The sequence below is a fragment of the Micromys minutus genome, assembly GCF_963924665.1.
Source record: "Micromys minutus genome assembly, chromosome: 13".
NCBI lineage: Eukaryota > Metazoa > Chordata > Mammalia > Rodentia > Muridae > Micromys > Micromys minutus.
The window spans coordinates 12487383-12559471 of record NC_137982.1 but is presented as its reverse complement, the minus strand read 5'-3'; the positions used below and the strand labels follow the sequence as shown (position 1 = coordinate 12559471).

The following is a 72089-nucleotide window of genomic DNA, read 5'->3' as shown; positions in this document are numbered from 1 at the left end:
TGGATGACTTCTTCTATTTCTTTAGGTGTTATGGGATTATTTAGACGGTTTACCTGGTCCTGGTTTAACTTTAGGGACTTGTATGTGTCTAGGAATTCATCCATTTTTTTTCCAGATTTTCCAGCTATGTTGAATATAGGCTTTTTAGTAGGATCTGATGATCTCTTGAATTTCTTCAGATTCAGTCATTATTTCTCCACTTTCCTCTTTGATTTTGTTAATTTGCATACTTTCTCTTCGCCCTCTAGTTAGTCTGGCTAAGAGTTTATCAATCTTGTTATTTTTATCAAAGAACCAGCTCTTGATTTTGTTGATTATTTCGATGGTTCTTTTTGTTTCTATTTGGTCTATTTCTACCCTAATTTTGATTATTTCTTGCCATCTTCTCCTTTTGGGTGTATCTGCTTCCTTTTGTTCTAGAGCTTTTCGCTGTGCTGTCAAGTTGCTGATGTATGCTCTCTCCAGTTTCTTTTTGGAAGCACTCAGAGCTATGAGTTTTGTGCTCAGTACTGCTTTCATTGCATCCCATAGGTTTGGGTATGTTGTGTTTTCGTTTTCATTGAATTGTAGAAAATCCTTAATTTCTTTCTTTATTTCTTCTTTGACCCTGCTATCATTTAACAGAGCGTTGTTTAGTTTCCATGTGTATATGGGCTTTTTGTTGTCTTTGTTGTTGTTAAAGACCAGCCGTAGACCATGGTGATCTGAGATGATGCATGGGAGTATTTCAATCTTCTTATATCGATTGAGGCTCGCTCTGTGTCTAATTGTGTGATCAATTTTCGAGAAGGTGCCATGGGGTGCTGAGAAGAAGGTGTATTCTTTTACTTTAGTATGATAAGTTCTGTACATATCTATTAATTCCAGTTGGTTCATAGTCTCTGCCAGTTTTACAGTGTTTTTGTTCAGTTTCTGTTTCCATGATCTGTCCATTGGTGAGAGTGGGGTATTAAAGTCTCCCACTATTATTGTGTGGGGTAAAATGTATTTTTTGAGCTTTAGTAGGTTGTTTTTTATGAATGTGGGTGCTTTTGTATTTGGAGAATATGTGTTAAGGATTGAGAGTTCCTCCTGACAGATTTTCCCTGTAATGGGTAAAAAGTTTCCTTCTTTTCTTTTTTGATAACTTTTGGTTGGATTTACTTTATTCGATATTAGAATAGCCACTCCAGCTTGCTTCTTGGGGCTGTTTGCTTGGAAGTTTCTTTCCTAACATTTTACTCTGAGATAGTGTCTGTCTTTGTCTCTGAGATGAGTTTCCTGTATGCAGCAAAATGCTGGGTTTTGTTTATGTATCCTGTCTGATAGCCTATGTCTCTTTACCCAATGCTGGGTTCCTGGTCCGTGGATCAGGCAGGGCAGGGGCATGCTTTCCGTGCGCACTTGGCAGAGACCTCTCTTCCCCCTGGCTTCTCGGATTTCCTTCTTACCAGGCCTTAACCTTTGGGAATTGCTGGTCCATGTGGCAGATGGGCCAAGCCCTTTTCTGTGCCCCAAAGCTGCCGGGTGGGTACAGAGGTCCCAAGCTGGGTTCCTGGTCCCTGAATCAGGTAGGACAGGGTTATGGTTTTTGTGTGCTTTCAGCAGAGATCTCTATGCTCTCTGGCTGATCAGATCTCCATCTCTGATACCTTAATTTCTTAGTGTCAAATGTATTTCCTTCTTTTTTCTTGTTTTCTTATTGATCTATCTAGAATTTATAGTATTTTAATGGATATATATGGAGGGAGTGTGTATCCTTGCTTTATTCACAATTTTTTGTTGCATTGCTGCAAGTATCTCTCCATTTAATATGGAATTGGCTTTTGGTTAGCTGTAAACAGCTTTTATTATATTTAGGTATGGGTCTTGAATTCAGGATCTCTCTAATACTTTTTTTTTAAACGACTTTACTTTACAAAATAAAGATAAATGTACAGATTTTAAACATTTTTTGCTTAAAATTATACATTTTAGTCAGTACTGTTTTTTTCAGATGTTAAAATAATTTTTACATAAAACTATGTGAATATATTTTTTAGTCAGTACTTAATTTTTTCAAGGGCTTGACAGTATGCATTGAAAACCTAATAGTTGCAATGAGCGTAAAGTACATGCAAAACAAAACGCAACATGGAAATAGTCAAAGTCTTCTTGTTTTGTAAATATATATATTTTTTGTTTTCTTTATTTCTTGGACTTCATACAGTCTGTGAGTTGTTTCTGGGGGAGTGCAAGCCTCTGGGGTTAGCATCCCATTATCAGTGACTGCATATTATGTCTGTTCTTTTGTGACTGGGTTATCTCACTCAGGATGATATTCTCTAGATGCAGCCATTTTCTTAAGAATTTGGTTAAGTCATTGTTTCTGGTGGCTGAGTAGTATTCCATTGTGTATATGTACCACAATTTTTGTATCCATTCATCCTCTGAAGGACATCTGGGTTTCTTTCAGCTTCGGGCTATTATAAATAGAGCCTCTATGAACATTGTGGTGCATATATCTTTGTTGTGTATTAAAGTGTCTCTGGGGTATATGCCCAGAAGTGGAATAGCTGGGTCTTCAGGTAGTACTATATCCAATTTTCTGAGGTATCGCCAAAGAAATTTCAAGAGTGGTTGTATTAGCTTGCAACCCCACCAACAGTGGAGAAGTGTTCCTCTTTCTCTGCAGCCTCGCCAGCATTTGCTGTCATCTGAGTTTTAGATCTTGGCCAATCTGGCTGGTGTGAGGTGGAATCTCAGGGTTGTTTTGATTTGCATTTCCCTGATGACTAAAGATGTCAAGCACTTCCTCAGGTGTTTCTTGGCCAATCAATATTCCTCAACTGAGAACGTTTTTTTTTAGCTCTGTACCCCATTTTTTATTAGAGTTATTTGATTCTCTGGTGTCTAGCTTTTTGAGTTCCTTGTACACCTTGGATATTAGGCTTCTATCTGATGTGGTGTTGGTAAAGATCTTTTCCCATTCTGTTGGTTGCCGTTTTGTTTTCTTGACAATGTCCTTAGCCTTACAGATACTTTGCAATCTCACTAAGTCCCATTTGTTAATCTTTGACCTTAGAGCTTGAGCCATTGGTGTGTAGTTTAGGAAATTTTCTCCTGAGCCTATGTGTTCTAAGGTTTTCCCTACTTTCTCATCTAATAGTTTCAGTGTATCTGGTTTAATGTGGAAATCCTTGATCCACTTACACTTGAGCTTTGTACAAGGAGATATAAGAAAGGGTCTATTTTCATTCTTCTGCATGCTGAGTGCCAGTTGGACCAGCACCATTTGTTGAATAGGCTCTCCTTTTTCAATTGAATATTTACTGCTCCTTGGTCCAAAATCAGGTGACCATACACATGAGGGTTCATTTCTGGATCTTCTATTCTATTCCATTGATCCACATGCCTATTTCTGTACCAGTACCATGAAGTTTTCTGCACAATTGCCTTGTAATATAGCTTGAGGTCAGGGATAGTGATTCCTGCAGATGTTTTTTTGTTGTTGAGGATAGATTTAGCTATTCTAGGTGTTTTGTTATTCCATATGAAATTGCACATTGATCTTTCCAGTTCCATGAATAACTGGGTTGGAATTTTGATGGGTATTGCATTGAATATGTAGATTGCTTTTGGTAGGATGGCCATTTTTAAGATGTTGAACTTTCCAATCCATGAGCATGGGAGATCTTTCCATTTTCTGAGATCCTCCTCAATTTCTTTCTTTAGAGGTTTGAAGTTCTTGGCGTACACATCCTTCACTTGATTAGTTAGAGTCACACCAAGGTATTTCATAGTTTTTGTGACGATTGTGAATGGTACCTTTTCCCTAATTTCTTTCTCCACATGTTTGTCCTTTGAGTATAGGAAGGCTACTGATTTGTTCGAGTTAATTTTGTATCCAGCCACTTTGCTGAACTTGTTTATCAGCTGTAGGAGTTCTCTGGTGGAATTTTTGGGGTCACTCAAGTACACTATCGTGTCATCGGCAAAGAGTGTTGTTTTTATCTCTTCCTTTCCGATTTGTATCCCCTTGATCTCCATTAGCTGTCTAATTGCTCCAGCCAGGACTTCCAGTACTATGTTGAATAGGTAGGGGAGAGTGGGCTGCCTCTTCGAGTCCCTGATTTTAGTGAGATTGCTTCAAGTTTCTCACCATTAAGTTTGATGTTGGCTCTTGGTTTGCTGTATATTGCTTTTATTATGTTTAGGTATGGACATTGGATTCCTGTTCTTTCCATGACTTTTAACATGAAGGGGTGTTGGATTTTGTCAAATGCTTTCTCAGCATCTAGTGAAATGACCATGTGATTTTCATCTTTGAGTTTGTCTATATGGTGGATTACATTGATGGATTTCCTTATGTTAAACCATCCCTGCATTCCAGGGATGAAGCCTACTTGGTCATGATCAATGATCGTTTTAATGTGTTCATGGATTCGGTTTGCAAGGATTTTGTTGAGTATTTTTGCATCAATGTTCATAAGTGAGATTGCTCTGAAGTTCTCTTTCCTTGTAGGGTCTTTGTGTGTTTTAGGTACGAGGGTTATTGTAGCCTCAAAAATGAGTTAGGTAGTATTCCATCTGATTCTACCTTTTGGAATAGTTTGGAGAGTATTGGTATTATATCCCAATAAATATCTGATAAAATCCTGCTCCGAACCCGTCTGGACCTGGGCTTTTTTTGGTTGGTAGTTTTTTGATGACTTCTTCTATTTCTTTAGGTGTTATAGGATTATTTAGATGGTTTACTTGGTCCTGGTTTAACTTTGGGATCTTGCATCTGTCTAGGAATTCATCCATTTCCTCCAGATTTTCCAATTTTGTGGAATATACATTTTTGTAGTAGAATCTGATGATTTCTTGAATTTCCTCAGTTTCAGTTCTTATGTCCCCAGTTTCCTTTCTGATGTTGTTAATTTGTATACTCTCTCTTTGCCCTCTAGTTAGTCTTGCTTGGGGTTTATCAATCTTGTTGATTTTCTCAAAGAACCAACTCTTGGTTTTGTTGATTTTTTTCAATGGTTCTTTTTGATTCTATTTGGTCTATTTCTGCCCTAATTTTGATTATTTCTTGCCGTCTACTCTTTTTGGGTATATCTGCTTCCTTCTGTTCTAGGACTTTTAGCTGTGCTGTCAGGTTGCTGATGTGAGCTCTCTCCAGTTTCTTTTTGGAAGCTCTTAGGGCTATGAATTTTCCTCTCACTACTGCTTTCATTGCATCCCAGATGTTTGGGTATGTTGTGTTTTCATTTTCGTTGAATTTTTGAAAATCCTTAATTTCTTTTTTTCATTTATTCTTAGACCCTGCTATCGTTTAACAGAGTGTTGTTTAGTTTCCATGTGTATGTGGGCTTTTTGGTGTCTTTGTTGTTGTTAAAGACCCGCTGTAGACCATGGTGATCTGAGAGGATGCATGGGAGTATTTCAATCTTCTTATATTGTTTGAGGCTCGCTCTGTGTCCAATTATGTGGTCAATTTTCAAGAAGGTGTCATGGGGTTGTGAGAAGAAGGTGTATTCTTTTACTTTAGGACAATATGTTCTGTACATATCTATTAATTCTAGTTGGTTCAAAGTCTCTGCTAGTTTTGCAGTATCCTTGTTCAGTTTCTGTTTCCATGATCTGTCCATTGGTGAGAGTGGGGTATTAAAGTCTCCCACTATTATTGTGTGGGGTGAAATGTATTTTTTGAGCTTTATTAGGGTTTCTTTTATGAATGTGGGTGCTTTTTTATTTGGAGCATATATGTTAAGGATTGAGTGTTTCTCCTGACAGATTTCCCCAGTAATGAGTAGAAAGTGTCCTTCCTTATCTTTTTTGATAACTTTTGGTTGGAAATTTACTTTATTCGATATTAGAATAGCCACTCCAGCTTGCTTCTTGGAGCTGTTTTCTTGGAAGTTTTTTTCCCACCCTTTAACTCTGAGAGAGTGTCTGTCTTTGTCTCTGAGATGAGTTTACTGTATGCTGCAAAAGGCTGGACTTTGTTTATGTATCCAGTCTGATAGCCAATGTCTTTTTATTGGGGAGTTGAGTCCATTTACGTTAATAGATATCAAGGAATAGTTGTTTCTGTTTCCTGCCATTATTGCTTTTGTGGGTTGAGTTGTGTCTGTGTCTTTTTCTTCTTTTAGTTTTCTTGTTTTTACTAGGTTGTATTTTCCCTCATTGTATTGGGTTTTCCACCTATAATTCGTTGCAGTGCTGGGTTTGTGGTCAGATATTATGTAAATTTTGATTTGTCTTGAAATATCTTCATCTCTCCATCGATGGTGATTGATAGTTTTTCTCGATATAGGAGCTTGGGCTGGCACTTGTGTTCTCTTAGGGTGTGCATGATGTCTGTCCAGGCTCTTCTAGCTTTCATAGTCTCTGTTGAGAAATCGGGTGTGAGTCTGATTGGCCTGCCTTTATATATTACCAGACCTTTTTCTCTTACTGCATTTAGTATTCTTTCTTTGCTTTGGGCACTTGATGTTTTTACTATTATGTGTTGGGAGGTATTTCTTTTCTGTTCCAACCTATTTGGAGTTCTGAAGGCTTCTTTTATGCTTGTGGTCATCTCATTCTTGAGGGTAGGGAAGTTTTCTTCTCCGATTTTGTTGAATATATTTACTCTTATTTGATACTCTTCTCCCTCTTTTATTTTTATTATCCTAAGGTTCGGTCTTCTCATTGTGCCCTGGATTTCCTGGACATTTTGGGTTAGGAGGTTTTTGTTTTTTACATATTCTCTGGCTGTTTTGTCTATGTTTACAATGTTGTCTTTGGCCCCAAGATTCTCTCTTCCATCTCTTGTAATCTATTGGAAATGCTTGCTTCTGTGATTCCTTTTTTACGTGTTCTACCTGTAGGGTTATCTCTTTTTGTGTTTTCTTTATTGTGTCAATTTCCATTTTAAATTCCCTCTTCCATTCCTTCATCTCTTCGATTCTATTTTTCTCTAGTTCTTTGAGTTCTTTGAGTGTTTTTCTTGTTTCCTCTTTAAAAGCTTCTGAATCTTTTTGCTTTTCCTCCCTTTCTTGTTTAAGTATCTCTATCAGTATCTTGAGGTTTGATTTCAGGTCTGTGTCTTCCTTTTCTGGAGTGTTTGGAATTCTGATGTTTGCTGTTATGTGAGAGCTGGGTTCTGGTGTTGACAGGTTGTCTTGGTTTCCTTGGGATATACTCTTTCACTTTCCTCTTGCCATTTTGTTGTCAGTTCTTGCCTTTTCCTTGTATCTGGTTTGTGTCCCTGGATATCCACTGGTCCAGGTGGCAGATGGGTCGAGCCCTGTTCTATGCCTCAGAGTTGTCGGGTGGGAACAGAAGTTCCAAAGTTCTATTCCTGGTTGCTGGATCAGATAGGGTGGGGCAGGGCAAGGCAGGGGGTGCACTTTTCGTGTGCACTCCGCAGAGATCTCTCTGCTCCCCGGCAGCCCAGGTCTCCCACCCACCAGTTGCTCAGCCTCTACGAGCCACCGTTCCGTGTGGCAGATGGGCCAGGCTCTGCTCTGCGTCCTGAAGTCGCCTCCGGGTAGAAACAGAAGTTTCTAAGTTCTGTTCCCGGTCACAGTTGTTCAGCCTTTACGAGCTGCCGTTCCGGGTGGCAGATGGGCCAGGCTCTGCTCTGTGTCCTGAAGTCACCACCGGGTGGAAACCGAAGTTCGAAATTTCTGTTCTTGGTCACTGTATCGGGCAGGGCAGGGCAGGGCAAGGCAGGTGGTGCACTTTCTGTGTGCACTCCACAGAGATCTCTCTTCTCCCTGGCAGCCCAGGTCTCCCACCCACCATTTGCTCGATCTCTCTAATACTTTTAACACAGAAGGGTGTTCTATTTTGTCAATTGCATTTTCTGAACCAAAGGAGATGGTCATGTGACTTTTTCTTTGAGCATATTTATATAATGGATTACTTTAAGGGATTATTTGTATTTTGTACCAAGCTAGAAACCCTGGGATGGAACTTTAGGCCATGGTGATCTGATAGGATGTATAGGATTATTTTAATCTTCTTGCATTGATTGACGGTTTCTTTGTGACCAATTATATGGTCAATTTTGGGGAAGGTATGATAAGGTGCTGAGAAGAATTTATATTCTCCTTTTAGGGTGAAATGTTTTGTAGATATATGGCAAATCTATTTGGTTCATTATCTCTATTAGTTTCACTGTGTCTCTGCTTAGTTTCTGTATCAATGACTTGTCCACTAGTGATCGTAAAGTGTTGAAGTCTCCCTTTGCTATTGTGTGTGGTTCAATTTGTATTTTGAGCTTTAGTTAGTTTCTTTTATGAATGTGGCTACCCTTGCTTTTGGGGCATAGATGTTCAGAATTGAGATTTTTCTCTTGGTTGAGTTTCCATTTGATGACTATGATATGTTCTTTCTTATCTAGTTTGTTAACTCGTGATTGAAATTCTATTTTATTGGATATTAGGAAAGCAACTCCTCCTTGTTTCTTGGGACTATTTGCTTGGAAGATCTTTATCCAGCTTTTTACTATGAGGTAGTGATTGTCTTTTTATTGAGGTGTGTTTTTTGTATGCAGCAAAATGCTGGATCCTGTTTACATATCTAGTCTGTTAGCTTATGTCTTTTCATATGTGAGTTAATGCTATTAATATTGAGAAATATTAAAGACAGATGCTTGTTCCTGTCATGTTTGTTTTTGTATGTGGCATTTAGTGTATGTGGCTCCCTCCTGTTAGATTTTTTTGTGAGATGTTTAATGTCTTGAATTTTCTTTGGTGTAGGTACCCTCCTTGTGTCAGAGTTTTCCTTCTAGAATACCCTGTAGGGCAAGATTGGTAGATAGATACTGTTTGAATTTGGTTTTGTCCTGGAACACCTTGGTTTCTCCCTCTATGTTGATTGAGGGTTTTGATGGGTATAGTAGCCTAGGCTGGCATTTGTGTTCTCTTAGAGTCTGCATGAACACTGATCGGGCTTTTCTGGCTTTTCTTGTCTCTGTTGAGAAGTCTGGTGCAATTCTAATAGGTCCACCTTTATACGTTGTTTGGCTCTTTTCCCTTGCAGCTTTTAATTCTCATTGTTCTGTGCATTTAGTGTCTTGATTATTATGTGATGATAAGGTTTTATATTCTGGTCCCATTTGTTGGGTATTCTATAGGCTTCTTGTACCTTTATGGCCATCTCTTTCTTTAGGTTGGAAAAGTTTTCTTCTATGATTTTGTTAAAGATGTTTTCAGGTCTTTTGAGCTGGGAATTCTTTTCCTTCTCTATTCTTATTAGTCTTATATTTGGTCTCTTTAGTGTGTCCTGAATTTTCAGGATGTTTGGGTTAGGATCTTTTTATGTTTTGTAATTTCTTTGATATTTGTGTCCATCTCTTCTCTTGTATCCTCTACACCTGAGATTCTTTCTTCTATCTCTTGTATTCTGTTGGTGATGCCTACATCTAATAGGTCTACCTTCCTTTTTCCTTGCAGCTTTTAATACTCATTGTTCTGTGACCTCTTTCCCAGGTTCTCCATTTTCAGGTTTGCCTCCATTTGTGTTTTCCTTATTGTTTCCACTCCCACTTTTAGGACTTGTACTGCTTTATTTAATACCTTTACCTGTTTGATTGAATTTTTCTATATTTCTTTAAAGAATTTATTTATTTTCTCTTTAAGGGCCCTTTACATGTGTTGTCCTGTATTTCTTTCAATGAGTTATTTATATATTCCTTAAAGGAATCTATTATCTTTATAAGATAGGATTTTAGTTCAGCTTCCAGATTTTCAGGTGTGTTGGTGTATTCATGAAAACTGGGTTATTATGATTCCCACGTATATTGTCTTCTGTTGCTTTAGGTTTTGTGCTTGCCTCTTGCCATCTGGTTATCCCTGGTGTTTTCTATCTGAGTGACTCTGTCTGGAGCCTTCCTCTTTTGTCCCTGGGTTGTTTCAGGTCTCCTGGTAGGCCTGTGACCCTTGCTTTATTAGGTCTCCTGTGGGGCCTTCCAATTGTGTGGTATTCAGAGGGGCAGATTAGCTTCTGATCTACTGCTTGGGCTGCAGCAGATCTACTGGTAGTCTTCAGACTGTTGGTTCTTCACTGAAATAATTAATCTGGTGGCCTGTATGAAGCTATTCTCCAGGAGATTCTACAGACTGTGGTTTCTGTTTCTCTGTGTGTAGCAGAACTGTAGAAAAGTTTTTAGTGTGTTGCTTTGCATGTTGCAGAGCCCCCAGGAGATCTTCAGAACTTTTTGGGTTGCCAAGTTTCCTTGTGAGCAGAGAAACTTCTGGGATGCCTTCAAGCTGTGGTGTCTTCAGGGGAACAAACAAGAGGGCCAGTTGCCCCTTGTGCAGTGGATCTCCTGGGATGCCAGTTGCCCTGTGCTCAGCAGATCTTCTGAGATGCCTCAAGCTATGGTGTCAGTTGCCCCGTGTGCAGCTTATTTCCTGGGATGCCTCAGGGTTTGGTGTCTTCAGAGGAGCAGTGACATTGTTTTTATTGTCATGTTTTGTTTTGCTTTCTTTTGCTGTAGTTTCCCTTTTTTTCTGAGGGAGGAAAAAAAGAAAATATGATGTGGTTGATAAGGAAGTGAGAAGGATTGTATCTGGGAGGAGATGGGGAAGATAAAAATAAATAGCAAATAAAAGAAGAAATAAAATTTATATACCAGTTACTTTCATATGATATAGAACTCAATATATTAGCATATTCACATTTTCATATAATCATCAAAATCTGTTAAACATTACCAGAAGTTTAAAAACAACTATGTGCAGTTTAATTATTACCTCTCATCTTTTTATCTTCTTGATCTAGGGAATCAATGGCCTATTTGTTCTTAAATTTTCATACCGAGAGAATAATAATATATGTTATGTTTATTTTTGATGACTGGCTTCTTTTGCTTAAAATTGTGGTTTCCATTTGGGGGATAAAACCTTTAGATTATTAAAAATATAGGGCAAACATTCAATAGATATTATTATAACACATTATTTGAAAAATACTTTTAGCAACAAAATGGTTGAAATAATTCATACTGTGTAGATAAATCCTACAGTTCAACCTTGGTTATTACTTAGTTAGATTTAGAATAAACCAAGAGATAAACCAGTGTATAATTATTTATAAAAATTTTCTTTTAAAATTATTTTTATAATTAACTTCTAATTTTTATTGGAAATTCTCTGCATTTACATTTCAGATGTTATCCATTTCCTACAATCCTATCACCTCCCTCCTCCCATTGCCTCCATAAAGTTGCTCCCTCTCTCAACCACCTTCTTCCACCTCAGCTCCTTGGCTTTTCCCTACACTGGAAAAACAAGCCTTGGCTGGACCAGAGGCCTCTCCTTGCATTGATGTCCAAAAATGCTATCCTATGCTGCATATGTACCTTGGGCCATAGGTCTTAACATGCGAATTCATTAGTTGGTGTTTTAGTTCATGGGAGCTGTGGTAGGTTTGGATAGTTGATAATTTTTTTTCCCATAAGGTTGCAGTTCCTTTCAGCTCCTTCAGTTCTTTTTCTAGCTCCTATATTAGGGTCCCCATGTTCAGTCGGATGGTTAGCTGCAAGCATCCTCTGTATCAGTATGGCTCTGGCAGAGTCTCTGAGGAGACATCCATATCAGGTTCTTGCTAGTAAGCACTACTTGGCATCAGGAATAGTGCTTGGGTTTATTGGGCACATATGGAGTGTACTCCAGGTGAGGCATCTCTGGAAGATCTTTTCTCTTATCCTTACTCCTCTATTTGTACCTTTATTTCCTCCCATGAATGTTTTGTTCTTTCTTTTAAGAAAGTCTGAGGCATCCACTTTCTGGCCTTACTTCTTGTTGAGCTTCATAAGTTTGGTTGATGGTTTCTTGGGTATTCCCAGCTATAAGTGAGTACATGCTATGAGTGTTGTTTTGTGACTGGGTTATCTTAGTCAGGATGATATTTTCTGGCTCCATGCATGTGCATAAGATTCACAAAGTTGTTGTTTTGAATAGTTGAATAGTACTCCATTGTGTATATTACTGCAATTTCTTTGTTGAAAAACATCTAGGTATTTTCTAGTTTCTGGCTATTATAAAAGATGCTGCTATAAACATGGCTGTGCATGTGTCCTTGTCAGATATTAGACCTTCTTTTGGATATATGCCCAAGAGTCCTCAGGTAGTACTATTTCCAATTTTCTGAGGAATAGCCAGACTGTTATCCAGAGTAGTTGGAGCAGTTTACAGTCTCACCATCATTGGAGAAGTGTTCTTCATTCTCTACATCTTTGCCAGTATCTGCTGTCACTTGAGTTTTTTATTTTTTAACTTTGGAATTGAATTGTCATTTCATTTTATGTTTTTATTTAAAAAAACAAAAATAAATGTACAAATTTTCAGCATTTTTGCATATAAGAATACATTTTTTAAGGTTGTAATTAAGTATTTGTGGGTACATATACACACACATATGCATATATGTAACAATAATATAGGAAAAGAGGCTATTAATATGAGGGGATAGGAGAACAACTGGGAGGGGATGTAGGGAGGAAAGGGAGATGTGATGTAGCTCTATTTTAATTAAAATATTTTTTTTGTTGAACTTCACACAGTCTGTGAGTTGTTTCTGGGGTTTTCAGAGCTTTCTGGGGTTAGTATCCCATTATTAGTGACTGTATATTATGTCTGTTCTTTTGTGACTGGGTTATCTCACTCAGGATGATATTCTCTAGATGCATCAATTTTCTTAAAAATTTCGTTAAGTTATTGTTTCTGATAGCTGAGTAGTACTCCATTGTGTAAATGTACCACAATTTTTGTACTCATTCATCTACTGAAGGACATCTGGATTTTTTCCAACTTCTGGCTAATATAAAGAAAACAAAACAAAACAAAACAAAAAATCTCTATACAACAAGAAAACTTTGACTATTTCCATGTTACATTTTGTTTTACATGTACTTTATACTCATTGTAACTATTAAGTTTTCAATGTATACTATCAAATATTTGAAAAAAATAAAGTACTGACTAAAAATATATTCATACAGTTTTATGTAAAAATTATTTTAAAATCTGAAAAAAAGTACCGACAAAAATGTATTGTATAATTTTATGCAAAAATGCTTAAAATCTGTACATTTATCTTTGTTTTGTAAAATAAATTTGTTAAAAAAAGTAGAGCTGCAATAAATATTGTGGTGCATGTTTCTTTGTTGTATGTTGGAGTGTCTCTGGGGTAAATGCCCAGAAGTGGAATAACTGGGTCTACAGGTAGTACTATGTCCATTTTTCTGAGGAACTGCCAGATTGATTTACAAAGTGGTTGTATCAGTTTACAACCCCACCAGCAGTGAAGAAGTATTCCTCTTTCTCCCAATCATTTCCAGCATCTGTTGTCATCTGAGTTTTGGATCTTGGCCAATCTGACTGGTGTGTAAAATGTATTTTTTTGAGCTTTAGTAGGGTTTCTATTATGAATATGGGTGCTTTTGTATTTGGAGCATATATGTTAAGAATTGAGAGTTCCTTCTGACAGATTTCCCCTGTAATGAGTAAAAAGTGTCCTTCCTTATCTTTTTTGATAACTTTTAGTTGAAAATCTACTTTATTCGATATTAGATTGGCCACTCTAGCTTGCTTTTTGGGCCCATTTGCTTGGAAGGATTTTCCCCAACCTTTTACTCTGAGATAGTGTCTGTCTTTGTCTCTGAGATGAGTTTCCTGTATGCAGCAAAATGATGGGTTTTGTTTATGTATCCAGTCTGATAGCCTATATCTTTTTATTGGGCTGTTGAGTCCATTTATGTTAAGAGATATCAAGGAACAGTAGTTGCTGTTTCCTGCTATTATTGCTTTTGTAGGTTGAATTGTGCCTGCGTGTCTTTCTTCTTTTGGTTTTGTTGCTTAGAAGTTTTCTTGTTTTTACTATGAGGTGATTCCTCTTATTGTCTTGGGTTTTCCACCTATAATTCATTGTAGTGCTGGGTTTGTGATCAGATATTGTGTGAATTTAGTTTTGTCTTGGAATATCTTCATCTCACCATCTATGGTGATTGATAGTTTTGCTGTGTATAGCAGCTTGGGCTGGCACTTGTTCTCTCTTAGGGTCCAGGCTCTTCTAGCTTTCATAGTCTCTGTTGAGAAATCGAGTGTGATTTTGATTGGTCAGCCTTAATATGTTACATGACCCTTTTCCCTTACTGCTTTATGTATTCTTTCTTTGCTTTGGGCACTTGGTGTTTTGATTATGTGTCGAAGGAATTTCTTTTCTGGTCCAGTCTATTTGGAGTTCTGTAGGCTTCTTTTATGCTCTTGGTCATCTCATTCTTAAAGGTTAGGAAGCTTTCTTCTACAATTATGTTGATGATATTTAATGTAACTCTTAGTTGATATTCTTTGCCCTCTTCTATTCTTATTATCCTTAGGTTTGCTCTTCTCATTGTGTCCTCGATCTCCTGGACATTTTGGGTTAGGAGCTTTTTTGTTTTTGCATCTTCTCTGACTGTTTTGTCTATGTTTTCAATGTTGTTTTGGTCCCCGAGATTCTCTCTTCCATCTCTTGTAGTCTGTTGGAGATGCTTGCATCTGTGACTCCTGATTTCCTTTTTAGAATTTCTACCTCTAGGGTTGTCTCTTTTATTGTTTTCTGTATTGTGTCTATTTCCATTTTAAATTCCTTCTTCCATTCCTTCATCTCTTTGGTTCTATTTTTTTCTAGTTCCTTGAGTTCTTTCAGTGTTTTTCTTGTTTCTTCTTTAAAAGCTTCTAATTCTTTATTTTTTTCCTCTCGTTCTTGTTTAAGGATCTGTATCATCATCTTGAGGTAGGATTTCGGGTCTGAGTCTTCTTTTTCTGGAGAGTGTGGCATTCTGCTGTTTGTTGTAATGGGAGAGCTAGGTTCTAGTGTTTCCAGGTTGTCTTGGCTTCCCTGGGGTATGTTCTTTCACTTTCCTCTTGTCATCTTGTTGTCAATGATTGGTGTTAGCTTTTCCCTTGTTCCTGGACTGTGCCCCTGGATCTCTGCTTTCCTGGTGGCAGATGGCCTGAGTCCCTGTTTTCACCCCAAAAGCTGCCGGCTGGGAACAGAGGGCCCAAATCTGGGTTCTTTGGTCCCTGAATTGAGCTGGGAAAGCGCACACTTTCCTCATGCTCTGCTGATATCTCTCTGCCCCCTTGCTAGTCAGAACTCGTTATCATTCATATCATTCTTATATTCTTCTATCAAGCACATGAGATATGATTTAAATCTGAATCTTGATTTTCAGGTGTGATGTACTTGTTGTAATGTGAGAACTGTTTTCTGATCTTTCCACCTTGGCTTCTGTTGTTTATGTTCTTGTGCTTGCCTCTCTTCATCTGGTTATCTCTGGTGTTACCTTCCTTAGCTGTCTCTGATTGGAGCCTGTTTTTCCCATGATCCTGGTTAGTCAGAACTTCTCATAGTCCACGTGTCTCTATGATCCTATGATTCTGGGATCCCAGGTGTGTCAGTGCTCTTGCAAGTCAAGCTGCCTCTGAGATACTGAAGTTCTGCTGTATTGAAACTCTTTAGTTCCTGTTGTATCTGAGCTCCTAGTAGTCAAGCTTTTACTGGGTGTTGCAGAAGTGGGTGGGGGGAGCAGCTGGAAGGAACTTGTGCCTCTGGCTGTGTGAGCATTTATTTTTCCCTGGTTATTGTGTGGGTATCAGCCATCCTCCATCTTGAGGAAGATGTTGTGGTCTCAACTGTGATCTTGAGTATGTCAGAGCTCCAGTGCTTTTTCGAGTGTTTGATCTTCTGGGAGTCAATCTTTCTCTGTGATCCTATTATCCTAGGCCTGTTATCACACATGTGATCCTGTGATTTTGTGTTCCTTGGCATATTAGAGTACCTGTGATCCTGGAGGTGTTATATCACCTGGGAGATGGGCTTCCTTTTTGTGTTGTGGGAATGAGTGTGGAACAACTGTGCAGAGTCTGCTCAGGATAGAAATTCAGAGCAGAAGGGCAATTATTTGATTTCAATATACAAATTCAAGAGGGGAATTATATGTTCTGTTCCTATTAGCATAACAGTAGCCATTTTGTATTTAGTCTCTATTTTGCTCATAAGGTGAAATCAAGTTTACCCAATTACCAGAAGTAATCATTCTAGCTGACACTGAAAAATTCTACTAATAAGTCAAAATGCTATACGTGTATTACTCATACTCTGTTTCAATACTCTGGAAATTCCTTAACCATCTCCCCACTTATCTCACTTAGAACAAATCAGCTTAAATGCTAGCCAATGACACTTTGTTTATTTAGCCAAAATATAATGCTGTTTTCTTCCTCCCTTCTAAACTTTTGAACCCGGTTTACATATAAAAATCCTGCCCCAATAACATACAAGTCTGACAGTTTTCTCCAAAGTCTTCACTTCATTGACCAGCCTGAATTATGTGTTCAACCAACTCATCATATATGTGCTATTGGTGTCCTTGGGTTCAGTGCACAGCTATTCCCAGGCCCCCAATCATAAAAAAAACCGTACTTCACAAAATCTGAAAATTTAAACAAAATGACCAATTTTCATGATAGATACCATTTACCAAAGTTAAATTAAGAGCAGATAAACAATTTAAATAAACCTACAACCCCCTAAGAAAACATAAGCTGTAGAGAAATTTTAATCTAGCAACATTGTTATTCTGGAACATGGTCAGTTGCAAAGACTCTAGGTCTGTGTGATCTAGGTGGAATGCAGATATGCCTTTAATCCCATGAAACAGAAGTAAGAAGATCTTAGAGTCTAAGGAAATAATGGTATAGAACAAGTTCAAGTCAATAAAAAACGTAGTTCCAGGTGTGGTGGTACATGCCTATATTCCAGCACCGAGAAAACAGAGCGATGTAAATCTCTGAGTTCTAGCCAATCAGTTCTGCTGAATCAGTGAGTTGAGGCAGTGCAGAAGAGTGAACTTCATGGCAGTTTATTTCATAGAGTTTAGAGGCAGTTTTTATATGGACAGTTTTATCATGACAGGTTGCAGAGAGAAAAAGCTAAATACAGATAAAGACAGAATGAGCCAGAGAATGAGGAACCAGAATATTAGAATAGATTGCCAGAGTTATTTTGAGGCCAAGAAGAGCAATTCAGTGAGAAGATGAGAGAAGTCAGTCAGAGTCAGTCAACTTGGAGAGGAGTTTGGGTCAGGGATTGAACCAGCCAGCCAGAGGTTAGAAAGAATTAGAAAGAGTGATCTTATTCTGAAAGAATCCTCTAAGACAACAATTATATCAGATAAATGAAAGTTACTTTTACAAATAAAGTCATTGTTAGGGTTCAAGAGTTACCTCATAAATCACAGGAACACCAATCTCAGACAGTTATGGATAGTTTTTTGAGTGTACATCTCAAGACTGATAAATCTGGAACGTAGCTCAGACTTGGTAGCTGAAAGCTACAACCATAAGTGGTTTTCAGGGATAGTTTATATAGGGAAAAAACTAGAGTAATCTCATAATTGTGTGCAGAATATGGACTTTATCCAAGGTTTTTTATTTCTTTTTTCTTTGTATAGTTAAGACACTTGAAGCTGACCTATATTTTGATTGGTCCTAAGTGAAGGCTACAGTTGGGGGAATTTCAAAGAACAAACCACAATGACAAACCTGAGAGCATAACATGGACAACTTAACCTCTCTCTGAGACAAACTACTGTTTTCTGTGTGAACAGACAAACTGTTTTTATGTTAGCAATATAAAATGGCTGGAAGGCATGAAAAGAGTTACAGCCAAGCTAGGAGTGATTTAAAGCCAGAGAGTATGATTCAATATGGAGACCAGGTTTCAAGAGTCATTAAAGTCTTCAAACTTAACCAAACCTAAACAAACCAATACAAATCTCCTTCCCACAAAAAAATTTTTTCTTTTCCTTTTTTCCTTTTATTTGAACAACTTTATTTTAAAAAACAAAGATAAATGTACAAATTTTAAGCATTTTTGCATAAAAGTATACGAATACATTTTTGTCAGTGCTGTTTTTTTTTCTTTTTTTTTCCCCCCAAGGTTTGATAGTGTGCATTAAGGTCTTACTAGTTACAATGAGCATAAAGTCCATGTAAAACATGATGTAACCCGAAATTAGAATAACTTTTCTTGGTGTGTAAGGATTGAGTATAATGGTTTTTTTCTTTTTCATTTTTTTCTTGAACTTCACACAGTCTGTGAGTTGTTTCTGGGGTGTTCAAAGCTTTTTTGGGTTAGAATCCCATTATCAGTGACTGCATATTATGACTGTTCTTTGTGACTGGGTCATCTCACTCAGGATGATATTCTCTAGGTGGACCCATTTTCTTAAGAATTTCATTAAGTCATTGTTTCTGACTATGTAGAAACTCACAGCTGAGTAGTACTCCATTGTGTAAATGTACCACAAGTTTTGTATCCATTCATCCACTGAAGGATATCTGGGTTCGTTCCAGCTTCTGGCTATTATATATAGAGCTTCTATGAACATTGTGGTACATGTGTCTTTGTTGTATATTGGCATGTCTCTGGTGTATATGCCCAGAAGTGGAATAACTAGATCTTCAGGTAGCACTATGTCCAATTTTCTAAGGAATCCCAGACTGATTTCCAGAGTACCAGTTTACAACACAACTAGCAGTTGAAAAATGTTCCTCTTTGTACACATGCTAGCCAGCATATGCTGTCATCTGAGTTTTGGATCTTGGCCTATCTGACTGGTGTGAGGTGAAATCTCAGGATTGTTTTGATTTGCATTTTCCTGATGGCCAAAGATGTCGAGCACTTCCTTAGATGCTTCTCAGCCATTCGATATTCCTAAATTGAGAACTTTTTTTAGCTCTGTACCCCATATTTTAATAGGGTTATTTGATTCTCTGGTGTCTAGTTTTTTGACTTCTTTGTATACGTTTGATATTAGTCCTCTATTTGAAGTGGGGTTGGTAAAGGTCTTTTCCCACTCTGTTAGCTGTTGTTTTGTTTTCTTGATGGTATCCTTAGCCTTACAGAAACTTTGCAATCTTATTAAGTCCCATTTGTCAATCTTTGACCTTAAAGCACAAGCCATTGGAGTTCTGTTTAGGAAAATTTCTCCTGTGCCTATGAGTTCTAAGGTTTTCCCTATTTTCTCTTCTAATAGTTTCAGTGTACCTGGTTTAATGTGGAGATCTTTGATCCACTTGCACTTGAGCTTTGTACAAGGAGGTAAGAAAGGGTCGATTTTCATTCTTCTGCATGCTGAGTGCCAGTTGGAACACTATTTGTTGAATAGGCTGTCCTTTTTTCACTGAATGTTTACAGCAAATTTGTCAAAAATCAAGTGACCATATATATGAGGGCTTATTTTTGGATCTTGTATTCTATTCCACTGATTCACATGCCTATGTTTATACCAGTACCATTCAGTTTTTACCTCAATTGCCTTGTAATATAGCTTGAGGTCAGGGATGTTTTCTTGTTGTTGAGAATGGGTTTCGCTATTCTAGATCTTTTGTTATTCCACATGAAATTGCACATTTCTCTATCCTACTCTATTAAAAATTGGGTTGGAATTTTAATGGGGATTGCATTGAATCTGTAGATTGATTTTGGTATCATGGCCATTTTTACAATGTTGATACTTCCAATCCCTGAGCAAGGGAGATATTCCAGTTTTTTGAGATCTTCCGCAATTTTTTTCTCTAGAGATTTAAAATCCTTGTTATACAGGTCCTTCACTTGCTTAGTTAGAGTCACACCAAGGTATTTCTTACTGTTTGTGACTAATGGGAAGGGTATCTTTTCGCTAATTTCTTTTTCTGTATGGTGTCCTTTGAGTAGAGGAATGCTACTGATTTGTTTTAGTTAATTTTGTATCCAGCCACTTTGCTGAACTTATCAGCTGTAGAAGTTCTCTGGTGGAATTTTTGGGGTCATTAAAGTACACTATCATGCCATCTGCAAACAATGATATTTTTATATCTTCCTTTCCAATTTGTATCATTTTGATTTCCTTTTGCTGTCTAATTACTTTGTCCAGGACTTCAAGTACTGTGTTGAATAGGTAGGGGGAGAGTGGGCAGCCTTGTCAAGTCCCTGATTTTAGTGAAATTGCTTCAAGTTTCTCATGGTTAAGTTTAATGTTGATTATTGGTTTGCTGTATATTGCTTTTATTATGTTTACTTATGGGCCCTGGATTCCTGTTCTTTCCAAGACTTTTAACATGAAGGGGCGTTGAATTTTGTCAAATGTTTTCTCAGCCTCTAGTGAGATGACCATGTAGTTTTTTTCTTTGAGTTTGTTTATATGGTAGATTATGTTGATGGATTTCAGTATGGTGATCCTTCCCTGCATCCCAGGGATGAAGCCTACTTGATCATTGTGAATGATCGTTTGATCGTTCTGATGTGTTTGTGGATTTGGTTTGCAAGGATTTTGTTGAGTATTTTTGTATCAATGTTCATAAGTGAGATTGGTCTGAAGTTTTCTCTCCTTGTAGGGTCTTTGTGTGTTTTAGGAACAAGGGTTATTGTAGCCTCTAAAAATGAGTTAGGTAGTATTCCATCTGATTCTATGTTTTGGAATAGTTTGGATAGTATTCATATTGGGTTGTCAATAAATATTTGATATTATTCTGCAATGAACCCTTCTGCATCTGGGCTTTCTTTGGTTGGGAGGCTTTTGATGACTGTTTCTATTTCTTTAGGTTTTATGGGATTATTTAGATGGTTTATTTGGTCCTGGTTTAACTTTTGTATCTTTTATCTGCCTAGGAATTTATCCATTTCTTCCAGATTTTCCAGCTTTGTTGAGTATAGGCATTTGTAGTAGGATCTGATGATCTTTTGAATTTTCTCAGTTTCAGTTGTTATGTCTCCTCTTTCCTTTATGATTTTGTTAATTTGGATACTTTCTCTTTACCCTCTAGTCATTCTGGCTAAGGCTTTATCAATCTTGTTAATTTTCTTAAAAAATTAGCTCTTGGTTTTGTTGATTCTTTGAATGGTTCTTTTTGTTTCAATTTGGTCAATTTCTGTTCTGAGTTTGAATATTTCTTGCTGTCTACTCCTCTTGGGTGTATCTGCTTCCTTTTGTTCTAGAGCTTTCAGCTGTGCTGTCAAGTTGCTAGTGTATGCTCTCTCCAGTTTCATTTTGGATGTACTTAGAGCTATTAGTTTTCCTGTCAGTACTGCTTTCAATGTATCCATAGGTTTGTGTATGTTGTGTTTTCATTTTTATTACATTCTAGAAAATCTTTATATTCTTTCTTTATTTCTTTGACCATGCTATCATTTAATAGAGCATTGTTTAGTTTCTATATGTATATGGGCTTTTTGCTGTCTATGTTGATATTAAAGACTAGACTTAGACCATGGTGATCTGATAGGATGCATTGGAGTATTTCAATCTTCTTATATCTACTGAGGCTTTTTTTGTGACCCATTATATGGTTGAAGGTGCTGTGAGGTGTTTAGAAGATGTTGTATTTTTTTGATCAAATGTTCTGTAGATGTCTATTAATTCCAATTGGTTCATAACCTCTGCTAGTTTCACTGTGTCCTTGTTCAGTTTCAGTTTCCATGATTTGTCCATTGATGAGAGTGTGGTGTTGAGGTCACCCCCTATTATTATGTGTGGTTCAATGAATTTTTTGAGCTTTAGTAGGATTTCTTTTATGAATATGGATGCTTTTGTATTTGGAGCATATATGTTAAGGATTGAGAGTTCCTCCTGGTAAACTTTCCCTGTAATGAGTAAGAAGTGTTCTTCCTTATCTTTTTTGATATCTTTAGGTTGAATATCTACTTTATTAGATTCTATAATGGCCACTCCAGCTTGCTTCTTTGGGCCTTTTGCTTGGCTACCATTTTGTTTTCTTGACAGTGTCCTTATCCCTACAGAGCTTTGCAATATCATTAAATTTGTAGCTCAAATAATTTGTGTTTTATTCAGAAAATTTCCCCCTTTGCCTCTGTGTTCTATTGTTTTTCCCACTTTCTCTTCTAATAGATTCAGTGTACCAGGTTTTATGTTGAGATTTTGATCAACTTGAACTTGAGCTTTGTACAAAAAGGTAAGAAAGGATCTATTTTCATTCTTATGCAAGCTGCCTGCCAATTCATCCAACACTATTTGTTTTAGAAGTTGTCTTTTTTCCATTGAATGTTTTTATCTCTTTTGTAAAATATCAAGTGGCTATATGTGTGAGAGTTCATTTCTTTTTTTAAAAAATTGAACAACTTTATTTTAAAAAACAAGTATCAATATGCAGATTTTAAGCATTTTTGCATAAATGTATATAAATACATATTTGTGAGTACTTGATTTTTTAAAAAGATTTTACAGTATGCATTAAAATCTTACTTGTTACAATGAACATAAAATACATGTAAACGATTTGTTCATTTATTGATCTTTCATTCTGTTCCACTAATCTGCCTGCCTATCTCTGTACCAGTAGCATGCTCTTTTAAACACAATTGCTTTGTAATGCAGCTTGATGTTGCAGATGGTGATTCCTGCATACGTTTTTTTGTTGTTCAGAATAGATTTTGATATTCTAGGTTTTGTGTTATTCCAGATGAATTTGCAAATTGCTCTTTCCAATTCTATGGAGAATTGAGTTGAAATTTTGATAGAGATTGCATTGAATCTGTAGATTGCTTTTGGTAAGATGGCCATTTTTACAATGTTCATCATTCCAATCCATGAACATTGGAGATCTTTCCATTTTCTGAGATCTTTTTCAATTTCCTTCTTCAGAGTTTTGAAGTTTTTGCCATACAGGTATTTCACTTGCTTAGTTAGAGTCACACCAAGGTATTTCATGTTGTTTGTGACTTTTTTTAAGGATATCTTTTCCCTAATTTCTTTCTCCTCATGTTTGTCCTTTGAGTAGAAGAAGGCTACTGATTTGTTTGAGTTAATTTCATATATAGCCACTTTGCTGAAGTTTTTTATCAGCTGTAAAAGTTTTGGCATGGAATAGTTGGGGTTACTTAAGTATACTATCCTATCATCTAAAAATAGTGATAATTTGAATTTTTTCTTTCTATTTTGTACCCTATAACCTTTTCTTTTGGTGTCTTATTGCTCTGTCTAGTATATCCTAGTACTATATTGAGTATGTAAGGAGAGAGTTGACAGACTTGTTTAGTCCCTGATTTTAGTGGAATTGATTCAAGTTTCTCACCATTTAGCTTGATGTTCCTACTGGTTTGCTGTATATTGATTTTACTATTTTTAAGTGTGAGCCTTGAATTCCTGACCTTTTCAAGACTTTTAACATGATTTGGTGTTGAATTTTATCAAATGCTTTCTCTGCATCTAAAGAGATGATCATGTGGGTTTTTTTTGAGTTTGTTTATATAGTGGATGATACTGATGAATTTTTATATATTAAACCATCCTTGTATCCCTGAGATAAAATCTACTTGATCATGGTGAATAATTGTTTTGATATGTTATTGGATTATGTTTGGAAGATTTTTATTGGGTACTTTTGCATCAATGTTCATGAGGAAAATTGGTCAACTGAGGAATATTGAATCACTGAGAAGCTCCTAAAGAAATGCTTAACATCCCTTGTCATCAGGGAAATGCAAATCAAAACAACCCTGAGAATTTGCCTCACACCAGTCAGAATGGCTATGATCAAAAACTCAGGTGACAGCAGATGTTGGCTAGGATGTTGAGAAAGAGAAACATTCCTCCACTGTTGGTTGGATTGTAACCTCGTATTATCACTGTGGAAATCAGTCCGGCTGTTACTATGAAAATTGGATGGAGGACTACCTGTGTACCTAGCTATATCTCTCTTGGGCATATCCCCAAAAGATGCTGTAACATCTAACAGGGACACATGCTCAACCATGTTCCTAACAGCCTTATTTATATTAGCCAGGAGCTGGAAACAACCCAAATGTCTTTTAACAGAAAAATGCGTACAGAAAATACATTACATTTTTCACAATGAAGTATCCCTCAGCTATTTTAAAAATGGCTTCATTAAATTTTTAGGCAAATTGATATAATTAGAGAATATTATTCTAAGTGGGGTAACTCAATCACAAAAGACACATATTATATCCTCACTGATACATTAATATTAGCTCAAACTCTTACAATACCCAAGATTCAATTCATATAACACAATAAGCTCAAGAAAAAGAAAGACCAATGCATTGATGCTTCAGTTCTATTTAGAAGGGGGAACAAAATACTCACAGGAGGAAATACAGCAACAATGTATGGAATAGAAAATGAAAAGAGTTCCCTTATTTAAAAATCCATCCCATATACAGGCACCAAACTCAGACACTATTTTGGATGCCAAGAAGTACTTTCTGACCGTGGCCTGATATGGATGTCTCTTCAGGTACTCTGACATAGTCTTACCAATACAGATGAGGATGCTTGCAGTTAACCATCTGACTGAGCACAGGACCTCATTGGAACAGTTAGAAAAAGGACTGACGGAGATGAGGGGGTTTGCAACCCCATTGGGAGAACAACCATATCAACCAACTAGACTCCCCAGAGTCCCAGAGACTAAATCACCAACTAAAGAGTACACATGGTGTGACCCATGACTCCATTGGCATATATAGCAGAGGATGGCCTTGTTGGACATCAGTGGGAGAAGATGCCTTTGTTTCTGGGAAGGCTCCAGATCCCAATGTAAAAAAATACTTGGGCAGTGAGGCAGGAGTGGAGGCAGCACCCTCATATAAGCAGGAGAGGAAGGATGGGATAGGGGGATTCCAGACTGGAATCTGGTTAAAAAGATAACATTTGAAATGCAAACAAATAAAATATCCAATAAAAAATCTGGAAATGTAACTTAGTGGTTAGAGCACTCATCTAGAATATACAAAGCAATACATACACATATGCACACACACATACATACACATATAAATATACATATGCAAAAAATACACATATGCATACAAATACACATGTACACACATAAAAATCAACAAATTTGTTTTATGTAATTTGAGGAGTTGAGCACATATTAGCATAAAACCATCACCAGCAAATCTAATAGCTCAACTAGTTTCCTTATATTTTTCCTAACCTTTTGTTGGTGAAGTCATTTAACATGTTCTCTACCTTCTTAACAAATTCCCATTATTACTAATAATGTATTGAACAACTAAATCTTATCAAGGTGATAGGTCCCATGTTAAATACCTTGACAAAACAAAAGGCATGTACAGAATAATAAGTAGTTGCTTAGAGACAGAACATGAACACAAGATTTGGATGGCTGATCTCAGTGATAAACAGATTGAATTATACTCTAGCAGGTGTCACTCATGATGCCTCTGATAAACTGGGGAAGGGGGGGTATCTAGAAAATAAATGTTTAAACAGGGAAAGCTTAAAAAAGTGAGAGAGAGGAGAGATGAAGGCAAGGTAACAAAAACTAAAGATGTATCAAGAAACAATATGAAGCCTCACTAGTTTGTAAGCTAATGGAAATTATGACCAAAACCTGGAAAATGAACAGAGATACCATGCTCAGGCAAGCAACACTGCTCCTGAAGAACATTGATTATTAAATAGAAACCTTAGTGTCAGGAACAGAGTATCCCCACATGAGATATTGGTTAATGGTGTCCCAGAGGCATCCAAATCAACATTAGCTACTGCCATTGCTCTTAATTGTCTAGGATAATTATTGCTAATTATACTATTAACTTTTCATGTAGAACATAGATGGATCAATAGAAAACTGATCAGGAATTCTTTTCTGCTAGGACCTTCATGGTGGTAGAAGATATTATCTGTCAGGAGCCATCATAAGACTAGCAGGTGATCTTCCTGAGATGACCACCTTAGATTAAAATCCATGATGGAAATCTAGTGGGCAAGGAAGTTATCCTGCTTGCTAGGGGAAAAAGACATAAATTATCTTATCTAGCACTTCCCTGAATGTTACAAATGAACCCACCAAGCAATATGTGCTTGCTAATATAATAGTCTCAAAATTTCATAAGGTTCTGGGGTAGTTCAATAAACCATTGAAGTATCTGAACACCCGAGACCTTTTTCACAGTAGGAAATTCATTGATGATATGGTAAACATGAACATATCATGGCTAGAGAAATTACAGCCCAAGGAAGAAACCTTTTGATGTATTAATAATTATAATGTATTATCAAACTACCTTCTACATGCTTCTGTATTTATCAATAGCATTACTATGCTTTCCTGTTTGGTCAGAGAAGCTTGTGATGGCTAGTGCAGACTCATAACTGTTCAAATGTTGTGAAGAAGCATCTGTTAAGAAGCATCAGTTAATTTTTGCTTTGTCTTCCCCAATTTCTTTAAAACATTCTCTTGTATCCCATCCATATCAACTCTTGGCTTATATTTCTTCTCTTTTCTATACTCACTTTATTCACCCCATAGTTTTGAGTGTCACCTATGTTTTAACACCTCTGATATTTTTAGTTCTCTGGAACTTTTTATCAACTCAAAAATGTGTAATTAATTGTCTATGAAACATCACTCCATAATTACCTAATGCATATCATAAAAATAATATGACCATCACATGACAGCTGGAGGTAAAAAAGAAATAATATAAACTATAAACATTGAATTTATTATTGTACCTTAAATGTCGATGAATTAAGAGACTATAAATATACATACCTTTTAGGAAAAATTATTCCATTTTACTCATGATTTGTTTTAATTTTAATTTCATGTGCAGTAGTTTTGATGTCAGTTTGGCTTTACCCTGAAAAAAAGCATAAGACACATGACTAGGAAAAGGATTGCTTTCTGTAAGACAAATTGATTTGCTACCTTGTTGATGAGTCATTCTCTGGGATTAATGTTATATGGTTGAAGTTCAGTGAATTAAAAGTATATTCTGGGTTACACTGTGATGATGATCTATGCAAAGTATTTGAGAATCGTTTATTCATAATTTCATTTTTTAATACAAGAAGGAGTTGATATCAAAGATTCTTCCACAGGAATATGATTCATACACATTAATAAGAGACTATATAAGCTACTTAAAGAATATTTGTCATTCTTTCTTTGTCTTCACCAACCTGAAAGCTTCCTTAGATGCAGAGTTTCTTAAGAAGCCTCCTGACAGCTCCTTTAACGTCCTGGTTCCTGAGGCTATAGATTAATGGATTTAGCATAGGGGTGACCAATGTATAAAAGATGGCAATCTGTCGATCCTGGTCCAAGTCATAGGTAGATGATGGCTTGAGGTACATGCGAATCACAGAACCATACAAGAGCAGCACAACCAGAATGTGGGAGGCACAGGTGGACATAGCTTTACTCAGGGCAGCAATTGAATGCATGTGGGCAATAGCAAAACCTATTCGAACATAGGAGCCCAAAATAAAGAAGAATGGGCTGACAACTACAGCTACACCCTCAGTGAAGATTAACATTTCATTGACCACTGGTCGAGTACAGGAGAGCTTCAGCAGAGGAGTGATGTCACAAAAGAAGTGGGTGACCTGGTTTCCACACAAGGTTAAACGAGTGACTAACACACTGTAAAGGAGACTGTTAAGGCTGACTACCACCCATGAGGTCAATGTTATTCTCAGACAGAGGCTGTGGCTAACAATGGCAGAGTATCTTAAAGGGTCACAGATGGCAACATAGCGGTCATATGCCATGGCAGCCAGTAAGTGGCCTTCCATGCTCCCCACTGCCATAAAGAAAAATAGTTGTGTCATGCAACAGTTATAGGAAATTCTTCGATCCACAGAGAGTGTGTGCACCAGCATCTGAGGAACAGTGATGGTTGTGAGAGATATGTCAATCAAGGAAAGCTGGCTGAGAAGGAAGTACATGGGGGTCTGAAGCATGGGGTCTGAGCAAGCAACTAGTACTAATAGGGTATTGCCCAAAACAGCCATCAGGTACATGATAAGGACAACTCCAAAAATAACTGGCTGCATCTCTGGACGGCTGGACAATCCCAGCAACACAAATTCAGTCACTTCTGTCTTGTTTTTAGTGGCCATAAGTCATGGTCTACATCATCTGCAAAGAGGGAAGATTAGAGTTGGAAAAGGAAAGATGCCAAAACTCAGACATATTTTTTCTTTTAATTACAGCATTCTAGTAAGTCAACTGAACATACCCAAGATGAAGGTAGAAGGGATTGATATTATCCCATACACACTCACACAAACAACCATATTCATCTATGTAATATACACAAAATAATAATTCAATATACTACCATATATATGTAATAAAATGATGGTCATTGTCTCAAACTTACCTCCATGTGTCAATTCAGATTTAGGTGGTCCTTACTTATGTGCTTCTAATTATGATAATAAACATGTATTTGCATGCTACCATGATATCTTTGCCCTTTTACCACAAAATATGAATGAAATTCCTCATTCTTCACAGTGCCTCACCCATTTTTTTTCAAATTTCAATGGTTGTCTTCTTTACTGGTTTTCATCAACTTTTCTGTGAGTAGTCAATAAATTACCAAATAATATAATTAGATGCAGTTGTCATTCTTAGTATTTTCATGGCAAGAATATTTTATTTTATTTTTTGTTTACATATATATACTTGATGGCTGAAAACAGTTTTGTTTCTTGCCTTAAACGAGAAAATTACTGCCTATGTAATTTTTTTTTTTACAGATTTTATGCCTGTAACAGCTACATTTTATAAGGATGCTGGTTTATATGCTGTTTTTACAAATTCTTTGATTAATGGAGAATTTGGAATAGGAGTTGGTTTTAAGGCAGGGTCTCACTATGTAACTCTGGCTGTCCTGGAACTTGCTCTGTAAACCAACGTGTCCTCAAGCCCAGAGAAATCCATCTGCCTCTGCCTCCCACATGCTTGGGATGAAAGGTGTGTATCACCACTCCCAGCTTGTAGTTTTTAATATGAAGACTGTAGTTTATTTGTGACATTTCTTACAGTTCTTTGAACTCAGGAGTAGAGCTATCTCAGTGGGAAGTCATTGCTTTAATAGAGTGCACTATTTCTCAGAACTTAAATAAAAGCTAGGTGTCATGGTACACATTTTTTCTGACTATCATTTTCGCAAAAATATTATGAATTGGACATTAATTTTAATTAATCTCTATTATGAGAATTTTTCTATCTCACTTTCTTTCTAGTTCTTAAAAAAATTGCAATCAGCAATTCACAAATCATGCTGATTTTATTCTTGCAATCACGTTACTGTCCTTTGAGATCTTTATTGTACTACTTCATTTTAATGGTTCTCTCTCTCTCTCTCTCTCTCTCTCTCTCTCTCTCTCTCTCTCTCTCTGTGTGTGTGTGTGTGTGTATGTGCCTCCATGATCCTTGTTCTAAATAGTTGGTATTCATTGTTCATGAAAGTATGGATCCACAAAACTCTCTCTTAAGAATATGAAAATTTCCTGCCTGAAAATATAGAAAAGATTATTTTTATGCTACTCATACTAAATAAAACCAGTGTCCTTCCGCTGAAATACAAAAATAAAATTTATAGCTGTAACTTGCCTTTTTTATAATTATTTTTCAAATTTTCACTGAGATGAAAAGATGACCTGAGCTTCTAGATAAAGAGTAGAATGTGTGCAGAATGGCTTGTTTAACCACCACTTTGGGAGATACTCACTTCAGTTCACACAGTTATGCTTTATCTAAATCTTTCCCCTTTCTCTCCCTCATCCTTGTCCTTAATTGGCTACCTCTGGCATGCCATCTCAAGAACCTCTCCTTCACTGCAGTCCTTCCTGGTAGTGTAAAATGTGGTGATCTTGCTACTTTGCCTCTAAAGTTCCACTAAAATGTCATACTTGCTAATAATCATCTCCCCTTCTCCTCAATACTTGTTATCACTTTGGCGAAATATCTACAGAGATAAAGGAACTAAACACAACATCACAACCACCTCAGTTACAGCTGATTAATGGAGACTGACTCTACCATAGACAGCCACAAAAGATTAGATATTCAAAACTATTATTCAGGACATTTAAAACTGTCCTTTATCTTCACATTAAATCTTTTGTTATACTAAGCTTCTATGTAGAGTTAAAATGATAAATTTTATAGATGTATTTTTGTAGTCTTTTCCTTCTGATTTTTTATTTCATTTCACGACCAGTGCTTTGTAGTTTATTTTTCACTCTTCAGTTTTCCAACACACCTTATGTATTACCAAAAAAATTGTCCTTTCGAATCTTAGATAGCAGATGAATGTTTGAACTGTATTTACCCCAAAGGCTTTGCTTCACATTCTTCAGCACTTGCAACATCTTTCTGAAGCACATCTCTATTCATTTGGCAGGACTTTGTCATTCTCACATCTTGTCACTCACATGTTGTCAGACCATCTTTTGTTAATGAAGGAAATCCACAAATCAGGAAAGAGTGGCAAAGTTAGAGACGTACAATTTCCAATATTTATTCTTTTGCCTTTGTTTTTCCCTTATGTGTACATATCAGTGTACTCAGAAAACAATGTCATATGTCGGTAGTATGTTATTACTTCTTCAAAACCCATCCAAACTCAGATGTCAGTATAAATGTAGTAATGAATGTGAAAGAGAAGAAACAGACAGAAAGAAAGATGGAGTAAGTCCCTCTCTTTGTGGAAGAAAATAGTATCCATGAAATGGAGGGTAAATCTCTTATTTCTCTCTCATAAAGATAACAATATTGCAATGCAATATGCAACCCATTTTCTTTTGACCAAAATAGTGCTTTTCAATTATTCATATTCAAGAAAAGTAGGAAACAATAGTTGTGTTTTGTTGTGGGTTTTAAAAATCTGTATGTTTCTTTTCTCTTCTCCCATCTCAATTAAGCTCCCATCATGTCCTGAGTGCTCTAACCTGTTCAAGTGTAGCTATCAAGAATGCTGAGGCCAAGAGGAAAAATGATTGTTCTTTAGAAGAGATGAGACAATACAAAAGCAGTGTAATAACTCTTCAAATCAGTAAATTTAACTGAAATCCAGGAGAAGTAAAGAATACCCAAAGAGAAAAGATATGATCACCTCTAGTCTGTCAGCTTCTGTCTGGTGTTTCAGGGATATTGGGAAACATGGAGGAGAGGTGGTAGTTCCAGCCAAACCCTGATTATTCTTCACTTTTCTGTTCTGCAAAAGCTCCAGATAACATGATGCTCTTCTTTCTTATTTCATCAATGTTAGAAATAGATTCTCCATAGGGACTCACTGATGTAAATTCTGCTGTCCATCCACTCACTCTCACAATGAGGAATCAAAAATGTTGATTCTATGGTATATAAATAAGATTCCATTTATACCATGTCAAGATCTCACAAAATAAATTCGATGCCCTGTCACATGTTTCAGGATCTTAGATCTTTGGCACATTTCTCTATGCTTTCCTGAACTATTATTCTATGTCTTTGCTCCATCTGAGTACTCATGTCTTACTTAAAAATCTGTTTTTATTATAATTAGCAATTTTTCATGTTGTTCCTTCTATTGACAATAATATTTCACCTTAGTTTACAACTTTGATCTTCTTGGTGCCAATGTCACTATTTTTCTAATTTCTGCCCCCTTTCAATTTACCCTGGGACAGGACATAATATTCATCTCATATCATTTAATGGGTGCCCAGAGTTAAGGGTATGGGCAGTCCCCTTCTCTCTTGTTCATTCAGGTTTCTTTCATATCATTCTCCATAAAAGCATTTTAGTTTGGTAGCTCATCACAACCACGCAGGCTTTCATCCATGTACTCACTCTGGGACTATCATAACCCCAGGAGGCTCCAATTCTGTTCAGGAAAACACTAATTAGAATGGTTTAAGCTCTTGCACCTTCTATATTCAATGGGGCCTTAATTCACAAGCCTTCTCATTCTCTCTTTTTGTGATTAGATTTTACTACACAGCAGAATAAAACCCATCAAACTTCTGGAAAAAAAAAAGAGCCTTCAGGGAAAGTCTACCCTTTTGGGGAACACAATCTTTGTCCTGTAAATTATCAACAGTCAAACAAGGAGGAACCCAAGGGGGAGATGATTCCCTTTTCATAATCTTAAGAAGCCTTTTTGCAAAATATATCTTTCCAGTAATAATTTTATTAATACAAATGATTTAACTCAGACAAATTATCTGCTAGACATGAGATTTGTGATAGAGCAATAGGACAACTCTGACAATTACTACATCGTCAAGAACTGCCATTTCCTATTCTCTCCAAATTCCAAACCTTTTCTTAGTTAAATCTAGCCATTTAGTTTATTTAGTTTGTTTATTTAGTTATTTGTTTATATCATCCTTAAATAACTTGTTTTAAATTACTTTTAAGAAGAAGCAAGGAACAACTGGTGAGTGGGAGACCTAGGCTGCAGGGGAGCGGAGTGATCTCTGCGGAGTGCACACGGAAAGTACACCCCCTGCCTTTCCCTGCCCTGCCTTGCCTGATCCAGGGACCGGGAACAAAAAATTAGAAATTCTGTTTCTACCCGGCGGCGACTTCAGGACGCAGAGCAGAGCCTGGAGCATCTGCCACCAGGAACGGAGACATGTAGAGGCTGAGCAACTGGTGGGTGGGAGACCTGGGCTTCCGGGGAACAGAGAGATCTCTGCGGAGTGCACACGGAAAGTACACCCCCTGCCTTGCCCTGCCCAGCCTTGCCTGAGCCAGCGACCAGGAACAGAACGTTGGGACTTCTGTTCCCACCCGACGACTCTGAGGCATAGAACAGGGCTCGGCCCATCTGACACCAGTGGAGATCCAGGGACATGGACCAGATACAAGGGAAAGGCAAGAACATATCACTGACAACAAAATGGCAAGAGGAAAGCGAAAGAGTATATCCCAAGGAAACCAAGACAATCTAGGAACACCAGAACCCAGCTCTCCCATAACAGCAAACATCGGAATTCCAAACACTCCAGAAAAAGAAGATACAGACCTGGAATCATACCTCCAGATGCTGATAGAGATACTTAAACAAGAAAGGGAGGAAAAGCAAAAAAATTCAGAATGGCCGAGAAACATCTGAGGAAGTGCTCAACATCCTTAGCCATCAGGGAAATGCAAATCAAAACAACCCTGAGATTCCACCTCACACCAGTCAGATTGGCCAAGATCCAAAACTCAGATGACAGCAGATGCTGGCGAGGCTGCGGAGAAAGAGGAACACTTCTCCACTGTTAGTGGGGTTGCAAGCTAATACAACCACTCTGGAAATCTGTCTGGTGATAGCTCAGAAAATTGTATATAGTACTACCTGAAGACCCAGCTATTCCACTTCTGGGCATTGTACATTGATCTTTCTTATTCCTTGAAGAACTGGGTTGGAATTTTGATGGGGATTGCATTGAATCTGTGGATTGCTTTTGGTAGGATGGCCATTTTTAAGATGTTGATCTTTCCAATCCATGAGCATGGGAGATCTTTCCATTTTCTGAGATCCTCCTCAATTTCTTTCTTTAGAGGATTGAAGTTCTTGTCATACAGGTCCTTCACTTGCTTAGTTAGAGTCACACCAAGGCATTTCATATTGTTTGTGACTATTGTGAAGGGTATCTTTTCTCTAATTTCTCTCTCTGCATGATTGTTTTTTGAGTATAGGAAGGCTACTGGTTTGCTTGTGTTAATTTTATATCTAGCCACTTTTCTAAACTTGTTTCTTAGCTGTAGGAGTTTTTTGGTGTAATTTGTGGGGTCACTTAAGTACACTATCATGTCATCTGTAAACAGTGATGTTTTTAATTCTTCCTTTCCAGTTTGTATCCCTTTGATTTCCTTTTGTTCTCTAATTGCTCCAGCCAGGACTTCCAGTACTATATTGAATAGGTTGGGGGAGATTGGGCAGCCTTGTCGAGTCCCTTATTTTAGTGGTATTTCTTCAAGTTTCTCATGGTTAAGTTTGATGTTGACTGTTGGTTTGCTGTATATTGCTTTTTTTATGTTTAGGTATGGACCTTGGATTCCTGTTCTTTCCAGGACTTTTAACATGAAGGGGTGTTGAATTTTGTCAAATGCTTTTTGAGCAATTAGTGAGATGGCCATGTAGTTTTTATTTCTTTGAGTTTGTTTATATGGTGGATTACGTTGATGGATTTCCATATATTAAACCATCCCTGTGTATCACTAATGAATCCTACTTGATCATGGTGAATTATCATTTTGATGTGTTCTTCAATTCGGTCTGCAAGTATTATGTTGAATATTTATGCATCAATGTTCATAAGTGAGATTGCTTTGAAGTTCTCTTTCCTTGTAGGGTCTTTGTGTGGTTTAGGAACAAGTGTTATTGTGTCCTCAAAAAATGAGTTAGGTAGTTTTCCATCAGATTCTCTTTTGTGGAATATTTTCTATAATGTTGATATTAGGTCATCAATAAATGTCTGATAAAATTCTCTACTGAACCCATCTGGACATGGGCTTTTTTTGTTTGAGAGGCTTTTGATGACTGCTTCTATTTCTTTAGGTGTTATAAATTATTTAGATGGTTTGCCTGGTTCTGGTTTAACTTTAGTATCTGGTATCTGTTTAGGAATTCATCCTTTTCCTCCATATTTTCCAGCTTTGTTGAGTATAGGCCTCTGTAGTAGGATCTTATGATTTCTTGAAATTTTAGTTTTTGTTATTATGTCTCCACTCTCATTCCTAATTTTGTTAATTTGGATAATCTCTCTTTTCCCTCTAGTTATTCTGGCTAAGGCCTTATTGATCTTGTCAATTTTCTCAAAGAACCAGCTTTTGGTTTTGTTGATTCTTTGAATGGTTCTTTCTGTTTCTATTTGTTCAATTTCTGCTCTGAGTTTGATTATTTCTTGTCAACTACTCCTCTTTGGTATATCTTTTGTTCTCGAGCTTTCAACTGTTCGGTCAAGTTGCTAGTTTATTCGCTCTCCACTTTCTTTTTGGAAGCACTCAGAGCTATGGGTTTTTCTCTCAGTACTACTTTCTTTGCATCTCATAGGTTTCGGTATGTTGTGTTTTTGTTTTCATAAAATTCTAGAAAATCCTTGAATTCTTTCTTTATTTATTTTTGACCCTGATACTCTTTAATAGAGCATTGTTTAGTTTCCATGTCTTTATGGGTTTTTTTTGTCTTTGTTGTTATTAAAGACCAGTAGTAGACCACTGTAATCAGATAGGATGCATGGGAGTATTTCAATCTTCTTATATCTATTGAGGCTAATTTTGTGATTATATGGTCAATTTTGGTGAAGGTGGCATGAGGTGCTGAGAAAAAGGTGTATTCTTTTGTTTTAGGATAATATGTTCTGTAGATATCTATTAATTCCAAGTGGTTCATAACCTCTGCTAGTTTTACTGTGTCCTTGTTCAGTTTCTGTTTCCATGATCTATCCATTGGTGAGAGTGGGATTCTTAGGTCTCCCACAATTATTGTGTGGGGCACAATGTATTTTTGAGGTTTAGTAGGGTTTATTTTATGAATATGAGTCGTCTTGTATTTGGAGTATATATGTTAAGGATTGAGAGTTCCTTCTGACAAATTTTGCCTGAATGAGTAAAAAGTGTCCTTCCTTATCTTTTTTGATAACTTTTTGTTGAAAATTTACTTTATTCCATATTAGAATGGCCACTCTAGCTTGCTTCTTGGGGCCATTTGCTTGGAAGGTTTGTCTCGCGCAACCGTCTCGCCAGCAAGAACGACGCTGCACACAAAATAGGATTCTTCTGCAGTAAAGCTTTAATGCTCTCGAGAGGCAGAGCATAAGCTTGCAACACGTGAAGACGAAGACCCCAAACTATCTAGCCCATCCCCTATATAGGAATCAGTCTTCGCCTTGGACATGGAGTCCCCTGATTGGTTGAAACTCATCAGGCCCTATGATGCCACGGGAGAGGCAGAGCTCAAGGAGTGGAAAGTTACCCAGCGCGTGCGCACATGACTTGTTTACTGCTAACTCCAGCCGGATGTCAGTGCCATCTTGTAATGGAGAATGTGCAGGCAGTGCCCCACATCTCCCCCTTTCTTTTATTCTTTAAGCAAAGTAGGACACCCATATTAGGAGGGTGGAGATAGAAATCAAATCCTCATTAAGGTGTATAAAGACCATGTACAGGAGCAACCGCTAGGCTTTTTGTAGCCTGTAGTACTCTTGACCTGTCACTCTGCTGTTTTTCTGAGGGAGGGATACTGGGGCAGGCAACCCTCATGCAAAATGACATATCTCCCAGAGATACCCCGTGGCGAGGGGATCTCATTGTGATGCTTAGCTCGGCATCCCTCATGGGCTGCTCAAGCCAGACACTTTAATCCTGTGCAATGAACCGAAGTTCTAGGAGTGCAAGAGCTGTCTGGCCGGCGACCTACTGCTTAAGCATAGACAACCAGATATAGGCTGATGCCCCATGTTCTAGAGTGACAAGCGCTTGGGCAATAACCACCTTGTCTCTTTTTTTGTTTGGGCCTTGAGGTTACAAACCAGCCAGAGAAGCAACACAAGTCCGCAGCAAAGGATTGCTCCAAAGAGTCCCACCCCCACCCAAGTTGATATCGGTGGTGAAAAACTTAGGGAAGACTGTAGCATCATGTTCCACTGGAATTGGTTTCGGGAATGCCGACAGAATCGCCTATCTCGCCTCTCCTCTGACTCTCTGGTTCCAAAGCATCAGGAGCAGGGCTGTCATCAGGAGTCTCCACCATTTTTTGAGTGAGCCTCTCAGAGACCCAGAAGGGATTATTTTCATCCTGAGGGAAAACACAAACAGCTTCCCTGGATCTGATCAACACAAGATCCCGTCCTTCTCATTTATTAGTTATGACATCTTTGCATTTCACCATCTCTCTTGGTTTGTCCATGGGTAGGCAATGCCTTTCAGCCACCGTATGGCCATGGTCATCAAGATTTAAAAAAATTAAGGTGAATAGTGCCATGGAAGTTGCAGTTATAGGCACAGGGGGTAGAGCTTGCATAATTCCCCCTTTTTGTTTTATTAAATAGGATTTGAGGGTGCGGTGAGCACGTTCGATGATGCCTTGCCCTTGTGGGTTGTAAGGCAAACCTGTGAGATGTGTCACGGCCATGTGGCTACAAAATTGTTGGAATTTTTGTGAGGTATAAGCAGGACCATTATCTGTTTTTAAGAACTTTGGTTTACCCCAGGCACTCCAGGCCTCTAGGCAATGTTGAATGGCGTGTGAGGCCTTCTCTCCAGATAAGGGAGTGGCTGCAATTACACCCGAACAGGTGTCAATGGATACATGTACATATTGTAGCATAGTCGGGCTATTAGCCATGCCCTGAGGCAGGACCATCCATTGGAACCTCTTGTCAGGTTCTACATGATTAATAGAAGGAAGGATAAAGGCAAACCTAGGCCTATCTTGAGAATGTAAAGGTATGGAAAAGAAACAATCTTTAATATCTATTATCATTAAAGGCCAATGTTTTGGGAGCGCCGTGAGAACCGGTAGGCCACATTGTATAGGGCCAAGCAAATGCATTTGTTCATTGATGGCTCTCAAGTCATGCAACAATTGCCATTTTCCTGATTTCTTTTTAATCACAAAAATGGGGGTATTCCAAGGTGAAGTAGAGGGTTCTACATGACCCAATTGTAGTTGTTCTCTAATCAATTGGGTAACAGCTTCTAATTTTTCGGAGGTAAGGGGGCCATTGAGGAACCCATACCAGATCCTCTGTTTTCTATGGTATGGGCTGTACTGCCTCAATGGCGCTTAGGAAAAGCCCAGACCCTGCCTTTCTTTGGGTCTAAGCCTTCTCGCTCATCATTATCTGAAGTCTCGGGGCTATCAATGTTAAGAGCCTCAAGGTCATCTACAGGGTACAAGCTTGCTCCCCTTTACTTAATATGAGAGGGCATAAGGGAATGAAAATCTGAAGGTTTGTGGGTAACAACTCTCCCGCTGTGCAGCGTACCTGGAGGTCCATTTTCCTTGGGGGGGGGGGTGCCTTTTTCTGCGCGCAACCATCCTCTCACTCTGTTCGGCTTCTGATAGTCTATCCTGGACTTCACTCAATGCCTCTTGCCCCACAGCGACAGCGGGCCTACAACTCTCATCTTTTAAACAATTTTGTACCATCGTCCAAATGGCCATGGTCCCGAGCCCGAGGTCTCCAGCAGTCTGCACATGGCCTAAATCTCTACCCAATTTTTTCCATGAGGCTGGTGAGAGAGACCCAGAGACCACAAACCAAGGGGCAGCACGCTCTACCTCTTTTACGAAACACTGTAAGACTCAGGTGGGCAATTCTAGATCTCTCTGCTTAAGAATTGACTGCAGGGCTGTAATGATCAAGTGTGAAGAGTCCATCACAGCGATGTAATGCCCGAGGCTTATTTACGTTGCAGCACAAAGTGAAACTGAAAGGCGAGTAAGCACAAAACTAACACCAGCCCCGTTGGACATAAGAGGAAATTAAGAGGAAGAGAATAAAAACTGCACTGACAAAGACCAGAGCCTCTACGGACCCTTCCCACAGCCGTGGAAGATTTAAACCAAATTTAAAGAAAGATCCAGGGTCAGACATACCTTGCCGAACTTATCTCCTCGCAGTTCTGGATCCTTCCTGCCCAGAGACAGGGGGTCTTCGCTGGTGCTGACAATGGAGTGGTCTGAGTTCCCGGGTTCAGGCACCAGATGTCCCGTGCAACCGTCTCGCCAGCAAGAATGACACGGCACACAAAATAGGATTCTTCTGCAGTAAAGCTTTAATGCTCTCGAGAGGCAGAGCATACGCTTGCAACACGTGAAGACAAAGACCCCAAACTATCTAGCCCATCCCCTTATATAGGAATCAGTCTTTGCCTTGGACGTGGAGCTCCCTGATTGGTTGAAACTCATCAGGCCCTATGATGCAACGGGAGAGGCAGAGCTCAAGGAGTGGAAAGTTACCCAGTGCGTGCGCATATGACTTGTTTACTGCTAACTCCAGCCGGATGTCAGTGCCATCTTGTAATGGAGAATGTGCAGGCAGTGACCCACAAAGGTTATTTCCCAACCTTTTACTATGAGATAGTGTCTATGTTTGTCTCTGAGATGAGTTTCCTGTATTCAGTAAAATGCTGGTTTTTTTTTTTTTTTTTTTTTTTAAATGTATCCAGTCTGATAGCTTATATCTTTTTATTTGGGAATTGAGTCCATTTATGTTAGCAAATATTAAGGAATAGTTGTTGTTGTTTCCTGCTATATTTCCCTTTGGAGGTAGAATTGTGCCTGTGTGTCTTTCTTATTTTGGTTTTCTTTCTTAGGTGTTTTCTTGTTTTTACTAGGATATAGTTTCCCTCTTTTTATTGGGTTTTCCACCTATAATTCATTGTAGTGCTTGGTTTGTGTCAGATATTGTGTAAATTTAGTTTTTTCTTGGAATACCTTGTTCTCTCTATCTATGGTGAATGAGAGTTTTGTCATATAGCAGCTATGGCTGACACTTGTGTTCTCTTAGCATCTGCATGATGTCTGTCCAGGATCTTCTAGCTTTCATAGTCTTTGTTGAGAAATCATGTATAATTCTGATTGTTTTACCTTTATATGTTACATGACCTTTTCCCCTTACTGCTTTTAGTATTCATTCTTTGCTTTGGGCATTGGCATTTTGACTATTATTTGTCAGGAGGAATTTCTTTTCTGGACCACTCTATATGGAGTTCTGTAGGGTTGTTTTATGCTCATGGTCATCTCATTCTTAAGGGTAGGGGAAATTTCTTCTATGATTTGGTTGAAGATATTTACTGTGCCTCTTAGTTGATATTCTTTGCCCTCTTCTATTTCTATTATCCTTAGGTTTGGTCTTCTCATTGTGTCCTTGATCTCCTGGACATTTTGGGTTAGGAGCTTTTTGGTTTTTGCATCTTCTCTGACTGATTTGTCTATGTTTTCAATGTTGTCTTTGGCCCCCGAGATTCTCTCTTCCATCTCTTGTAGTCTGTTGGAAATGCTTGCATCTGTGACTCCTGATTTTTTTTTTTAGGTTTTCTTCCTCTAGGCTTGTCTTTTTTAATGTTTTCTTTATTGTTTCCATTTCCATTTCAAATTCCTTCTTCCATTCCTTCATCTCTTTGGTTCTATTTTCCTCTAGTTCTTTGATTTCTTTGAGTGTTTTTCTTGTTTGCTCTTTAAATGCTTGTATTTTTTCATGCTTTTTCTCCCATTCTTGTTTAAGGATCTCTATCATCATCTTGAGGCATGATTTTAGATCTGAGTCTCCTTTTACTGTACTTTTTGGCATTCCTTTGTTTGATGTGATGGGAAAGCTGGGTTCTGGTGTTGTCAGGTTATCTTGGTTTCCCTAGGATCGTTCTTTTGCTTTCCTCCTGCCGTCTTGTCTGTGATTATATGTGGACTTGTTGTCAGTCATTGGTTCTCGTCTCTCCCTTCTACCTGGCCTGTGTCCTTGAATCTCTGCTGTTCCTGGTTGCAGATGGCCTGTGCAATTGTTCTGCATGCATGGGCTGTTGCCTTGGAAAAGACACTCTAAGCCTGGGTTTCTGCTCCTCTGAACCAATCGGGGGGAGGGCACTTTCTGAGCACTCTGCACAGACTTCTATGTTTTCCGGCTACGTGGAGTGCCCTCTTACCAGGCCTGTGTCCCTGGATCTCCACTGTTCCTGGTCATGTTTGTGTTTTCTTTTCATTTGGTGTTTGTTGCAAGATTAGTTTTTTGATCTTCCAAGGGTGAAGTTTCCTTCTTTGTTGTTTAGCTTTCCATCTATTATTCTTTGTAGTATTGAATTTGTGCACAGATATTGTATAAATTTGCATTTGTTCTGTAATATCTTAGTTTCTCCATCTATGGTAATTGAGAGTTTTGCTGGATATAATAATCTAGTCTGGCATTTGCGTTCTCTTAGGTCCTGTATGACATCAGTCCAGGACCTTCTAGCTTTCAGTCTCTGCTGAAAATCTGGTGTAATTCTGATTGATCTGCCTTTATATGCAACTTGTCTTTTTTTCCTTACTGATTTTAGTATTTTTCCTTTGTTTTGAACATTTTTTTTGTTTTGACTCTTATGTGTCCTGGAGAATTTTTTTTTTCTGGTTCAATCTATTTGGGGTTCTGTAGGCTTCTTGTTTATTTGTGGTCATATCTTTCTTTGGGTTAGGGAAGTTTTCTTCTATAATTTTTTGAACGTATATACTGGGCCTTTTAGTTGGGAGTCTTTGCTCTCTTCTACACCTATTATCCTTAGGTTTTTCTTCTCATTGTGTCCTGAATTTCCTGGATGTTTTGAGTTAGAATCATTTTGATTTTTGCATTTCTCTGACTGTTGTGTTAATGATTTCTACAGTATTTTCTGCTCCTGAAATCCTATCTTCCATCTCTTGTATTCTGTTGGTGATGCTTGCATCTATGACTACCAATTTTTTTTTTTGTAGCTTTTCTAACTTCAGGGATGTTTCATTTTGTGACTTCTTCATTGTTTCTATTTCTGTTTTCAGTTCCTTCACCTGTTTGTGCTTTCTGTAGCTCTTTAGGTAATTTTTGTGTTTTTCTGTCTTTCCCCTTTAAGGGCTTCAACTTGTTTGAATGTGTTCTCCTGGATTTCCTGTACTTCTTTAAGTGTGTTGTTTATTTGCTTCTCAAGTAACTCTATCATCATCATGAAGTATGATTTTCAGTCTAAATCTTGTTTTTCTGGTGATTTGAGATATCCTCCATTTGCTGTGGTGGGAGAACTGGGTTCTAATGTTGCCAGATTGTTTTGGTTTGCATTACTTAGATTATTGTGCTTGCCTATTGCTATCTTGTTATTGGTGCTGGTATGTGATTTTGTTGTCTCTTACTGGAGCCTGTCTCTCCTGTGAAACTGTGAGCCTGTGGTTTCCAGAGGGAGATTTTACCTGTGTGTTCAGCTGTCTTGGTTGCAAAGGCAGTACCCAGTTTGATGCAACTAGGCCAGCTTTGACCTTGGGCTGGAAGTGTCTGTTTTTAGGCAACACTGTCCCCTGCACCCTCAGAGTTCCAGGTGACCTCTCCTTGAATAGACAGTGGAAAGGGAACATGGACTTACCTCTGTGTTGAGGAGTGAGAGCCCTCCAGACTGCCTAGCAACCTCTAGGCAAGCTACCAGTTCTGATCTGTGTTCAGCTCTCTATGGGCAGGCTGTGAGTTCTGATGGCAGTGGGCCGTCTGTAGCTCTGGTGCACCCATTATCTTTTTTTTACACATTACTCTAAAGTCTGACGCCCACTGACCTGTTTAGTTTTTATTTCCTTCTCATCTGCAACCATTAGGGAAGAACACTGCCGACTTTCTGCTGCTTACCTGTAGTCTTCCAAACCTTCAGGAATGGTAGATAGTTCAATGTCTTCCTTTTATTTCACCAGAAAGGGCCAGCTCTCTGAAGTAGTCTCTGATCAACTGAAGCCTGGAAGACAAGACCTGCCAACAGGGACCACAACAAATGGTCCGCAGTGGACCATTTCTCTGCTGTAAGTTGCAACATAAGAGTCAACATTTCCTGGCCAACTGCTGCTCCTGACAATGGTTCAAGAATTCACAAAAATCTTGTAACAGTTACAAACTTCAACAGAAGGAAAACTGCTTTGTACTAGGCCAACTGGTTAAACTGTGGACTCTTTAGGTTGTACAGGCATTGCTACCAGTACAAATCATAACTGATCCATGATGGGGTACTTTAAGATCATCCTATGATAAAATATTGTACACAAGGTAAACCTTTATATCTTCTAAGATCTTCTTTGATTTATTTTTTAAAAAAACTTGTTCTTGTTATGCAGATCATTCAGTTGCTTAGTTAGAATCAAAGCAAGGTATTTTACATTTTTTTCCTATTGTGAAGGGTGTCCTTTAAATGATTTCTTTCTCAGCCCATTTTTCTTTTGAGTAGAGGAAAGTTACTGATATGTTTTAGTTAAGTTTATAGCCCGCCACTTTGCTGAAGTTGGCAATCAGGTCTAGGGGTTCTCTGGTGGAATTTTTGGGGTCACTAAGCACACTATTATATCATCTGCAAATAGTGATATTTTGACTTCTTCCTTTTTAATTAGTATCCTTTTCATTTCTTTTTGTTGCCTAATTGCTCTGGCTAGGCCTTGTATTACTATATTGAATAGGCTGGTAGAGAGTGGGAAGCCTTGTCTAGGCCCTGATTTTAGTGGGATTGCTTCAAGGGTCTTTCCATTTTGTTTGATGTTGGCTACTGGTTTTCTGTATATTGCTTTCACTATGCTTAGGTATGGACCTTGAATTCCTGATCTTTATATTAACATGAAGGGGTATTGAATTTTTTCAAATGCTTTCTAATCTCTAATGAGATGATCACATGTTTTTTTCCTTTGAGTTTTCTTGAATAGTGGATTATATTGATGGATTTCCATATATTGAACCATCCCTTCATCCTTCATCCCTGGGTTGACGCTACTTGATCATGGTGAACGGTCATTTTTATGTGTTCTTAGGTTTGGTTAGCAAGAATTTTATTGAGTAGTTTAGCATCAACGTTCATGAGGGAAATTCTGAAGTTCTCTTTGTTTGGTTTCAGTATAAGTGTAATTGTGACTTCAAAGAATAAATTGTGTAGTTTTTCTTCTGTTTCTATTCTGCAGAATAGTTTGCCGAGTATTGATATTAAGTCTTCTATGAAGGTCTGATAGAATTCTGCACTAAACACATCTGGTCCTGGGCTTCTTTTTTTTTTTTTTTGTGTGTGTGTGTGTTGGGTGATTTTTGATGACTGCTTTTATTTACTTAGGAGTTATGTGACTGTTTATATGGTTCATCTGATCCTGATTTAACTTTGGTACCTGGTATCTGTCTAGAAAATGGTCCATTTTGTTTATATTTTCCAGTTTTGTTGAGTATAGTCGTGCATAGTAAGAGCTGATAATTTTTAAAATTTTCTTCAGTTTCTGTTGTATGTCTCCCTTTTAATTTCTGGTTTTGTTAATTTGAATACTGTCTCTGCACTCTCTAATTAGTCCAACTAAAGGTTTATCTATCTTTTTGATTTTATCAAAAAACCAGCTCTTGATTTTTTGTATAGTTCTTTTTGTTTCTACTTGGTTGATTTCAGCTCTGAGTTTGATTATTTCCTGCTATCTACTCCTCTTGAGTGCATTTGCTTTTTTGTGTTTTAGAGCTTTTAGTCAAGCTATTTGTGTATTCTCTCTTTAGTTTCTTTTTGGAGGCACTCAGAGATATGAGTTTTTCTCTTAGCACTGTTTCCTCTGTATCTTATAAGTTTGGGTGTGTTGTGCTTTCATTTTCATTAAATTTTAAAAAGTCTTTCATTTATTTCTTTTTTTTCCCTTTGCCAAGTTATCATTGGATAGAGCGTAGTTCAGCATTCATGTGTATATTGGCTTTCTGATTTTTTTTTTTTTGTTACTGAAGACCAGCCTTATTCCCATTTGAATTGTTAGGGCACATGGGATTATTTATGTCTTCTTTTATTTGTTGAGGTATGCTTTGTGACTGATTATGTGGTCAGTTTTGGAGAAGGTACCATGAGGTGCTGAGAAGAACCTTTATTCTTTTCCTTTAGGATGAAATGTTTTATAGATGTCTGTTAAATCTATTTGATTAATAACTTCTGTTAGTTTCACTATATCTGTGTTCAGTTTTTGTTTTCATGACCTGCCCATTGATGAGAGTGGGGTGTTAAAGTCTCCCACTATTATTGTGTGTGGTGCAATATATGCTTTGAGCTTTAGTGAACTCTTATGAATGTGGGTGCCCTTGCATTTGGAGCATAGATGTTCAGAATTGAGAGTTCATCTTAATAGATTTTTCCTTTGATGAGTAGTAAAAAGTGACCTTTCTTATCTTTTTGGATAACTTTTGGTTGAAAAATCTGTTTTATTTATTATTACAATGGATACTCCAGTTTGTTTTTTAGGGCCATTAGCTTGGACTTTTTTTCCAGGCTTTTACTTTGAGGTAGTGTCTGCCTTTACCCCAAGTAGTGTTTTCTTTATGCAACAAAATGCTGGATCCTATTTACGTATACTGTCAGTTAGTGTACTGGCTGTTTTCCTGTCAACTTGATAGAAGCTGGACTTATCACAGAGAGCCCCAGTTGAGGAAATGCCTCCATGAAATCCAGCTGTAAGCCATTTTTAAGCTAGTAATAAAGGGGCTCTTTTATTACAACATTGTGGGTTGTGCCATCCCTGGGCTGGTAGACCTGGGTTCTATAAGAAAGCAAATTGAGCAAGCCAGGGAAAGCAAGCCAGTAAGCAACATCCCTCATTGGCCTCTGCATCAGCTCCTGTTTCCTGACCTGCTTAAGTTCTAGTGCTGACTTCCTTTGATGATAAACAGCAATGTGGAAGTGTAAGCTGAATAAACCTTTTCCTGCACAACTTGCTTCTTTGTCATGATATTTTGTTCAGGGATAGAAACCCTAATGAAGAAGTTAGTCTATATTGTTTTATTGGGGGGTTGAGTCCATTGATGTTAAGAGACATAAAGGAAAAGTGATTGTTGCTTCCTGTGATTTTTGTTGTTAGAGATGGAATTATAATTGTGTGACTATCTTCTTTTGGATTTGTTGAAAAAAGATTACTTTCTTGATTTTTCTAACATTTATTTTTTTCTCCTTGTGTTGGAGTTTTTCATCTATTATTCTTTGTAGGGCTGGGTTTGTATAAAGATATTTTGTAAATTTGTTTTGTCATGGAATATTTTGGTTTTCCCATCTAGGATAATTGACAGTTTTGCTGGGTATGGTAGCCTGGGCTGGCATTTGTGTTCTTTTAGGGTCCATATGGCATCTACCCAGGATCTTTTGGCTTTTAGAGTTTCTTGTGAGAAGTCTGGTGAAATTCTGATATATTTTCTTTTATATGTCACTTGACCTTTTAATCTTACTGTTTCTAATATTCTTTCTTTGTTTTGTGTTTTTCATGTTTTGATTATTGTGTCACAGGAGGAATTTTTTCTTTCTTTTTACAACTTTATTTGAAAAACAGAGATATGTGTACAGATTTTTAAAGGCAATTGGCATAAAAGTAAATGAATATGTTTTGTCAATACTTTATGTTTTTGAGGGTTTTTTGGTGTGTATAGATTAAACATAATGATTATTGAATACCAAAAAATTGCCACAAGGCTATATTCTTACCTCTTGGATTATTAATGATTTAGGTTCAGGTGTACCACACTCTGAGAGGGTGCTATACACTTATTTTTTTTCCTAAGAAGGACTGAGGCTTTCAACTTTTGGCCTTTGTTTTTCTTGAGCTTCATATAGCCTGTGAGTGGTTTCTGGTGTATTCAGAGCTTTTTGGGGGTTAGTATTCAATTATCAGTGACTGCATATTATGTCTGTTCTTTTGTGACTGGGTTACCTCACTCAGGATGATAATCTCTAGATGCATCCATTTGCCTAGAAATTTCATAAAGTCATTGTTTCTAATAGCTGAGTAGTACTCCATTGGGTAAATATACCACAATTTTTGTATCCATTCATCTACTGAAGGACATCTGAGTTCTTTCCAGCTTCAGACTATTATAAATAGGGCTGCTATGAATATTGTGGTGCATGTGTCTTTGTTATATGTTGGAGCTTCTCTGGGGTATATGCCCAGAAGTGGAATAACTGTATCTTCAGGTTGTACTATGTCCAGTTTTCTGAGGAACAGCCAGACTGATTTCCAGAGTGGTGGTACCAGTTTCCAACCCCATCAACAGTGGGGAAGTGTTGCTTGTTCTCTGCATCCTCACCAGCATCCAGCCTTTTACTCTGAGATAGTTTCTATCTTTGTCTCTGACATGAGTTTCCTGTATGCAGCAAAATGATGGATTCTATTTATGCATCCAGTATAATAATCTATGTCTCTTTATTGCAGAATTATTCCATTCATATTAAGAGATATTAAGAAATAGTGGTTACTGCTTCCTGCTATTTTTGCTTTTAAAGGTCGAATTATATCTGTGTGTCTTTCTTCTTTTGGCTTTTTGCTTAGTTATTTTTTTGGTTTTTTTTTAAGGATATAATTTCCCCCCTTTAGTTGGGTTTTCCATCTATTATTCTTTGTAGGACTGAATTTGTGGTCAGATATTGTGTAAATTTCATTTTTTTCCTCTTATATCTTGGTCTCTCCATCTATGCTGATTGAGAGTTTTGGTTGGTATAATAGCCTGGGCTGATATTTTTGTTCTCTTAGTGTCTATATGATGTTTGTCCAGGATGTTCTAGCTTTCATAGTCTCTGTTGAGAAGTTGCATGTGATTCTAATTGGTTTTCCTTTGTATGTTACATGATTACTGTTTTTAGTATTCTTTCTTTGTTTTGAACACTTGGCATTTTGATTATTGTGGAGAGCGGGTGTGGCGGCAGTCCAAAGATGGCGCTTGGGACTCCAGCCTAGTCTTGTGACTAGCACCTGAGTTCCTCCTGCCCCCGAGATTAGCCACTCCCACCGTGGGAGCTTCACAGGCGCACCCATGACACAAGATCAGGCCAGATGACGCAGACCTATGAACTGCAGCCACACAACGTGGACTGAGAAGGTGGAATTGAGAGAGGATAAAAGGGACTTCACTTGTGGAAAAGGAAAAGAGAAAGAGAAACAGAAAGAGAGACAGAAAGGGGAGAGAAAGATTTTAACTGGCATGCTGTAAGGTTCCTGAATAAACCGCTTTGAGAAGAACGCTGTGTTGTTGCTCCTTTTCTACTGGTCAGAGATGGTAGCGGCAGACTATTATGTGTTGGGAAGAATTTCTCTTCTTGTCTAATCTATTTGGAGTTCTGTAGGCTTCTTTTATGCTCATGGTCATCTCATTCTTAAGGATAGGGAAGTTTTCTTCTATGATTTTGTTGAAGACATTTACTGTGCCTCTTAGTTGATGTTCTTCACCCTCTTCTATTCCTATTATCCTTAGGTTCGGTCTTCTCATTGTTTTCTGCATCTCCTGGACACTTTGGGTTAGGAACTTTTTGGTTTTTGCATCTTCTCTGAATGTTTATGTTTTCAGTGTTGTCTTCAGCCTCTGAGATTCTTTCTTCCATTTCTTGTAGTCTGTTGGAGATGCTTGCATCTGTGACTCCTGATTTCTTTTTTAGGTTTTCCATCTCCAGTGTTGTCTCTTTTTGTGTTTTATTTATTGTTTCTATTTTCGTTTTCAATTGTTTCATCTCTTTGGTTGTGTTTGTCTATAGTTCTTTGAGTTCTTAGAGTGATTTTTGTGTTTCCTCTTTAAAGTTTCTATTTGTTTACGGTTGTCCTCCCGTACTTGTTTAAGGGAGTATTCATGCTTTTTTCTAAGATCTCCATCATCATCTTGAGGTATGATTTCAGGTCTGAGTCTCTTTATCTGGAGTGTTTGGTAATCCACTGCTTGCTGTGGTGGCAGAGCTGGGTTCTGATGTTTCCAGGTTATCTTGGTTTCCATTGCTTAAGTTCTTTCATTTTCCTCTTGCCATCTTGTTGTTTGTGGTTATATGTGGTCTTGTTGTCAGTGACTGGCACCTGTGTCTCATGGATTTGAGGGCCTAGGAGCTCAGGAACAAAATTGCTTCTGAGTGTTTCGCTTTTTGTGGAGGAGCAGTGAGTTCTGGTGGCAGGTACACAGTTGCCTTTGTGGGCTCAGGTGTGGGAGCTCTTGTGAGGCTGCTCTGGGAGCTTGGCCCTTTGCCCACTGGTCCTGAATACTAGTGGTGGGGATCTGGCTCTTTCTGCAGGACAAAATTGACCCTTTTCCAGGGAGTATAGCACTCTCTAATCCCTGAGAAGTCATGGTGTGCCCTTCCTGGGTATTTGTGTCAGGTCCAGGTTTAAAACTGCCTGTGGAGCTGATATTCCAGAGTCGCCTTTCCAAGGCAGATCATGATTCTCTCTGACACAGTCCTGGGCACTGCCTCCAAGCACTCTCTGTTCTCTGGGTACTCACTGCACAGCCTCAATAGGTCTGTATCCCAGGTTACCTGCTGGCCTAGGTGAAAGAGCTCCTTGACCCCAGGTTTGCCAGCAAAGCCTTTCCGGAGGTGGGCAGATCCGAATACTAAATTACTGTGGGCCGAAAAGAAACTTTTGCTACAACACCGCCTCCAATCCCTCCCTGTTCTGGGTGCTCATGCTGCAGCCTTCTCAGGCCTGTGCCCAGGTTATCTGCTGACCCAAGTGGCAGGTTGCCTGTGAGTCTGGTCAGGTAGCGCAGCCTTTCCTAGCAGATATGGGTACTCCGTTTCTGTGAACCTGAAAGGAACCTTTGCCACAAGCACCGCCACCAGGTGTTCTCTGTGTTATGGGTATTCAGTACACAAGCTCACTAGGTCTGTGCCCCAGGTTACCTGCTGGTCTAGGTGACAGAGGGCCTGAGAGTCTGGTCTGGAATCACAGCCTTTCTGGGCGGATCAGGATACTCTCTTACTGTGGGTCAGAAAGGAACTTTTGCCACAAGCACCGCCTGCAAGCATTGTATGTGTTCTGGGTGCTCATGCCACAGCCTCCCAGGCCTGTGCCCCAGGTTATCTGCTGGTCCAAGTGGCAGAGCGTCTGGGCGTCTGGTCCACAAGCACAGCCTTTCCCAGCAGGTCTGGGTACTACCTTACTGTAGGCCTGAAAAGGAACCTTTGCCACAAGCACCACCGCCAAGCCTTCTCTGTGCTCTGGGAACTCACTACACCACCTCTCTAGGTCTGTATCCCAGGTTACCTGCTGGTCTAGGTGGAATAGTTCCTTGGAGTCAGGTCCACTAGCAAAGTTTTTCAGGGCAGGCAGATCCGGATACTCCCTTACTGTGGGCTGGAAAGCAGAATATCTTTTCTTGTTCAGTCAATTTAAAATTCTGTAGACTTCTTGTATGTTCATTTGCATCTCTTTAGGTTATGGAAGATTTCTTCTACAATTTATTTATTTATTTTGTTTTTCTTTCAGTTTTTGAATTTATATTTCAAATGTTATCCCCTTTCCCGGTTTCCCCTCTGGAACCCCCCTATCCTATCCCCCTCATCCTGCTTCTATGAGGGAGCTCTCCTGCTCACCCACTCACCCTTTCTTGCCCCCCTGCCATAACATTCCCCTATACTGCTGCACCGTTCATTGACAGGACCAAGGGTGTCTCCCATTGGTGTTCAACAAAGCTGTCCTCTGCAACATATGCAGCTGGAGCCATGGATCTGTCTATGCATAGTCTTTGGATGGTGGTTTTGTCCGTGGAAAGTCTCCGGGTTCTGCTTGGTTGATATTGTTCTTATAGGGTTGCAAACCTCTTCAGCTCCTTCAGTCCTTTCTCTGCTCCCCCATTGAGGAACCTTTTCTAAGGTTGGCCAGGAGCATCGGCCTCTGTATTTGTCAGGCTCTAGCAGAACTTCTCAGGAGACAGCTATATCAGGCTCCTGTCAGCATGTAATTCTTGGCATCTGTAATATTGTCTGGGTTTGGTGACTATATATGGGATGGGTCCCAAGGTGGGGCAGTCTCTAGATAGCCTTTCCTTCAGTCTCTGCTCCAAAATTTCTCTGTCGTTCCTCCTGTGAAAAATTTTCTCCCTTTTAAGAAGAACCAAAGCATCCACACTTTGGTCTTCCTTTTTATTGAGTGTCGTGTGGTCTGTCAACTGTATCTTGGGTTATCCAGACTTTTAGGCTAATATTCACTTATCAGGGAGTTCATACTATATGTATTTTTTGTTTAGTAACAGGGTTTCCTCACTCAGGATAATATTTTACTGAACTTTTGAGTTGGGAATTTTTGCACATATCTATACCAATCATCTTCAGGTTTGGTCTTCTAATTGTGTCCTGGATTATCTGTATGTTTTGGATCAGAAGCTTTTTGCATTTTGCATTTTCTTTGACTGTTATGTCAATGTTTTCCATGTTATTTTTTGCCTCTGTGATTCTTTCTTCCATCTCTTGTATTCTGTTGGTGATTCTTTCATCTATGACTACAAACTTCTTTCCTAGGCTTCCTATCTCCAGGCTAGTCTCCCTTTGTGATTTCTTTGTTGTTTATACTTCAATTTTTAGATCTTGGATGGTTTTGTTTAATTCCTTCACCTGTTTGGTTGTGTTTTTCTGTAATTCTTTAAGGGAAATTTGTGTTTCTTTTTTAAGGGCTTTTACCTGTGTACCTGTGTTCTCCTGTAGGCCTTTAAGGGAGTTATTTATGTCCTTCATAAAATACTCTATCATTGTCATGAGATGCTTAAAATTTTAAATCAAGATTGTAAAAGAATCTCGCTTTTCCAGTGTGTTGGGTTATTCAGGACTTGCTCTAGAGGGAGAACTGTGTTCTGATTATACCAAGTATATTGTGGTTTTTATGCCTCCTTCTAGATCAACTGATTTAGGATCTGTACTTTAATGCGAGACAGGATTAATGTCTGTAAAGTATTGCTCTAAGCTGAAGCACCTATTAGAATGTCTTATTTCATTTATGTGCCTGTAAAGGTCTCTGTGTGTGTTTGTGTTTGTGTGTGTGTATGAGTGAGTGCATGTGTGCATGTTTATGCACACATGACTTGAACCAGAGTCAACACTGGATATTCTCTCTCTCTCTCTCTCTCTCTCTCTCTCTCTCTCTCTCTCTCTCTCTCTCTGTCTCTCCTCTTCCTCTTCTTTTTCCTTCTTCTCCTCCTCCTCCTCCTTTTGATACAAGGTCTCTGACTATAATTCATTGATTATTGCTAGTTTTTTGTTGGTGTGGAGGATTTGAATTCTTGAAAATAATTAAACTTAAGGATATCAGAATAAAATAGAGTTCAGAATCCAAAAGGAAATGATAAACTATTGACTATATTCTAGGATATGATAAGGGGTGGTATTTGGAATCAAAATTAGATTCCAAACTTTCCTATTATTTGTTGTATGATCTCAAATAATTATTCAGTTACTTTCTGCCTCAATTTCTTATTGCAAATACAGGAGAAATAGTAATAGCAATTCAGAATTTCTGAAAAGAATTGATGGATAAAATATATATAAATGACTCATAGTAAATTTAATACATATATTCTAGTATCACTATAATTTTATTAATAGTGTAATTATGAAATAATGGAGAAAGCAAAGAGATTCTAGGTAAAGAGCTAGATATTTAACCCCCAAATTATCACATAAAAATAATTCAACACCTTGGTGTTTTCCAACAACAGAAAATTCTCCCAAGGCTGTTGGTTGAAAGTTTCAGGAGGTCACTTGCCACTATGTTTTCCATAGAAGGAGACAAATGGATACAGCCACTTGAGTAGAGCTGTTCTCATGACAAAGACTAAATATTAAAAGTGCAAAAACCCCTGACCAAAACTTATTCAACACTTTCAGCTGGGAAAGTCATTTGCTATGCTTATTTATGAAGTGCTGTCTAAAGTTTATTCCAATGTCATTGAATGGGATGTATATATTCTGCTGTGAGGAAGCCATGTCAAGGACAGGAAATGAGGGAGAAATTCTGAACGAATACTATCTACCTAAAGTACATAACTTATCAAACCCCCATTGGCAAATATAAAGATTGTTTCTACTTTTCATGCTAATAAATAATAGTATATTTATAGTATATGTACATATGCATATAGTAGCCGTACATTGTACATATTTGTTTTGAGAGATAAACTCTTAGAAGAGGAATGGTATTATCTAAGTACATTTTTTTCTTTTTTAATAAAATTTTACTATGTAGTCCTGATTGGTTTTGACCTTACAGAGATACTCCTGCCTCAGCTTCTTGAGTGCTGGAATTAAAGACATGGGCCACCATGCCTGGTCTCAAGTACAACTTTTTTTTGGATATTCTCTGTATTTACATTTCAAATGTTATTCCTTTTACTCCCACTTCCCTCCTGTCCCCTCCCCTTGTTTTCATGAAGGTACTCCCTCTCCTAACCACCCTCTCCACTTCAGCACCATGGCATTCCCCTATACTGGGAAAATGTGCTTTCACTGGACCAAAGGCCTCTTCTCCCATTGATGCCAGACAATGCTATCCTCTGTTACATATACAACTGGAGCCAAGGGTCTCTCCATGTGTGCTCATTGGTTGGTGTTTTAGTTCCTGGGAACTCTGGAGGGTTTGGTTGGTTGACATTGTTGTTCTTCCTATGGGGTTGCAAACCCTTTCATCTTCTTCAGTCCTTTATCTAGCTCCTTCATTGGGGTCGCTGTGTCAAGTACAACTTTTACAACATAATTGTCTATTTGCTGTGAAAGAAAAAGTAAATTAGTGTTCTCTTATTCAAAAAGGATATATTCCCAATTCCAGGTGATAATTATGACACCAAGATTATGTGATTGTGTGTATACATGTGTGCATAATTTTAATTTAATATCAAAATGGCTACCAAATGACTACTGAACATTCAGCAGTGTGGTTCAGTGTGAATATAGTGAACCCAGAGATAATTAACCAATATAGTTAACAAAGGATGATTCATGTTTTAAGCAAGATGTAATAGGACACTGAATTTTCATTATGCTACTTTGAACAGTTTAAATTAAAAAAAACTTTGTAAGTATCTATTTCTAGAATTTTCCACTTAATATTTTCAGAACACCATTGAGTATGAGTATATCAAACAGTAGGAAGTGACAGTAGGGATAAAGGCAGGATATACTGCATCTATTTACTCTCTCCAATTTAAGGGGGCATTTTAGAAAAGGCTAAGCAGTGACTCTGAATATACAACAAAGAAGAAAGGGATAAGAACTAATGCTAAAATAAGTTGGGCCAAGGAGGCAGGAGATTTTAAAAGAAAGCAAGGGGATTCAGATAAAAACTACATGGTATGTAAGGGGTTTTCTAGGCAAGATGAGAAACCAGAGTATTTGGAGGTTTTTTGCAGATCCAGTTTGTAGTTTAATTAAGACATGGTAACTTGTTTATAGCTTTAAAGTTGTTTAGGCAGTCTGTTGGCTAGATATTATCTTAACCTGACTCATCTTCCATTCTGTCTCTCCATGTGGTTCTCACTGGCTGCTTCCAGTTCCATCATTTTCCTCCTGTATGCCTTCCACCTCTGTCCTTTGGTCTGCTGTGTCTCTGCCTCTACATCCATTTCTTGCCCGCTTGGAAGTCCCACCTTTGTGCTTCCTGCCCCAGCTCAGGCCATCCATTATTCATTATAAAAATGTCACATTGCAGATTTAACCAATTATAGCAAGACAATGTCTTGTCCATTTCTTAGGTGGCCTTTAGGCATCAAGGGCTGTTTAACTTTCATCTTTTGGGCAAATGAGGAAAGAAAAGCATTTACAAATGAAAAACTGGTAGTGGGCTATAGAAATGATTATACCAAAATTCTGTCAGCACTTAGCTCTCTGCTGCTACAGCAATCAACAATTGAAAACACAGGGGCATACCTTCATTCAGTGTAAGGAAAGGTCATTCCAACACCAGGTTAACTAGGATGGTGTCATTAGAAAGTAGCTTAGTGTTACAGCACTTGCCTGGCAAATGCATTGGCCTGGGTTTGATCTCCAGCAAAGCAAAATGGAAATAAAAAGACCACAGTAATAGATATGAGGGAAGCTGGCTTTGTTTATTTGTTCTTTCAATTTATACATGTCATAGTCTCCTTTGTCTGGGAAGAATAGCTAGCTTCTCAGTCCATTTAAGTGGCAAAGTTTTGATTGAGATTTATATTTATGATAAAAGAAAGGCTTCTATAATATTACATTAAGTCTTCACAAGTTTAGCTCCGTCTCAGTTTCCTGATTGTATCTAATAGATGATGCTTTATGTAGACAGATAAATTAGTTAGCCATACTAACATTATTTGACATGTCTCCTGGGAGCCTTGCAAAATATTCTTCTGATTATATATTGATGAGATTGAAAATTTGCTATTTTAGCAGATCTGGCTTTGAATTCATTCCCCATGCTTGGAAAAATCAGTCAAAAATCATCCAGTAGTAGACAGATTCCTTCATTTAATTACTTAGCTGGGACAATGAGAGATCCAGTTCTCTATGAATGGGATGTCTTGAGAAGGTTAAGAATATGGAAGTGGAAAAGAGTGGTGTACTTAGTTCTGGGTATCCAGAAGATTCTGATCCACATATATGTGCCATTTCCATGTTGGAGTAGTTAACCGATTTTTATCTCACAGAAACTTCCAAAAGATACAAGCACTTGAATTTCCTTCATGTTATCTGTAGAACTTAAAAAATGTGAAAATGACCAATTCTTGGCTAAGATGGACCATAATATTTTGAGTTAGAGGTAGTAGTGCAAGGCATATGTGAACAGATTTGACAATATCTAGTTTTCAGAATTCTGGGATTGTGTCCAGTGACCATTGCTGTTGATGTTAGTGGAGTAGAAGCTGTTTCCCTTTACAGTTTGAAAACCACAGCAATGTTCTCAGAAGTCTCATTCTACGCTATGACGTTGACTGTGGTTGTTAATAGCATTTCCTATTCTTATCTATTTTAAAATCAAATACCCAGACTTTGAAAATTTGAAAAAGTTATTGAAAAATAAAAAACATATTTAAAAAGTAGTTTCCAGCACAAATCACCCATACTCTCTTTTTAAGAACATTGAGAATCACATTTTTTCCTTTAACTATGAGCCTGTGTATTATCTTCAATTTCAGTGAATGTATGTTGATATTTTATACCATGTATATGATAGTTGCCTTTGTTCTGTGTACTTTAGGCTTAATCAATATTTTATAACAATATCCAATGAGAAAAAACTTTGCTATGTATTCAATTTAAATATTTCTAGAACATTTATTTTTAAATTTATTTCTTTCAGTTCTAGAAGTTGAAGCTTGGATCTTTTGCACATTAAATAAGTGTTCTATTGACTTGTATCCTTAGGCCCTCTTCTGCTCATTTTGACACAGTCCAATTAAGTTTCTCAGCATAGTCTTGAATTCTCCATCCAGGCATGGATTCAACCTACAATCCTTCTGACTTAGCCTTTCTGGGCTATTATAAAGGAAGCAGATTAATGAAGGGCAAAATATTTTTCTTAGTGTAATAGTTAAGATGTATAATGTTGTTTAATATTTGAGCTATACAAAAACATTAGAATCTTATCACCCATTTTCTGAAGGCTTTTTTCACATCTCCATTTCTCAGGCTGTAAATAAAGGGGTTTAACATAGGAGTCACTACTGTGTACATGACTGTCACAATGCGACCCTTAGCCACTGAGTAGCTGGAAAGGGGTCTGAAATAGACCCATGTGAGGGTGCCATAGAATATGGCCACCACAGTGAGGTGGGAACCACAGGTAGAAAATGATCTCCATTTTCCATTGGCAGAGGGGATCTGAAGTACTGTTGAGATGATGAAGGCATAGGAGGCAATGATGAAGACCAGAGCTCCATTGATGACTATCACACCTTCTGTATGAATCATTAAGGTGTTGAGTTGGGTGCTCGTACAGGAGATCTTCATCAGAGGATAGAGGTCACAGAAGAAATGGGGTATTCTGTTATCTGCACAAAAGACCAGTCTCCCCATGAGGAAGGTATGCAGAAGGGCATGAAGGTGGGAGAGGACATGGCATAGAGTCACCATCTGTGCACACAGCATTCCAGTCAAAATTGAGGTGTAACGGAGAGGGTGACATATGGCAATGTACCTGTCATAGGCCATTACAGCCAGGAGGAAATTTTCCATGGCTGCAAAGCAAATGAAGAAATACGTTTGGGCTAAGCAGCTCACATAGGGAATGGCCTTTGTAGAGGAAAAAATATTCTGTAACATCTTTGGAACTGTGGTAGAGGTGAAGCAGATATCCGCCAAGGCCAGGTTACTGAGAAAGATGTACATTGGAGTGTGGAGATGAGAAGCAGAGATGATAAGTGTGATGATAAAAAAGTTGCCAGATATATTGATGATATACATGAGTAGAAAGAGAAGGAAGAGAGGAATCTGCTCATCTGGGTTAGTAGAGATGCCCAAGAGAACAAAGTAAGACACACTGGTCCAGTTGCTGTTGTCCATCTGTCACCATAAGAACAGAAAAGATTTCTTTCAGTTCCTGAAAATATGAGCAGGCTGCTTAGTAAACCTCACTGCTGTACTTCAGTATGAAATATACATGGTACTGACAAAAGAATTGAGTACTTAAATATTTTCATTATTTTTTAGCATTATCACTATTTTTGCATATAAACATATGAATTTACAAAACACTTTTCTTGAATTGGAGACTTGGGCATATTATCATGTTTAAATATTGCAATTACTTTATAAAACATCACCATTATTATGTATTTTATAAGTTAGAAGGAATATAAAGTTTAGGCTCTTAAAGAGCACATTTCAATTTTTATCATGTTTACCAGGATCCAAAGTTTATGCCGTCAAACACTATATGACATGATTCTCTAAAATTAAGCCAAGCTACATTCATATGTCTACTGTAATACTGACAAAAGGGTATGTACATCCAAGAAACCTGCCTGCAGAAGGAAATGTTAGAGTTAATATAGTTCATCAGTTCTCACTGTAGAGGCTTGTATAAGGGCATCCTTGCTGGTTTCCAAGATCTCTCAAATAGTACAATTTTTATAAGAATGAGTTTCATCTTCCTAATTTTCATACACTTCCCTAATTGACTCTGTAACTGATCTTGTGCTTTATTCTGTCTCATAGCTAACAACAGGAAGACAAATAGTAACAATACTGATGTTCACTTATACACTCACTCTACCAATAAATACTTATTTTTATATACATAGACTTAGGTTGAATAAAAAGCACATTGTTCCATTAGATGTCTTACTCTCCATGTTTCTAACAGCTTGTTATTTATGTCTGTATGTTTCACATCAGTGAATTCAACCAATAAAGGATACTTGAAAAAATTTCCAAAAAAAGAAAAACATGGGAATTTGTCACATGAGGAATATTACAAATTTACACAAATAAAATAATGTATATGTGGTGGATTAGATAGTACATTCAATTCTGAAAGAATTTAATGGGTGCAATTCAATGTGTGCAATTTAATTTCTGTGCAGATACTACTCTTTATGTCTAAAAATGTCTTTATCCCAGAGATCCTGAATCCAGTGAGCAATTATATCTGTTTATTATTTAAAATTTCATGCTATGCTACTATATAAAATTAATGTTTGGTGTAGATAAAAATAGATGAAAATCAATGACTCAATATAGTTGAAGTTTATATAATTTGTTACTAATAATTTCTATACTATTTCAATTCAGATTAATTTTTAATTACTTTTAACAAAATTTCATGGTCACAAGAAAGCTAATTCTATATTCAGTAGTGTAGAAAGTAAGATAGGTAATAATTATAATGAGAAAAAATATGTATAGAAAGAACGAAAGCGCATGTTTAAACAGAAATTTTAATCATTATCTTCTTCTATCATTTAAAGTGTGATGGTCACAGCAACTCTGTGATGTAAGCATTATCTTCAATGTCTAAGTGAAGATGTTGAAGCTCAGAGTTCAAAGACCCAGATTAATACATGGTAAAGGTAGAATTTAAGTTCAGTTGCCTTTGATCTTAAAACCCAGACTCCTAATTACTGATTATACTTCTCCCCTTAAGAAAGATTCCTTAATTCCTATTTATTTTTCTCATTTTGCTTTCACATTATGCTGCTTTATACATTAGCTAGGTAAGTGTCTACTCTCTCTCTTACATGTACACACGTGTGTGTGTGTGTGTGTGTGTGTGTGTGTGTATGCATATATATGTTTGTGTTTAAGCATTATTATAAATCAAAAGCTATACATTTTTGTTTCTGGTTTAAAGTCATGCTATTAAAGAATAGAGTTCTGAGTATAGTTCTCCAAGGCCACACTGAATAGGGTGGAGAGAGACAGAGGAGAAGACTGGTGTGGCTTAGGAGGTGGGAAGCCAAGAATCTCAATTCTAAGTAAGGGTAGAGATAAACAAAAAATAACATGGCTTGTGAGTATGGACTCAGGAAATAGGACATGTGTGTTTGGTCCCATGTTTGCCAGGAAAGTGTTCTAAGACCTTAGGGAAAACACCCTTTTTCCTCATCTTAAAATAAGGGTAATATCTGCTTTCAATGAAAAGTTCTATAATTCTACAGGTTTGGAGGCTCTTCATAAGTTCACGGAAACAGTGTGCACCTATCTTTATAATTCTATGGGAACTTGGGCTTCCTGTCACAAAGCTAATCCTGTTCCTTCAGCCAATTCAGTCACAAACTGTGCTTTGAAAATAGGAAAGGCATTAGTATAATTTAGTAAAGCCTGTGCTCTGAACGTCCCTTTCTTTGTTGTCTCAGGGGTGGAAAGAGGCTGATTGGTAAAGAGAAGGCAATGTGGACAGTCACATGTAAGCACAACTTCTGGATTGTCCAATCCTGTTCACAGGTAGATGCTTTCTCAAATCACTGAACCTTCTGTTTTATAAAGCTATTTTTTCATGAAAATCATAGCTATGTAAATTATCTGTTGTTTTGTTTGAAGGTTAGTGCATGAAGACAGTAGTAGCACAGCTAAGGATAATAGAGGAAAGACAAAACAAAAGAGGGAGATAACAGACAACAACACATGATAGATTCAAAATCAAAACTTCATAGTACTTACATTATTGTCCAAATGACCAATTTTCATGGTCTTTGCAAAGAGCCTGGCATAAGATTTGCCTAATATACCCACAAATGTACGATGGTGTGTAGCTCTCTGTGAGTCTGCACCACTTTACTGAGAACTCTCAGCTAGACTAGAATGGGTTGGACTAGGCACTTCCATCTCACATTGGAATAAGTGTCATTGTGACTTGTTTTGAGACACAGAGCCAGCTACTCAGGGAAGACAAAAGAGGTACTCCAGAAAAAAAAGAAGTTGAAGTGTTAGAAGCTCCATGGGTATCATACTAGACTTGTTAGAGGAGGAGATCAGGACTGAGGGTGTTGGGAGTTGGGTTTTTTTTTTTTATTACATGCCTCTGCATGGATCCCCTGGCTCTCACTAGTTGGGATTCCCGAGTGTGTCACTGTCCAGATGTGTTGCTATCTCTGGGGAGTGGGACCAACAAGGCAGTGTTTATAATGTTACTGTTGTGGTGGCTTGATTCCAGGAGCCCTGAAGAGGAAGCCCACAAAAACTCAGATATGATCCAGGCAGAGGTGGGTGACTCCCTTTCAGAAATTCTTTAAAATTCAGCCACTTGTTTTGCTTTCATCTAATTAGCCAACACGTTTTGTATTTATAAATATATTTCACAGAAAAAGATGCATCAAGAAAAAAGTTAGTCTGTTTCTACCCTATATATTCATTCCAGGGTAATCAGTCACTGCTCATGTTTGACAGGCGGTACTTTAGACACTTTTCAATGCATAGCTGAACATGTGCCATTACATAAAAATGGGATCATGGGCCTACAGAAATGGCTCAGTAGTTAGAACATTTTTTTTAATTTGCTTTTTCAGAGTACTCAAGTTTGGTTCCCAAAATGCATATGGTAGCTTACAATCATCTGTAACTTAATTTCCAAGGAATCTGATTTTCTGTATGACCCTGTGGCTCCTGCATACATGTAGTACACATGAATAGATTCAGGTACACACAGATACACATAAAAATAAATATTTTTAAAGAAATCTTATTTATAAATGTTTCTTTTTTTCCTCATAACTAAATTTTGAATATCCTATAGCAAAAGCAGACTGAGCTTATTATTTTAAAGATATTTTATAAAAGTTATTTTATAGAAATAATAATTGTTTCCTTACTTATCTTATTACCATTTTGCTAGCTAGTAAGAAATTACTACAGTGAGTATTCATTTTTAGGTAGTTCTGTTGACAGTGTGCTGCACAAATATTCTTGATAAAAGTATAGATACATTCTACACACCTGGCCTTCAACTTGTAGTTCAGGATGACCTTGACCTATCCCCCTTCATCAATCCCCAAGTGTTAGGATGACAAATACACACTATGTCCAAATCCAAGCTTAGTTTCAAGTAATATTTACTTAGGACCTATTCTTCATGGACATCATTAATCCTTAAGCACCTTGTTTAAAATTCTAAACTGTGTGAAGAGAAACAGGACCTGGTTAATAGATTTCACCAGCTGCCCAGCTGATACCTGCCCAAACACTCCAGCCTGTGTTCTTCCTAGGAGATTCTCAATGACTAAAACCACAGGTAAGTATCTCACCCAAATATCAATGCCAGGTGGGACATCCACACAGAGAAGTTAACAGAGAACCTACCTTCTATCTTGTGCCCCTATGCTCTATCTTCCAATCCACTTTCTCACCTGGGACAGAGCAGTGTCCCAATGTCCACACAAACTATATAGCCTGTGAGTCTTCCAGGAGGTCCACAGTAACCAGGGACACAGGAGGCCTCCTCTAACTAGAGACACAGGAGGCCTACATGAATCAGCAATAACACTGCTTGCCTCCAAAAAGACCAGTTCTAACTCAGGTCACAGAGTTCTACCTGCCTCCAAGAAGGCTGCATCTTGTCTGAGACACTCAGGCCAGTTAAAACCAGAGAGAATCAGATGACCTGCAGCAAGCACAAGATCATAAGTGACAGAAACTAATGCAATTTGACACCAGCAGACCCAAGTTCTTCCACCACAACAAGCCCTGGCTACTTTAATATGCATAAAGAGCAAGATAATGACCTAAAATCTGATCTTATAAAGATAATAGAGGCCTTTAAGGAGGAAATAAAGAAGTTCCTTAAAGAAGAAATATTCATCAAAGGGAAATATCCAAGTCACAAAAGAGCACTCATGGTATGTACTCATTTATAAGCAGATACTAGCCCAATACCTCAGAATACCCCCTCTAAAGAAAAACTTCCACAGAACTTGTGAAGCTCAAAAGAAGGAATACCAGAATTTGGGTGATTCAGTCCTTCTGAGAAAAGAGAACAAAACACTCAGCGGAGGAAATACAAGTTCAAATAGAGGAGCAGAGATTGAAGAAGAGATCTAGAGAGACTGCCTCACTTGGAGAACCACAGCATTTGCATCCACCAAACCCAAGCACTATTGCTGATGCCAAGAACTGTTTACTGGCAGGAACCAGATATGGATGTCTCTTCAGAGGCGCTGCCAGAGTCATATACATACAGATGAGGATGCTTGCAGCCAAACATCAGACTGAACACGGGGACCTCAATGAAAGAGCTAGAGAAAGGACTGAAGGAGCTGAAAGGTTTGCAACCTTATGAGAAGAAGAACGTCATCAATCAGCCAAGGAACTGAGGAGGAAAGTGATTGGGAGAGGGAGCACCTCCATGGAAGCAAGTTGAGGGGGAGGATGGTGGGGAGTTGGGGGGGAAATTTATAATATTTGAAATGTAAACACATAGAATATCAAATAAAATTGAAAAAAGAAAGAAATGACTTGATAGAATTAAATAAAAGTAAAGACATATTATATTCAAACTTATAGGACACAGTGAAAGCAGTGTTAAGAAGAAAACTCATAGCAGTAAGTGTATTCATAATGAAATCATAGAGATCCCATAAAAGCAACTTAACAGTACACCTGAAAGCTCTAGAACAGAAAGAAGCAACCAAACCAATGTTGAGTAGACAGCAGAAAACAATCAAACTCAGGGCTGAAACCAACCAGTTAGAAAAAAAGAGAATGATACAAAAAATTAACAAAACTGAGAGCTGGTTATTTGAAAATATCAACAGGATAGATAAAGCTTTATCTCAACTAACTAAAGGGTTTAGGAGACAGTATCTAAATTAACAGAATCGGTAATAAAAAGTGAGACACATAACAACAGAACGTGAGGAAATTTAAAAAAGCCATCAGAACTACTCTACAACTGCGAGTAGTCAGGGTGTAGAGAGGTCTGGACCGAGCAGGCAGAAATCGCTGCTCCCATGGGTTCAGGGGAGCAGGAACTCTGCCATAAGGACTCAGTTTCCACCTGGAGGGACCAAGTGGAAATAAACACTCAGGCCATCTGCCACAGGGAACAGTGGAGATCAAGAAACACAGGCAAGGTACACGGGAGAGACAGAAACCAATCACTGACAAGACCATGCTAATCACAGAAAACAAGATGGCAAGAGGAAAGTAAAAGAACTTACCCAATAGAAACAAAGACAACCTATCAACAACAGAACCCAGCTCGCCCATCACAGCAAACAGCAAATGCCAAACACTCCAGAAGATAAGACTCAGACCCAAAGTCATACCTCAAGATGCCGATAGGCATATTTAAACAAGAATGGGAGGAAAAGCATAAAGAAATAAAAGCTTTTAAAGATGAAACAACAACAACAACAACAACAACAACAACAAACTCTCAAAGAAATCAAAGAACTAGAGGAAAACAAAACCAAAGAGATGAAGGAATGGAAGTAGGAATTTAAAATGGAAAAGGAAACAATAAAGAAAACACTAAAAGAAACAACCCTGGAGGGAGAAAACCTAAAAAAGAAACCAGTAGTCACAGATGCAAGCATCTCCAATAGACTACAAGAGATGGAAAAAAGATCTCAGGGGTCAAAGACAACATGGAAAACATAGACAAAACAGTCAGAGAAGATGCAAAAGCCAAGAAGCTCCTAACCCAAAATATCCAGGAGATCCAGGACACAATGAGAAGACCAAACATATGGATAATAGAAATAGAAGAAGGCTAAGAATATCAACTAATAGGCAGAGTAAATATCTTCAACAAGATCATCGAAGAAAACTTCCCTACCCTTAAGAATGAGATGACCAAGAGCATAAAAAAAAAAAAAAAAAAAATCCTACAGAACTCCAAATGGAGTGGACCTGAAAAGAAATCTCTACAGACACATAATAGTCAAAACAACAAGTGCCCAAAGCAAAGAAAGAATACTAAAAGCAGTAAGGGAAAAAGGTCATGTAACTTATAAAGGCAGACCAATCAGAATCACACCCGGCTTCTCAAGAGAGACTGTGAAAGGTAGAAGATCCTGGACAGACATCATGCAGACCCTACGAGAACACAAGTGTCAGCCCAAGCTGCCATACCCAACAAAACTCTCAATCATCATAGATGGAGAGACCAAGATATTCCAGGACAAAAATAAATTTACACAATATCTGACCACAAACCAAGCACTACGATGAATTATAAGTGAAAAACCAAATACAAGCATTAAAACTATATCCTAGTAAAAACAAGAAAATACCTAAGCAAGAAAACCAAAAGAAGAAAGACACTCAGGCACAATTCTCCATCTAAAAGCAAAAATAGTAGAAAACAGCAACCACTGTTACTTAATATGTGTTAACATAAATGGACTCAATTCCCCAATTAAAAAATGTAGGCTATCAGAGTGGATACATAAACAAAATTCAGCATTTTGGTGCACACAGGAAACTCATCTCAGAGACAAAGACAGACGCTATCTCAGAGTAAGAGATTAGGAAAAAACCTTCCAAGCAAATGATTCCAAGAAGCAAGCTGGAGTGGCCATTCTAATATCGAATAAAGTAGATTTTCAACCAAAAGTTATCAAAAAAGATAAGGAAGGGCACTTTTTACTCATTATAGGGAAATTTTTTCAGGAGGAGCTCTCAATCCTTAACCAACTGGAATTAATAGATATCTATAAAAAATATCATCCTAAAAAGATACACCTACTTCTCAGCACCTCAAGACACCTTCTCCAAAATTGACCACATAATTGGTCACAAAATGAGCCGCAATAGATATAAGAAGATTGAAATACTACCATGCATCCTTTCAGATCACCATGGTCTAAGGCTGGTCTTTAATAACAACAGGGACATAAAACGCCCATATACACATAGAAACTTAACAATGCTCTATTAAACGATAACATGGTCAAAGAAGAAATAAAGACAGAAATTAAGGATTTTCTAGAATTTAATGAAAATGAAAACACAATATACCCAAATTTATGGGATGCCATGAAAGCAGTACTGAGAGGAAAACTCATAGTGCTGAGAGCTTTCAAAACAAATCAGGAAAGAATACACTCCCAATTTGACAGCACAGTTGAAAACTCTCAAAGAAAAAGAAGCAGATATATTCAAGAGGAGTAGATGGCAAGAAATAATAAAACTCAGAGCAAAAATTGACCAAATAGAAACAAAAAGAACCATTCAAAGAATTAGCAAATCCAAGAGCTGATTCTTTGAGAAAATTAACAAGATTGGCTAGGCATTAGCCAAACTAACTAGAGGGCAAAGAGAGAGTATCCAAATTAACAAAATCAGAAAATAAATTGGAGGCATAACAACTGAAACTGAGGAAATTCAAGAAATCTTCAGATCCTACTACAGAAGCCTATACTAAACAAAGCTGGAAAATCTGGAGGAAATGGATGAATTACTAGATAGATACTAGATAGTAATGTTAAAAGAAGACCACGTAAACCATCTAAATAATCCCATAACCCCTAAATAAATAGATGCAGTCATCAAAAGCCTCCTAACCAAAAACAGCCGAGGTCTAGTTGGGTTCAGTGCAGAATTCTATCAGACATTTATTGATGACCTAATACCAATATTCTCCAAACTATTCCACAAAATAGTGTCAGATTTAACCTTACCTAACTCATATTTCGAGGCCACAATAACCACACAGAGACCCTACAAGGAAAGAGAATGTCAGACAAATCTCACTTATGAACATTTATGAAAAATTACTAAACAAAATCCTTGCAAACCAAATCCAAGGAGATATCAAAACAATCATTCAACATGATCAAGTAGGCTTCATACCGGGGATGCAGGGATGGTTAAATATACAGAAATCCATCAATGTAATCCACCATATAACAAACTCAAAGAAAAAAACCACATGGTCATCTCACTAGATGCTGAGAAGCATTAGACAAAGTTCAACATCCCTTTATCTTAAAAGTCTTGGAAAGAACAGGTATCCAAGGCCCATACCTAAACATAATAAAATCAATATACAGCAAAACAAAAGCCAACATCAAACTTAATGGTGAGAAACTTGAAGCAATCCCAGTAAAATCAGGAAGAGAAAAGGCTGCCCACTCTCCCCCTATGTATTGAACATAGTACTGGAAGTCCTGGCCAGAGCAATTAGACAGCAAAAGGAAATTAAAGGGATAAAAATTGGAAAGGAAGAAGTAAAAATATCACTGTTTGCATATGACATGATAGTGTATGTAATTGACCTCAAAAATTCCACCAGAGAATTTCTACAGCTGATAAACAATTCAGCTAAGTGATTGGATATAAAATTAACTCAAACAAATCAGTAGTGTTCCTTCACTCAAAGAAAAAACATGCAGAGAAAAAATTAGGAAAATGATACCCTTCACAATAGTCACAAACAGTATGAAATACCATGGTGTGAATTTAACTAAGCAAGTGAAGGACCTGTATGATAAGGATTTGAAATCTCTGAAGACGGAAATTGAGGAAGATCTCAGAAAATGGAAAGATCTCTAATGCTCATAGATTGGAAGAATCAATATTGTAAAAATGGCAATGATACCAAAAGCAATCTACACATTCAATGCAATCCCCATTAAAATTTCAACCCAATTCTTCATAGAGTTGCAAAGAGTAATGTGTAATTTCATCCGGGATAACAAAAGACCTAGAATAGCGAAATCCATCCTCAACAACAAGAAAACATCTGCCGGAATCACTATCTCTGGCCTCAATCTATATTACAAGGCAATTGTGCTAAAAACTGCCTGGTACTGGTACAGACATAGGCACGTGCATCAACGGAATAGAATAGAATATCCAGAAATTAGCTCTCACATATATGGTCACCTGATTTTTGACAAAGAAGCTGTAAACATTAGTGGAAAAAGGACAGCCTCTTTAACAAATGGTGTTCTTTCAACTGGCACTCAGAATGCAGAAGAATGAAAATAGTCCCTTTTTATCTCCTTGTACAAAGCTCAAGTGCAAGTGGATTAAAGATTTCCATATTAAACCAGGTATACTGAAACTATTAGAAGAGAAGTTAGGGTAAATCTTAGACACATAGGCACAGCAGAAAATTTCCAGAACATAACACCAATGGCTCGTGCTCTAAGGTCAAACATTGACAAATGGGACTTAGTTAGATTGCAAAGTTTTTGTAAGGCTAAGGACACTGTCAAGAAAACACAATGGCATCCAACAATTTGGGAAAAGATCTTTACCATTCCTATATCTGATAGATGCCTAATATCCAAGGTATGCAAATAATTCAAGAAGTTAGACACCAGAAAATCAAACAACCGTTTTAAAAATGGGGTACAGAGCTAATCAAAAAGTTCTCAATTGAGGAATATTGAATAGCCGAGAAGCATGTAAGGACCTGCTCGACATCTTTAGCCATTAGGGAAATGCAAATCAAAACAACCCTGAGATTTTACCTCACACCAACCAGAATGGCTAAGATCAAAAATTCAGATGACAGTAGATGCTGGCGAGGATATGGACAAAGAGGAACACTTTTCCATTGTTGGTGCGGTTGTAAACTGGTACAACCACTCTGGACATCAGTCTGGCTGTTCCTCAGAAAATAGGACATAGTACTACCTGAAGACCTAGTTATTCCACTTCTGGGCATATACCCCAGAGTGTATAATACAACAAACTCACATTCACCACAATGTTCATAACAGCCCTATTTATAATAGCCAGAACCTGAAAGAACCCAGATGTCCTTCAGTAGATGAATGGATGCAAAAATTGTGGTATATTTATACAATGGAGTACTACTCAGCTATCAGAAACAATGACTTTATGAAATTCTTAAGAAAATGGATGCATCTAGAGAATATCATCCTGAGTGTAGTAACCCAGTCACAAAAGAAGAGACATAATATGCAGTCACTAATAATTGGATACTAACCCCAGAAAGCTCAGAACACCCTAGAAACAACTCACAGAGTATATGAAGTTCAAAAGAAAACAACGGCAACATAAATGAAAATGAAAAACCTTTATGCTTAATGTTTACACACCAAAAAAATTTGACTATTTTCAGGTTACATCTTTTTTTACCTGTACTTAATGCTCATTTGATCTAGTATGGTTTTAATGCATACTATAAAACCTTTAAAAAACCAAGTACTGACAGAAATGCATTCATATACCTTTTTGCACATATGTTTTTAAAATATGTAGACTTATCTTTGTTTTTTTAAAGAAAGCTGTTCACTTAAAAAAAAAAAAGAACTACCCTAGCAAACTGGAAAACCTAGATGGAATCTTTTAGACAGATACTATGCAACAAAAATAAATCAAATCAGGTCAACTATACAAATAGTCCAGTAACTCTTAAGAAAATAGTAAATTTCATCAAAAAACGTCCCCCCATCCTGCCAAAATTCCAGCATCAGATGGTTTTAGTGCCAAATTCTACCAGATCTTCAAAGAAGAGGTAATACTGATACTCCTCAAACTATTCCACAAATAGAAACAGAAGGAACACTTACATAATTTATTATTTGAAGTCACAGTTAATTTGATTCAGAAATTACACAGTGACCCAACAAAAATGAGAACTTCAAAAAAAATTTTATGATAATACAAAAATACTGGATAAAATTCTGACTAACTGAATTCAAGAACACATCAAAACCATTATTCATTATGAACAAATTGACTTCATCCCATGGATGATCCAGTATATGAAAATTTATCAACCTAATATAATATAGAAACAAGCTAAAAAAACACCACATGATCAGAGAGAGTGGGTTGTGTCTTTGCCATCAGGACTCAAGATCTGCCCACAGAAGGCTGAGATCCCAGAACAGTCTCACGCTTTTTTCCACTTGAGCCAAAAGTAAGCTGAACATAGCTTTCCGGGGAAGTAATACCGGGATTTCTTGGATTACAGGAAGAATGGTGCTCAGTGGAAAAGTGTCCTTTCCATCCCAGAGTGAGTGCCAGGTCACAGACTTCAGAGTTCAGGACCTACAAGCAAAGGCTGAGCTCCCAGAACAGCCTCACAAGAGATCTCACACCTGAGCACATGAGACAGAACCTAGTCACTGACATCAGAACTCACTGCCTGCCCCTAAAGAGTCGAACAACCAGGAGCAATCTCCCTCCTGAGTCCATGGGCCCTAAGACCCACAGGAGAGGAAAGCACCAGTCAGAGACAACAAGATCACCTATAAGCAGAGACAACAAGATGGTAAGAAGAAAGCGCAAGAATCCAAGCAATGAGGAGGAATGGGATGAAGAACTGTGGGAGAGGAACTGAAATGGGCAACAACTGGATTGTAAATAAAGAAAATATTCTAAATAAAAAAGGTTATATCACAAAACTAAAATGAAGATTTAGCAGAGAAGATGTTCAGGTAAATATTTAGCATTGCAGACCATGCCTTTTACATCGGATAAAATAAACATCTAAGCAACTGTGTCCATCATACTATCCAAGAATCACACATTAAAAAAATGCTACAAGATTCCATGGCACCCTTTTTGTGATGACCAAAGATGAGAACACTGACAACATCTGGTTAGGAAGTGAACAGCCACTTGATTACCGGTTGGATTTGAAACATGGTAAATCACTTTTGAAGTTGTTCTATCATCTTAAAACAAAACTTCACAAGCAAACAGTGTCTTTCAGACATAGCAAGGAAGCTAAAGACATGGAAGACTGTTTCAATACACTCAAACAATCCTTACCTATGGTCCTAGCTCTAGGGCTACCCAATGTACTAAGCCCTTCTACCTTTATGTGGATGAGAACAAAGTCATATCAAAAAGAATCTTTACCTAGTTGACAGGCCCATGGAACAGGCCTGTGGCCTACCTGTCAAAAATACTAGTTCTAGTAGCATCAGGATGGCTACCATGTCTGCAACTCATCACAGCAGCCACTACTCCACTTGTAGAAGATGCTGATAAACTAAAACTGGGGCAAGAACTCTACATCATCTCTGCTCATGCTGTTGAGGAGGTGCTCAAACAATGCCCAAACAGGTGGCTAAATAATGATTGCATGACTCTCTATCAGAACTTATTGCTGAACCATCCACATATCTGCTTCCTACAGATACAGCCCTAAATCCAGCCTCTCTGCTGAATCTGGACCTTGAGGCATCTCTCCACTACTGTGCTGGAATCCTGAGCCAGCTACATAGACTCAGAAAGGACTTTTCCCACCAGCCAATACCTGATGCTGAGGTCATTTGAAACACAGATGGTAGCAGCTACAAATGAGTTGGACAGAAGTACTCAGGGTTAGTGGTAGTATCTGACAGTGAGACTGTTTGGGCTTCTGCCCTACCCAGTTCATCCCAAAGAGCAGAGATGATAACCCTGATCAAGGCCCTTAATCTGGCAAGAATAAGCAGGTTTACATTTAATTTTTACAAATAACAGGTATACCTTTGCCACAGCACATTTTTATCTGCTATATATCAAGAAAAAGGACAGCTTACTGCAGAGGAAATGACTACTAAAAACAAACAAGAAATTTTGAACTTGTTGCAAGCCCTCTGGTTACACAAGAATCGTATATTGCCCAGGCCATCAAAAGGTAATTAGTACAGAGGCAAAAGGGAATCAGAGGGTAGATGCAGCAACCAACTCTGGCCTTCCAGTTGCCAGATTCTGGGCCACATACTCTGCCAGATAAATTTGTATATTTTAAGGATGACAATATTTATGTCATAAATAAATTACCTATGTCTCACAAGTTGAGAGACTGATGGATGACAAGAGATTGCACACTAATCCTGCATGATTCTCACCTGCTCCAACACATTCATCAGATGACCCACTTGGACAAAAGAAAAACAGAAGATCTCATTTGACATGGAAATTAAAAATATTTATTTAAGATCTCTGTTGGAAAACAATGTCTTCAAGTGCCTTACTTGTAAGTTTACCAATGAGGACAACTGTCCAAAGAAATGAGCTGCTGTTAGAGAGGTGCCAAACCAGGTGCCTACTGGGAAACGGACTTCACTGAGGTAAAACCACAAAAATATGGATAGAGGTATTTTTTAGTACTTGTAGATAATTTTTCCAGATGGAACAAGGCCTTCCCTACTAAACAGGAAATGTCTCAGACAGTGATTACAAAGATATTAAAAGATATACTTCTCAGGTATAGTATGCCTGCCATGCTGAGCTCAGATAATAGACCTGCCTTCACTGCTCTGGCACCCTAGAAAATGGCTGAGGCTATGGGGGCAAATTGGAAATTATATTGTGTTTATTTGCCCCAAAGCTTAGGACAGGCAGAAAGGATGAGTAGATCTCTAAAAGAAACACACTGATCATGAAGATTGATGGAGACTAGGTGATTCTTCCTTTTGCCCTCCAGAGGGTCAGGAACACACCTTACTCCTTTGGCCTAACTTTGTTTGGAATCATGTATAAAAGGTCCCTTCTACCTTTCTGGCCCAGAGAGAGGACTGTGTGACCCCAGCAGGACTCAGGACCTGCACAAAGACAGCCGAGCTCCCAGAACAGCCTCAGAGTCTCTCTAAGAGCTGAGCAACAGAGAGTCAGCCACACACCTGCACTGGCTATCTGGGGAGAGATCTCCTGGAATATCTCAGAGTGCAGATAGCGTGATGCACTCTGGGATCGGGTCCTTTTTGGTCCAGAGAGAGGGATGAGTGACCACCAGCTGGCTCAGGACTTGCACACAGACAGCTTAGCTTCCAAAAAAATCTGGCAATTGCTGTAAGACCTGAGCCCACAGTGACAGAACCAAGTCACTGCTATTAGAACTCACTGCCTACCTGTAAAAAGCCAAACACACAAGAGCAATCTCCTTCCTGAGCGCACAGGCCCTCAGAATAAAAGGAGAGATAAGCTTCAATCAGAGAAAACAAGATAATCTATAATCACAGGTAACAAAATGGCAAGAGGAAAGATCAAGAACACAAGCAATGGAAACCAAGACAACCTGGCAACATCAGAACCCTGTTTTCTCACCACAACAAGTAGTGGATATCCCACCACACTAGAAAAATAAGATTTAGACTTAAAATCATACTTCATGATGATGATGGAGATCCTTGAGAAGGGCATGATTAACTCCCTTAAACAGTTACAGGAGAACCATGAGAAATCTCTTAAAGAACTATAGGGAAACATAACCAAAGAGGTGAAGAATTTGAAAATGGAAATAGAATCAATAAAGAAATCACAAAAAGATACAACCCTGGAGATAGAAAAATCTAAGAAAGAAATCAGGAATCATAGATTCAAGCATTATCAGCAAACTACAAGAGATGGAAGAGAGGATCTCAGGGGTAGAAAACAACATAGGAAACATAGACACAACAGTCAGAGAAGATGCAAAAATCAAAAATCTACTAATCCATAATGTCCAGGAAATCTGGACCTAAGGATAATAGGTGTAGTAGAGTTTGAGGAATACCAACTAAAAGCACAGTAAACATCTTCAACAAA

General features: G+C 37.9%; 1 protein-coding gene across 1 annotated transcript; it reads right to left on the bottom strand.

Annotated features, from left to right (window-relative positions):
• Positions 1–26962: 26962 nt before the first annotated feature.
• Positions 26963–56708, bottom strand: LOC308428833 (olfactory receptor 1E5-like; the record flags this gene model as incomplete). Its single annotated transcript, XM_080927398.1, has 2 exons — positions 26963–27895; positions 55797–56708. The coding sequence occupies 2 exons, from the start codon at positions 56706–56708 to the stop codon at positions 26963–26965; spliced, it is 1845 nt and encodes a 614-aa protein (XP_080783524.1).
• Between the last annotated feature and the right edge of the window lie 15381 nt (positions 56709–72089).